A 68,662-nucleotide genomic window follows, 5' to 3' on the forward strand; every position below is an offset into this window, starting at 1 on the left:
TCTCCAGGCTGAACACTCCCAACTCTCTCAGCTTGTCCTCATAGGGGAGGTGCTTCACACAAGTGAAATGCTCCCCCTGCTCTTTCTGCTGGACCACAGGATGCACACTGCAGCAGCTCTCTCCCAGCCACAAATCAACAGGTTTCTTCTGTTCTAGGAGAGAGAAAAGCTCCCTCAGAAAAGGTTTTAAGGTTTTGTGCTATCCTTTCAGTAGTTACCAGCAAAATACATCCCATCAGCCTGCCTGATCAGACTTCTGCAACAAGTATGGATATAGCTTTGCACTGAGTAGAAAGACAGCCTGCAGTCACCAAGTTCTCAAAGGAAAAATAACAGCCTCAGTGATCTACCGTGGGACCTCTGGGAGTAGAGAGGAAATGAGAAGATACAAACAATGCTCTCCACTAGGAAACCTGCATGATATCCTTCTGCCTTCCCTCTCACTGAGGCCAGAGAGGGGGGAACAGGCCACGCAGAAGAACTGAGCAAAAGCACAAAAGTTGCAGGATCTGGGATTGTTTGCAGTAACTGGCTGTTTTAAATAAAATTAACTGCAGGAAAAAACAAAAAAGGTGCTGTTCCGATGCAGGCTGCAAGCAGGAATTTGTGGTTTAGGTGATGAGAAAACACTTTCAGCTTCCAGAAAAAAAACAAGCTTCTCACACACCTGCTACCTGTAAGACCAAAGGCCTGAGCCCAAGGACAAAAATTTTTTTAAAAGCTAAGGAAGCTGTTGATTCTGACCTTTCCACTGCTGAAGGGAGCTACACCTCTCCTGCCACAGACAACACCCAAAGACTTGTAGCTTGAGTAAGCCAGAGAGTAAGAACTCCTGGGTTTGAAGATGAGCAGACTTTCAGTACAGCCTTTTCTCTTTTTTGTGCTCCTGGTTTTGAGAACAAATAAGCACTGATTAAACAGCATTTTATATACTCTGAAAGTTTTATTCCACCAACACAAAACTTGCCTTTGGCATGGGAAACGGGGCAGAGACCTTGGCAAATGGCACACCCTAAGCCTGTGCCCACAAAGCTCTGCTCAGGGGCTGCGTGCTCTGGAGCCAGCAACAGCCTGAAACAGTGGCAGAGAAAAGCCTAATCCTGAGCTGACTGCACCCATGGCCCCCCAGGCTGGTGTAGCACAGCTTGAGGGACTCATCTCTCCCATCTGCAGGAGCTTTCAGTCCTGGAGAACACAACAGTCTCCCCTTCAGCAGTGCTGATGTCAGACAGCAGCCAAAAAATCTGCTGTTTTTCAGGCACGTATTCAGCTCTGCATTTATCTCCTCTTTGCAAGTGCTCTCTGCTGCAGACATGGCCTCCTTGACAGGCCTGCCAGGGTGCTTCAAGAGATCAAGTTTTGTTTTGTTGGTAATTTATGGCAAGCCTGCAGCTCCCAAACTGCCCAGCATTAGAAAATAGAAGGCTGCTGTGCTACCCCCCTACCCAATGGCTTATGGAGTGATTAAGGATAGCTTTAATTTGAGGCCTGCAGCTCAACAGCTCCCAAAGGATTGATAAAATACATATAGCAATCTCCAGTTCCACCTCTGGAGGCCAAACTCTCTCCCAGTGATTAACAACAGCTATTTCCTCCCTCTCTCCCTGCCACTGAAGAAGGCTGATAGTCTGCAAGGTCCAGCCAGCACTGGGCCCACACTTACCAGACAGCAACATTTACAACCAGAAAAAACCCTCCTAGAACCAGCCCAAGAGGTGAGACAGCACCATATAAGCCCAGGATAGATCTTCTAATAAATTGGGTTAATAGGGTCAGGCTATCTGAAGCAGACATGGCTGGGTTAGCAGTGCCAGCCTAATGCACCAGGAATGGTAGCCAAGAACTCCCCAGAGCCACATTTGAAGCTGCTCCCAGAAGGCACCGACACCAGCACAGCCTTCCCCTGCCAAGAAAAATCAGCCTCACAGCCCTGACAGAGAGCTGCTGCTCAAGTGTTATCCTCCTTCAGTGTCTGCTGCTATAGCTTGAGGCTCAAGAAGAGGGCAGCATGGGTGGGGAAGCAGCACTCATCTAAAGAAAGAGCTGTTGCCTGTTCTTCATGCACCCATGTCCTCCATGGCCACCGCATATCACTGACTCTAGGCCAGAGGCTGCTCCAACGCAGATTAAACGTTAATAAACTGTGAATATCCCAGCTTCCATCTCCCCAGAAACCCACCCTGCCCAGCTGTGTGTCCAGGAGGGTCTGCTCCCACCTGGACACACGGATAACTCTCCCGTGCTGCTCTCATTAAAGAGCAGGTACCAGAGACAAGCATTAGCCATTGCATCAAAGAAACCATTTGAGCTTGAGACTATGACAGGAGTCTGGTGAGGAAAGTGAGACTCTCGGGTACCACAGCCCCAGGGAATCACACACTTGGGAGAAGAAAAAATCACAACATGCATTTCCAGAAGAGGTGGAGGAGGAGAATTCAACGAGAGCAAAGAACTCCCTCAGGAGAGCTTCACTTCCAAGTATAAGTTTTAATATTTATTCAGTACAGGCCTGATGAAGAGAACTGGGAAATAAGGCAAAGGCAAATTATCCTCCAGAGCCCAAGTTAACATCTCATACACATAGACCATGCAAAGCAGCAGCTGTGCTCCTCCCTGGAGTCATGTCCCACATTTTCCTCATCTGCTGGAGCACAGCCTATCGCTTACAAGTCCAGAAGGAATCGATTGACTTTCTTCAGGTATTCCGACTTCAAGTAATCTCCCAACTCATCCTTTGTGACCCACAAGTAATCTTCCTTCAGCTCTGCCTGGGACAAATCACTGCTTTGGAGGAAGGCTTTGAAGAAGAATACTTTGGCTCCCACATTATCCTCAGTCCTGATGGCCCTGGGGAATTTATACTTGTAAATCCCATACGGTGCATTCCCCAGGATTTTGGCTTGAATGTGATCTCCTGCAAGACCCCAGCAATGCAAGAGAAAGAAAACAAGACATAAGAACACAGAGCAACAGTAACTGCTCTCCTGTAGTAACAAAAAGGCAGCATAAGCCACTGCTTGTCAGCCAGAGATCCCAACTCACTGTCTGCCAGCCCCATCAGCCCTTCAAGCTGCAGTCGCTCTGCAACGGTAGTTACAGAGCTGATTACCCAGGACCACAGATCTTGCCAGAAAGCCCACCCCATTGAGCTCCACCCCTCTGCCATGAAATGCCTTTTCCCAGCAGATGGGAGGTGATTTTACTACAGCAGATGGCAAACAGCCCTCCGATAAGACACAGCAAGAAAACCACTGGGACAAAAAGAAGGGAGGGCCAGGCACCAGGCAAACTACACACCCAAAAACGCAGCCATGGCTCGCTCAGCTGTGCTTCGCAGCGTCTCTCCAGGCTGCCATTCCACTTGAGGCAGGAGCCACAGCTCCTGGTTACCGATTTTCTGTTTCACCAGAAGCATCAGGTTACTGTCCAGCCTCCTGTTCAATGACGTTCGATTGTTGTTTTTATCAGCATCTGCCAAAAACCAACACATGCTGGAAACAAAGTCTCTTAGCAGCACTGCTCTGATCCCCTTGATTCATCAACCCTCTGTGTCTCATACCCTTCCGGCAATAATACACAAACATGGATACACAGAACAAGACAAAAACCTAGACAGAAATGCTCCCAGTCGCTCTGGAAGCCTATGCAGGATTTGGCTGGAACCCACTGCTAGACTATAATCTGTTTCATTTCCAGAAGGAATTTATACCAAACAGCCTGGATCTCTACCTTCACAAAAATCAACAAGAGCACTAGGTGGAGCTTGGGAAGCAAATGACCAAACATTTCTCTTGTCTGCAAGCAACATCCATTTTCACCATTTTGCTCTGTTAGGGTTGAACATACACATCTTTGCAGCATGGGAACACCGAGTCCTTTATCAGCCAGTTAATTCCTCATGTGCTAACAGTGCTGACAGAGTAAGATTCTCTTTAAAACAAAAGAAGACTCAGCAAATGCCTTCCCTCTACTGAATTGCACTCAGCTGTGTTTGGCAAACAATCGGGGTGTTCTCACCCACCACGAACTTCAGCCTGTACCTGTTATCCGCGGAGCAGCTTTGAATCGCAGTAACTTCTGTTCCCACTTCTCCTCCAGGTCTTCAGCCATGATGAGTGTTTTGCTAGGTGCTTCATCATCATCAAATGAACTTTCCCTCCTCCTCCTGAGCTGCTCCTCCTCCTCCAGCTTGCGGATTTCATGATCCGAATAGTGGCTTTTCTCCAGCTCTATCTTGAAGGGCAATGCAGAGAATTCTTAAGCCACCAGCACTATGGTCCAGACTTGACAAGCAGAATTAAATTATTTCTACCTCAGCAAATGCAAGATTATGGGAATTTCCCTAGGATCAAGCAGGACTTCCCTGCTCACAGCGGGAGCCTCTATCAGGGACACCAACAGGAGCACTCTCAAGACCCACGATACCTGGTGCAGGCAGCAAACCGCACACAGAGCGCTCAGGAACACCCAAGGTGCCCCTACACCGGCTGTGCAAGGTCATCAGTTCCTCCCAGCCCCTAGGCCTGTCACCCCCCGGGGCTAGCAGCCGCGGCCAGCCCCCAGTATCGGGGGGGGGACGGGGGCTGGCCGCGGCTGCCAGCCCTGCAGGGTGTCTCTCCCCTTCAGGCCTGAAGCCGCCATTTTCCTATCAGCAGGCCCCCAGCACCCCCTCTACCTGCCCCATGAGGGCCGCCATCTCTTCCTCCTCCTTCTCGAGAGGCTGCGTGATGCGGGGCAGCCGCAGCAGGCACATCGCCCCGAAGAGCCGCCACGGCCGATGCGCGGCAGCGGTACAAAGCCGCCGACCCCAACCCGCCGCTCGCTGCGTGGGCGCCGCCATTACGCTGCCGCTCAGCCCACAATGCACCGCTGTGCGCGCCGCCATCTTTCCGCCCCGCTCCCGTCGTGCCCCGCGGTGACCCCTCCGGGCGCGCAGCGGGGGCCGCCATGAGCGCGGCGCTGGCGGTCGCCTGGCAACGGCTGCTCGGAGCGGCCTGGGGGTGAGCGGCAGCGGTGGGAGCGGGCCGCGGTGGGAAGGGGGAGACCGTGCTGGGCCCCCCTCGCTCTGGGCTGACCGCTGAGGCCCTCCCGCCCCGCGATGGCGGCCAGCACGGGAGGCCCCGCTGGGTCCGCCCCCACTCCTGGGCCTGCGGCTCGCCCCCACCACCACAGCCAGCGCCCGGGGCAGGCCCCGGTATCCTCACCGCCGGCTGCCGTTTCTTTCCCGCAGGGGCCGTACTGCCGCCCTGTGCCGCGGCCTACACACCGGTCCCCAGAGGCTGCAGGACCCTGCGAAGGCGGCGGTCGCGAAGGAGGCGGAGAACCAGAGCGCGACCGAGCTGAGGTGAGCCGGGCGGGCCGCGCCGGGAGGGTTCTGCCATTTGCCTCTTGCTGGGAGGCTTTATCGCCTTCGGTGGTTTTTCAGCCGAGGAAGGAAAGGAGGTGACTTGACTCAATCACAAACGCAGCTTGTGTCTTTTGGAGACTTGATCCCTTCTTTCTTTCCCAATATGAAATAAAACCTTGCAAACTTTAAAGAGTGAGTGCCTGATAACTCTTGTTTTGCTCCACAGCTCTTTAATCTTGCAGAGAAACTCCATGAGATGGGATGGAAAGACCTATGAAGAGATCCCAATAGCTCACATCAAAGCTACGTACAACAAGTAAGCAAATGAGCTGCTCCGTTCCTGCTCTCATGCAAAATGAAAGCTTTTAACGTACCCAGGCTTTGGCCAGTCATCGTTTTGATCTAAAGGCTCAAAGAAAAAAAAGCCAGGGGACTGGTGTTCATGACTGGGAAGATAATGCTACTGAATTCAAACCTTAGTGCTGTTCTGGAAGCATAACTGTCCTTATAATGGCTTTAACAGCAATAAGATTGTTATTATGCATTTTGATTGCTTTCTGATATGAATAATTAGATGCTGACAGGTTTAATGGCGGGTTACTTCCAGCCCTATGCTCTAGCACTGTTGCTGTACAGCTGTTGAAAAAATGTCATATTCTTCATGAGAGACAGAATGTGTTTCATTAGTGATCCCTAGCATGATATTTTACTGTTTCTTAAAACTCTTTCAAGTTCTAGAAATGTTTTGTGCATTTTCTTAATAAACAGAAGAGGTAAAACGCTCGGAGTGAGAGGTGGGTCTGAAAGGGCTAAGCAGTATCTGAGGTGTACCTGGATAGAGTATACACTATCCAGAAAGGTTTTGCCGCCTTGCTTAGATTCTCTAGGGTGACCAGAAGGTCACTGCTGGGAAGTGTCTGCGGCAGGTTCCTGTAAGTGGAATACCTGGAAAGGGAGTGCTGAGTTAGGGTGGCATGGAGAAGGGAGACAGGAGTCCTTGGTGAGATGTGCCAGTAAGGTGAGTGAGGAGATACTGGAGAATAAAGCTTTGTTCTAGCTTGTTTCTCTCTTTTGCCCCTCTCTTTCTGTAGTACCCACATCCAAGTGGTCAGCTTTGACAACAAGCCGTTTGCCCATACGTCCTGTGGCACAGAAGGCTTCCAGAATGCCAAGAAGGGAACTGCCATCGCGGCACAGACCGCAGCCATAGCAGCAGCAGTGGTGAGTCTGCAGTGATGATTCTCACCCTCCCAGAGGGGAGCACTGACTGCCTCCCCCCACCACCTGGGTAGCAGCCCAGAGCTTTTAAGTTCCTCAGCGCTCAAGCAGCACACTGCTATTCCCTGACAGCTTCCCTGTCTTCACCTGACACGCTCCACATCTTTACACAGACAAAGCATGTTTGAAACAGCAGTTAGAAATGCCCAGAGGGTGAACTTAGCTGTGCAGGTTGCAATTGGGAAATGTAACTTGGAGCCTACCCTTTTCCAGCTCCAGTTTGCATAGCTCCTTTTTTTCTAAGTGAACATCTCTCAACCATTTTGGAAATACAGCCCCTGAATCAGCAGCAGTTCAATTTTCACACTGTAGGGGACTGAGAAGTGGCTGTAATTACTGGCTGAATGTTTTTATATTTGCTCTTTGCCACAGGAGAACTGAGCTGGTGCCAGCAGTTCCAGTCAGGGAAGGTGATGTCCTTGCACATGTACCTTCCAGCTGCATACAGTTTACTGTAATTGTTTCTAAAAATCCATGTGGGTGTCCAGGTGGCAGGAGAAGATGAGGCTGGCTGTGTCACGGTCCTCATTACAGCAGAATGAGGCAAGGTTAAACTGAAAATCCTCATCCTAAATGAGGTGGAACTCGCTCCAGCCTTTCATGTCAGAGGTGTTTGGTGTCATTGCTGGCCAACAGCTTATTGTGGTTGACTCAAGAGGAATAGAAGAACATCTTCAGTATTAATCTGTGCTTATCAGAGCCTCATAATAGCTGCATAGCTGTGCTTGGCCAGATTTATTCTGTCACTGTTAAAGCTGTTAGTACATTAATTGCACCAGAACACAGAAGGTGGGAGGCCAGAGGAGCTCCCTCCACATGGTGGCAGCACGGCTGTGCTTTACAGCAGGTGTTTTTCAATTTGCAAGCCCCTAGAATTTTTGCACTGAAGGTGTGGACTCCTGCACAGCAAATATAAAGCTTGCCTGCTTTTTTCATTTCCCCTCTAGAAGGAATCCACTGATCACAGGAGAGAAGTCACTGCATTAGAAAAGGGAAAACAGCTTTGAGTTAGTCCTTGTTAGTCCCTTGCCAGTTCAGTCACGTATCCATGGATATGTCATTTTCTACCCTGGCTTTAGGTCACAGACAGTTTGATCTTAAAGCTTTCTCTATGCAGAGCTGACAGCCTAGCCCAGAAGTTCTCTTGAAACTGCCATGGCTTTATCCAGGCCTCCTTTTCTCCTAGTGTCTTTGTGCAATAATACCCACGTATCCATTACTACCTACCCTATTTTTACTTAAAGAATACTATGATAGTGGGTCAATAGGGAATGAAAGGCTCCAGGGGAGCCAGGGCAGCAGTAGTTATATCAAAGAGAACCCTAACCAGTTCTTTCCACAGAAAGCACGTGGGAAGGGTGTACTGCATGTACGAGTCATGGTGAAAGGACTGGGACCGGGACGCAAAGTAAGTGTCAAGAGTTTCTTTTCATATTTTTCTTTCTCAGATATGATCCAGGTTTTTTAAATTCAGGCCGGTCTCATGACTATACCTATTATTGGGTTTTCTGAAGATTATGTAAAGAATTCATCACTGAAATGCCTAGTAATCAAATTTTAGAATCATTTGAATTTTAGAGTAATACTGCTTTAGAGGCAGAATAAAATCTGTATTTGGGACCTGCCAACTAAAGTAGAATTGATGGGAACACTGATGAAGGGACTGGAGTAGATAAATAGGTTTAAACTGGGTTTTTTGATACAAGTTACTCGTTTTTAAGATAATCACAAAGTAGGACCACTGAAACAAGTTGACTTTCAGATAGGGGACCAAACTATTTTCCCCTGAGCTTTTCCCCTTCTCTGCTGTCAGTGTGTTGATAACTGCCCTGTCATCCGCCTGTCTGTCCTGTTCTTCCAGGCTGCCATCAAGGGTTTGACTATGGGAGGTTTGGAGGTCATCTCCATCAGCGACAACACCCCGGTGCCACACAACGGCTGTCGCCCACGGAAGGCCAGGAGAATGTGAGAGGGGAGTGGAAGAGACACACGGCTTTCCACATCAGTTCACTCAGCAGGGACTGGGTTGAATGTTGCTCCTGTGACAGATTCTGGAAAGCCATCCTCCCAGGAAATACTTGTTGAGGGAAGCTTGAAGAAGAGAGACCATCCTGAGCCTTAAAAGCCCAGGTGGTAGAAGCTGGTGGTAAAAGCAGGAATACATGTACTCCCTTAGTGGGAAGCCTCTTGTGTGCAAAGTTTGTTGATTAAAATGTTGGTCTTTTGACAGCTGTTCCTGCTGTGTTCCCAGAAGTATTTTGGATTATTATTGCCTCTTGACTGCTCTCTTCCTCTTACCACCGTATGTGGCTCTTGTCTAGCCCTCTGTGCTATTATTGCCCTTGTTAGGTGGAAGGGGAGCTTGAGGCTTAGATCTCCCTCTAGTCATCTGTAGTAAACAACTGCATGGGGCCACATCATCTTCCTTCCCTCTTTCTCTCACTGCACACATTTGGAAACAAAGCATGGGGTAACTCTTCCCCTTCCCCTGGCTCGCAGAGCTCAGCGTGCCATGAGAGAGGCAGCTCTTCCTGTTTGTACACCACAGAGCACCATAGTCCAGATCCGTTGTTGGCAAAGATGTGTTGCGGTGCTTTGTTTCACCCAATTTTGCTATTGGCAAATAGAAAACGCCAGTCCTTCTAAAGGGGCTGGGATCTTGCTGGTTCTGATGCTTGTGGTCTCTTTGGTCCTGCCGTGTGCACCACAAACTGGATTTTCTGGGGTCCTGGGGAAAGCGAGCAGTGGGTTAGCAGGCCTGAGGAACAACGAAATGATGTCAAGGAGATATAAAATACTTAAGTCCTGAACTGTACCTCTGTATATCCACAGGCAGCATGAGCTTGTCAGGGGTCTGTGATGTATTATTGCTGTCCCAGCTCCATCCAGAGAGAGTTTCTGTCAGGGAAATATGTCTGAGGCCTTTGGAGCATTAACTGGGGAAGGTAATGGCAGTAACTGGCTACAGGATTGATTTCCTGGATGGCAGAGGCACTCTGCCTCGCAAAGGGCACCTCCCTGAAATCCACGCTGCCAGAGAAGCCCTGGCTGTACACAGCATAAACTGGGCAAATATTCCACCTGTAAACAGTGTATTGTGGTGCAGCCAGCAGTTCTATCACAAACCCAGAATCTTCCTTACTATTATTTCTCTTTTGTTCCTCCTTAGTTTCTTAAATTGCATAATTAACTATTCTCTTCCTCTTTAGAGAAAGGGTACCATGGCAACAAGGCAGTGAACCTCCTTCATGGGGCTGAATGGCATACGGCAGGTTTTGAAAGAAATCAGTCTGCTTAGAAGAGCCTGTTGAGTTGCAGTTGACAGAAGAGAAGAAAACAAGATTCAGATAAATCCCCTACCTTACTCAACTGTCTGAATTTGAATAGAGGGTAGGTTATCTTAAAGGGAAGTTCCCTGAGCCATCACGGATTTGACAGGGAGGAACAGAGGTTCTTCCATAGATGTTTGACACACTAGAAGAGCTTCCCCCTCAGCTCCAGAACTATGGCTGAGCTGCTAGTGACTTCATATTCCTCTTTTTAAGGGGAAGACACCAGGTCAGCCATAAACTGCAAAGATTAACTCTGAGTATCAGGGCAGCTAGCTGGGGAGGGCAGGTGTGAGCACTGACGTGCCTCACAACAAGGCTGGACAGGTTTCTGGGCCGAGCACTGACCAGCCCTGAGAAGGGAGGAGCACCAGTCCGCACTGGCAGGCTCATCACTGGAGTCTGAATGCACCGAGAAAACCAAATACTGCTGTTCTCTACCACGAGTTGCTCGTTGCATCAATGCCAAAGTGCCCGTGTCAGATAAAGATGATGGAATAAATTGAAAAATAAGATTGGGAAGGGATCTGTGGTCCTTCTGAAATTCAGGGAAGAGTAGGTGGGTGACTCAAGAGTCAGAAAGCAATGAGAATAAATCTTTGTCTTATCCAGACTTAGAGTGAAGGCTGTGCCCTTTGCAAAGGCCACTCCTTAACACTCTTGGTTTCTGAGCATTTGTGAACATTTTATAAAGTCTGCCAATGCATTGCCACTGCTTATACAGTGGGCAGTTTTATCTCCCTCTCTAGTTCTGGTACCTACCCCCACTTCTTCCTCCAACTGACATTTATATAGCACTCTTTGAGCTGGACAGAGGAGGCTGACGCTATTCTCCATGGCTCAGTGGCTGGATCTGTACAGCATCATGCAGTATTTGTCTTCTAAACCCCCAGCTCCACGTACCCTGAGCTCTCGGGCATGGTGCTTCAGTTGTGCAGCTTTTTGTTGAAGTCACGTTTTTCCACCCACCTTCTCTCCTGCCCTGATGGAGACCCACAAAGCCCCAGAGTCCCCCAATGCTCAGTCTGAGATGTTTATTCTGGAGCACATCCCAGGCCTCAGGGGCAGTTGTCAGTGAAGCGGGAGAGCACAGCTGCAGAAGACAAGCTCTCCCACCTTATGCAAGGGCTCTGTGGCTCCTTCCTCCACATGCTGTATAGTAAAAGAAGTTTTAAAACTATTGTTTGTCTTACAGGGAATTAATAGACACCGATGGCCCTTAATGATTTCCTTATCCTTCAGATCAAACTATTAACTAAGGGCCTGGTTTTAGTCAGCCACTGGTGTTTACCAGTTCTAATTGCTTTTCTTGGTGCCTGGGTGGAATGCTGCTTTCTACTGGCTCACATTCCTCCTGAGCAGCAATTACTTGTCAGCATGGCCACAGCATCAGCACCCTCATTAGGGTCACACCCTCTCCCTATGGGCTTCCCCATAGCTTTGGGACATTTTTCTCTCCACTCTCTCCCAACTTTTGATTCCCTGCTCTCCAAGAAGCCTTCTTTCATGAAACAAGCTCAGAAGCTGCTACTGACTGCAAAGCTTCATCCTGGTTCAACCCTGGCCTTTCTGGGGTTCTGGTTTAAAATACCACACGGACCTTTTTCCATCGTATAGGGGCTGAAACAAAAAACAGTCTTCTGCCTTACAGATAAAATGCTGCCTCGGGTCTGTTTACCCCTTAATGAGTGCCATACCACCTTGGGGAGTTAGACTAACTCAGTTACCCTTCCCTTGGACAGGGATGGCACCTGGTGGATTGGAAAAATAGCCCCCAGGCTTCTCCCTAATAGTATATTATTCTGCAAAAAGGAATTATTTCCCTATCCCCAGCAACAAGGACTTTCTACCTAGAGCTGCAGCTTTATCATCTGCTGAATTGGTGATTTACCATTTCTTACGTGAGCATCTCAGTGACAAGAGTCAGGCAGCCAATTTCGATCCCTTTGTGAGATTCAATTAAACCATTAATTAAATGATGTCGGTGTCCTTTAACAGCTGACTGTATACACAAGCAAGCAAGGAGAAGGGGACAGACCCTGCAGTGCTAATAAACTGTAGCAGCAGGGGTGGTTTACCACAGCCCAGCTGCAGCTGTTAGGGACATCTGCACAGGTTTTGCCGGCTTTCCCTCCGGTGCAGGAATACCTGGCTTGAGATGTGCACAAAGCAAGTCGGTGAGTAGGTGTTTATAACCCTAAAGCACCCCTTGGGAGCCTTTGAGAAGCAACAGTTCAAGTCAGGTTATGTTTTTGTGCTCAGACTTCAGCAGATAATCACGGTGCTGCTTTCATGCCTGGCGTCCCCACTCGGCCCCTCTTCCCCTCCCAGCTGCCCCTCCAACCTCAGCCCATGACTCTCAACCCAAAAAGAGATGAAGGACCCTCAGATTGTTTTTGTGCTTTTCTAATGCTCTCCTCTCCCCTCAAGAGGCATTAATGGGCACTCAATGGCAGTGGGAACTGCTCAGAGGTTTTACTAATGAACTGCCTAATAGCATCCACGTTCTGTGCTGATGGTGAAGCTCGGCTCCAGGGTCCTCTTGGGGAGGTGCAGGGGGGAGCCAAGCCTCGATGCTATTCCCTTTTTTTGAAACCGCTCATGCCTCCTCCGCTGTGCTCTCCAAGCTCCCCCTGCACTAGTGCCACTTGGCAGGGTCCTTTCATTTCTCTGTGGAGTTCACAACTCTCTTCCTACACCCACATCTACTGAGTCGGAGGCTGTGCACCTGGACCCAAACCTTTCAGCGGCTGCAGAGTCCTAACAGCCATTTCTTGAGATAGCTGCTCCCAGCAGCAGCTTCACAGCTTGTTTTTCTAAAGAAAGTAGGCAAAAAGGAGAAAGGGTTGGGTGCAAGGAGCAGAATGCTAAGGGAGGACGTGGACAACAAAAAGATGGGTCAGGAAAGAGAGAGAACACGGAGGGAAACATGCAGGAAGAGAAAATACAACATTAAAAAAACCCCAAAAAACTTTCCTAAGGCTAAAATCTCCCAGCTGGTGGTCCAAGAGTCAGCATAGATTAGGAGAAGGATGCAGGGAAGGGCTCTCCAGAATCAGGTTAGGTGTGCTCCCCTTTGTTGTTCTCCTAGCCAGAGCTCCACATCAGAAGCTCTGGGTGGCCTTGCTCGGGAGCCCTCCCTGCCAGCACAACCAGCTCTTTGGGGTTTCCCTTCACCCTTTTAAAGAAGGCACAAAGACCATCCCAAAGCTGTATTTAGAAACTGCTCCAAAGCCTCTCCAAGCAGCAATGACAGTCCTCAAAACCTTCCTTCCCCTTCCGAGCTGGCTCCCAAATCCCTCCTCTGTGCCTTGCCACTTAACGACTCATTTTGCAAAGCCAGACTCTAAGCTGGAGCGCCTGGGATTGATGCCTGCTGTACCTCCCAGCCACATCACTAAAGACTCCAGCTTTTGGCCCTTTCTCCCTCTGCTTGCTCATGCATACAGGAGTAGGCCAGGCTTCGCACCACACATGGGACTCCAGGTAGCAAATAAAACTCGGGGCTCCAGGCAGGAGAAAGACACATATTTCATCCCCCAGTCCCTTTAGCAGGTCCTCAGATCAGGTGGTGAAATAGGACTGTTATCTCTTCTTGCACCAGCCTGCAGGCAAACAACTTGCTCTCCTAATTGCCAGCCATGGCTCTCGCACAGCCCCTTGCCAAAACCTGGATGCTGCTTTTCTCCTACTGAATCTACAGAAGTAAATTATCAATTTCTTGAGCTGCCAGGGTCAAACTGGCCAAGGAATGCAGATGATTTTAGACAGACCAGCCCTCTGGGCTTCTCTGTAATGCCAACAGCCAGGAAGGAGCCTGCTCCAGTACTGGGAGATGCTCTGAAACGATCTGCCCTTGGACATGGTAGTAAAACCAGCCCTGTTTACGGAAATCCCTGCAAGAGAAGCAGTGCAGCCAGCTGGAGAGATCCTCTTCCTAGTGATCCTGCAGCCAAGAGTGGTAGTGCTGTCACCAAAGGGCTAGTGTAAAACTGGGACAAACCCTGCTGGGTCTCAAGCAGCTGCAGGGCAGAGCTGCTCTCCCCAGCCCTTATTGGAACCAGTGGGTTGGCACCAACATCTCCTTCAAATCTGAACCCTCTCTGGGGAAGAAGCCGGTGTGGGCAGAGCCATTGTCTGGGGGTTTAAGGGGTAGGAGGCAGGATGAGGAGAGACTAACCTGGACTTTGCTGCCCGAAGCCAGACGGGCTGCAATGCAAAATCACACTGTCAACAGGACATTTGTCTGCCCTATGTTACAGGAGACCTTGTTTGGCTGCCAGCTGCCCCTTCTCCCTTACAAGGAGGGATTTTACCAGCATTAAGGACTCACCAGTCAGGGCTGAACCAGTGACCTACCTACGCTGCTGCAGGTATCAGCACAGCTAATCTGGACCTTACCCTGACCTCAGGACCAGCCCCCAAAAATAGGGCAGCAGCAATGAAAACCATCCTCCACAGCCAGAGACGCAAGAGCACATGCTGGCTCTGCACCGGGGGTGATGCTGGTGTCTCAGGAGGGGTGTCCCGCCCACAGGGATGGTGCTGATGCTGCAGAATCCCGCAGGATGGGGGTTCAGCCCAGCGGCACAGGTCAGGCCTTCCTGCTGGTTACTGCAGGGGTGCCGGTGCCCCTCACCTCTCCAAACTCACCACCTGAACTATTTCCCCCCGATTCAGTTGCTGGGTGCAGCAAGGCCGTTTCCATGCTGATGGCTGTTTTTCCCCGTTGCCGTGGTGACAGCGCTGGGCGCCAGCAGGCCGGAGGCGGGAGGGCGAGGACCGTATCTCCCCCGTGCTCACCAAGGGCAGCAGGTACATCTAATCCAGCACTGCTCCATTTTACGCCTTTGAGAAGCACCGAGGAGCTATCAAATAACCATCTTGGCAGCAGCGAGCAGGCGCTTGAAGGGATGCGGTGCTGACTGCTGCTCTTATTAACACCCTAAAATCATGTTGAACAGCGGACGGCTGGCTCTGGCAGGGCTTCCCTGCCACCTGCCTGGCGCTCACCCCCTCCTTGCCCAGCCGGTCCCATGCATCCCCTGGGTCCAGCACCCCCAGGGCTGGGCTGTCCTGTGGAGAGGCTCAGGCCCGGGGTTGGATGTCGCACCTCCAGCGCATCCTCACCAGCCCCATCCAAGGTACCTAGAAGCTGCTGCCCAGTTCAGCAGGCACTGGGATGGAGACAGTGTGCTGGGCCACTCAACTCTCCCCTGTACCTCTCTGCCTCCCTACCTGAGGCTGTCACAACACGCCTGGATGGAGGGAGGACACTGGCAGATGAGAGGACAAACCTGTGCAAGAGCAGCTTCCAGAGGAGGATGGCGCACTGCCAAGAGCTCAGGGGGCTTGGGGAGTCCTCCGGGTAAAGCCAGGGCTGCTTTGGCCCCATGCTGCAAAGCTACTGGAGAGAAAGGAAGAGGAGGACAGCCGTGGAGAGAAGAAACATGTTCCCGCCTTTAAAAAGGCTGAATTCAAACTAATTCTGTCACTCACAGAAAACAAACTCCTCCAAGGGCTCCAGTTCATACCTGGACAAAGCAGAATGCAGAAGATGCTGGGGGCTTTGTAGTGTTACCCATGACTTTCCATTGCCTTCTTGCAGTTTCTACAGGATTTTCTTCCACAGTGGCCAAATGTGCTGCTCCTCCTCTAGCAAAGCTCCCCTGGGAGGCACCTCTCCCTGTGATCCTCCTCCCTCTGGCCTGCCAAGGCCACCCTGGACACCCACTGGGCATCTCCCTGCCACGCTCCCCTAAAACCGTCCTCAAATTTTCAGGTGCACTTGGCATCCTCACAAAACGGAGGACAGCAAGAACCACGCTAGCAAACTGCAACAGCTAGAAGGTGCCCTAGGAAAGGATTTGACTTCTGGGAGGAAAGAAACAATAGACACTGTAAAAAATTACCTCTGCATAAACACAGCAAAGCCTGTGGGTTCATATGATGTCTTCCACTCCTTGTTAACCAAGCAAGGGCCACCATGTTACCCAGATGCTGCAGCACAGCCCTAAGTGGCTGGGACTAGGGGCACTGTGCCCCTTTTCAGTTCTCCTCGCATGCAGGATCACGGTACTCACCCATGAATTACTGATTTCCAGATTGCTAGTCTAAAACTGGCACAGTATTTTTATGTCAAAACATCAGGAAAAAGAATGTGAAATTCAGGGTTTTTCCCACATCAGTATTTTTCTGAGAACTCATTTCCTTACCTGGTAAGTACAGCTCTTCCCTGAAAGAAACAAAGGCAAATCAGACCTTAACCAGCAAATGGCTCTAGCAGGGGATGCTGCTGCCTGATGAGCAGTCAGCCTGGTGGGCAGGTAGTGCCAGGCTGTTACTGCTACAATGACTGACTTTGCACAGCTCAGCCCACGTCCCCCACAGCCCTGGAGCAAGGAAAAAAGAAAAAAAAAAAAAGTTCTTTCCCCACTCCCTCTTCCTGAGTATTGAGCCAGAAAAACTTTTACAACCATATAACAAGACAGGGAAGCACAAGGATTTGGACACATCAACGACCTGAACTCTGAAAGTCAGAAAGCAAGGCAAAAGCAAACCCACAAAATCCTGTCCTGTTGCTCGCCCACAGGACTATGCATTTGCTCTGCAGCATGCACCTATCTGATAAAGGTTCACACAAGGGCAAAAGCTGTCCAAGGGCCATTGTCCCATTGCCATCCAGCCTTTACCATCTCTCTGCCCACAGCCCTGAGAGATCTTGCAGGAATACCTGGCAGAAAAGTGGCAAGACAGGGGACACAAACAAAAAAGACAAAGAGATTTCTTACAGAAGGAAAGAATCAGAAATCTGATTCTTCTAGCTGGGTCAAAAGGACCAAGGGAAGCATTACAGATGCCAGCATCTGAGCAGAAGAAAGGTCCTGTAAGTACACCAAGAACATCAGGGAGCAAAATCAGGGCCAGCTGCTCAGTGCTGGAAGGTCAATCAAAAGAATCTTTAGTAGGGACACACCATTAATGGATACATAGGTTTGATTCTAATGGGATTTTTGTGGCTTGCTTTCTAATGCAGTTCATATAAGAAACATTGCATGTGTCTTGCTTTTACTACTTTTTTTAAAAGCAAAGGCAGCACAAGTAGTAACAAAAGATGGGATTCTGCTGCCAGTCAACCATGGTTTCCAACTCAAGCATCTCCTTGTCACTTAGCGCCTATCTGAAGAGCCACAGGCTCAAGAGCTTTCTGATATGCTTGAGGTCTCCAAACGAAAGCATCAGAGAACTGCACACAGGAAAATGGAGGAAGGGTTCAAAGCGGCTTTCATGTCCAAGATGCAGATGCTTAGAGGAACTAACACAAACAAGGATGCTGCTAGGTTGTTACAGAGTAGCAGCGGGTTACAAGGGGATCTCTGACTTTGAAAAGGTCCCGTCCGCATGTCCTTAGTCACAATGTTCTGCAGAGCTGCATCATGGCTGGGAGCAGCATGCAGCGGAAAATCCGAGTGCCTTAGCCCAACCTAGAAGCAGTGGACAGGCAACAGCTCTTCTGCCAAGCAAGGTGTGTTCAGCTTTCATCTCCTGATTGTGGACCATCAGCAGAAAATGGCCACAAGGTTAGACAAAGGCTCTAAGTGGAATAAAAAAAGAAGAGTCTCTGAATACAAGTTGGGCTAGTAATAATACACAAAGGGGAAAATGTAACTGAAGGCCAAGAATTCCTCCCCCAGCATTAGCTCATGTAGACAAGAATTTGAGAAATCTGCAGTAACTACAGAAATGCCTCAGGTAGGAACATCCTTGAGCACACTTGTACTCTAAATGCCGGGAAGAGGCAGCCAGCTCACATGCAATCCGCCTGCATAGTCCAAGGCACACCCCTGTCTTCTCAGCAAAGGGATTCCCAACTGCACCATTAAGATTTTTTGGAAGACAAAGACAATAAATCAGCCTCTTAAAGCAAATTCTGTTTATTCCATTTTTGTATTGTGTCGCTAACAAATCTTCATCCTAACCTAGGAAAAATATCAGGTAGAAAACATCTCCCCTTTCCTCCCAACCCTCCCCACCGCACACGCACTTTTTGTTTCTTAAATAAAAGATCAAAATTTCAAGCATGAGAGACTTTTCTTTCAATACATTTCTGTAATAAAATTAACTCTGTTGTAGATATAAAATGCAGCAGCCAAGACCAGAGCATCCGCTATGCTACTCCAAGGCAATTAGTACCCAGAATGATCAATCAGTTTGTCTGCAAACATAATAAGAAAATACTTAGCACTTATCCAGCACTTTTTATCCATTAATCTCAAAGTGTTTTACAAAAGCTGAAAATATGTTTTTGGCCTCATTTACGGAGAAGAAAACACCAGCTGGAACAGAAAGAGATTTGCCCCCAGTCACAGAACAATTTAAAGGCAGAGCTAAGAACAGATCTCTGGTCTCTCTGCCCCAAGCCCAACAATCCATGCCATGCTCTCTGCTTCACACAGGATAGCCTGAATTTGGCTGGCAAAAGCCCCGACTGCAGAAATGCTGAAGTGGTTTATATTTTTGCCACCAAAAAAGTCTAAATGGAGATCTGACAGCTATTTTAGTAAGCACTGACCTCCCAAAACTGTGACACCAAGGAGTAAATCCAGTCTTGGGTGGAGCTGCTGAGAGCTTTGGAAAAGAAAAAAAAAAAAAGTCTCATACTGGAAGTGTGAACAAATGTGAGTGTGGTGCAGAAGGAGGTAAATCTATGATCTACAGTGTGCAAATGATTCTCCACTTGGAGCTTTAATTGAATGTTTGAGGAACAGATCACAGGATAAAAACCTAAAACCTTGACAAATAGTGTTATTAGATGGAGAGGAACCTGGAGCTAAAGCACGCACGGCCTGACACCTCCTCTATTAGCAGTCTTCTGACCTGAAGTCGCTCCTGACAGACCTGAGAAACCAACAGTGCAAACACCAGCAAAAGAGCAGTGAAATACAATGTCTTACCCTAGAAATATGTTTAGCAAGGCCAGGAGAGGAAAGAAGTACCATGAGACGGAGAGTAAAGGCTGATTCAAGAACCCCAGGGCACCCTCCATTACAAGGTCCACTATTCATGCTATAAGCAGGCTCCAGCAACCCACACAGTTATTTTCCTATGCATTACCATGCAAAATGAACGCATGACTTCAACACTGTTCTTCACAGGCATGTGGCCACAACGCATCACCCACAGCTCATTTTGGTCCAAACAAGACATCCACAGGGTCCTTTGAAGTAGAGGCTCTCCCGTGTGTAAGCACGAATTTTCTAATGCCCCCTCTGTACCTCCTATAGGAACGGGACAACAGCAGGCTCCAGCTTCCGACAGAGCACCTCGCAGTGCTGGGATGGCTGCACTGCCTGGCAGCACACAGAAAAACCCAAATGTTGGCCTACAACCAAAAACTCCATTTTTAAGACAGAAGGGCAGGCCAGCATCCTCACCAGCCACAGTGGCAGGTAATATTACACCCAGGAGCTTATTTTATCAGCAGCAAAAACACCGCAGTGGTCCAGTCAGCATCAATGCACCAGCCAGCTGTGCTTTGAAGCCTGGGAACAGAAAATTGGGTTCTCACAGAGAACAGTGTTTCAAACAGAGATAGGTAAGCAACCTAAGTCAACAAGCTCGTCTCCTAACTGCAGACCTGCAGCAATGCACATTAATTCAGGTCTCCTCCCTCCTTTCTGGGCAAACCCAAGCGCTACTAATTCTCCACGCTCATACTCCAGCACGCAGGAGGGTGCCAGCAGCTGGGTGTCCCTTCCCCTCAGCAGCAGAACCTGCAGATGGTCATGAGAATTCACCCCCATGCTGCAGAAAAGTCCTTCTGACATGAGCAAGGAGCTGCTGTTGCTTTCCACACCCTTCCCAGCCACCCATCATCCTTCTGTGCCCACTTCCTCGTGCATTAGAGACACAACCAGCTGCCCTGGCTCTCTGGTATTAACACACTGCCTTTCACTTAGGAGCTTTTACAGGTACTAAGGCACAAAGATTAAGTGACTTGCATAAGAGTCAGGAACACACCTCATGTCTCTCAATTGCAGTGATTTCTCACACCTTTTTTTCCTGACCTCTTGCATATTAAAATCACATGAGTAGATTGTGTGGATGAGAACAGGATTTCATTTCCCTAGTAATACTGAAGATACAAACACAGGTAGCTGTTTTTCTAAGCCCTCCCCATGGCTTGCATCCACTCCCACTACGACAGGCTGTTTGTCTCAACAAGGTAGGAGAGCACCAGTGCAGAAGGGAGCACTCCACAAATGTTTTGCAAAGCTCCACCTTTGCCATCCTAAGACCTACAACAGGGGAGAAAACGGACATGCCTCTGGGAAACCAGAAAAGGAACCTCAGCTACACTTTGTTCATCAACAGGAGTAAGGGAACAACAGCAGCACTTAATGCAGAGGGACCTCCGCAGTACAAACAGGGTCAGAAGAAACATTCACGCGCTCAACTTGAGCGGATCGGCTTTCCAGAGCCGAGGGCCCTGCGAGATGCCAGCTGGTAGGAGCTCCCAGATCAGGTTTCTTGATATGAGTGACGGTTTGGTTTCCTAGAAGGCGCGAGTGCCTGGCTTTGGTGTGTCTGTGGCAGAGGCCCAGGCCCAAGGAGAGCAGCCGCCCCAGCCATGGGTCACACTACGTGCAGCTGTGCCTCATGTGGAAGTTAACCACGTACTCTGCGTTAGTGCGCTGCACCGAGATGGCAAAGGGCTCGAAGGGGTGGAAGGTGAACGCAACCAGGCGTCGCACTGTGTGATTGATGGGTCGCCCCAGGAGTCCCGCCTGGATCTCAAACTTCAGGAGGCCAGAATCACGAGCATAAAATCTGAAAGGAAGAGAAAGACAGTTATGGCTGTTCCCAACTATTGACTTTGCCATCTGGGCTCTTCACATACAGAGACAAGTGCCTTGTTCAATCTCTGGTACTCCCTCAGGGGCAGGAGGCTCTCAGCTGGATGTCTGGCTCTTGGCTATACAGGAAAGTCTCTCGCAGGACAGCTAGTTATCCACTGTCTGGAAAAACTTGACTTCATTTTAGTATCATCAGTGAGAGAACTCTGCCTGTCATTTTGGTGGACGTAGCTGACTTCACAAGAGGGACAAAGAGCTGACTTCACAAGTTTGATCCAGACCTCACTTGTGCTGGCTCTCCATCCTCTCTTAATTCAAGCTGCTCCCCTGATCCCTAAGGCATATATACTGTACAGAACTGAGCTCACTTCCCTTAGCAATGGCCTTCACTCTGAGCATAAGGCCACCCCTTCTCTCTCCTGGTGATGCCAGGTAGGCTTTACACTGCTGCTCTTGTGCCTTGCTACATCCCCATTCAGTCAAGGAAGGTGAACAGCTGGATCCAATTCTGCTCAAGGGTGCCAAGTTGCACTTTACAGCCCAAGCAAGGCTTTGCAGTTCCTTCTAGATTTCCATCAAAAAAGCATTAACAAGATAGGCTGGGCAGGAAGTACCTGGTGGATTGCATTCAACAATCACAGCAAGCACAGAGGTCAAGGAAAACCTTGTGTCCTTCTGCTGTCAACCACAAACCTGCCTGTGGGTCAAGCTCACTTGTGTCTCCAAACAGGTGAGGCCTGGAACGCAGCTTCAGCACAAAGCGAACATTGCCGAGGGGATGAGGCAAACGGCGCTGAAGAGACAGGCGAGGCTAGGAAGCTCTTTGCTTCTTGAACCTTCCCTGCATACTCTGTGTAACCGACATCAGCCCAGGTAACACCACTGTCCTGTGCTGCTGTGGGAAGAGGGGACTCTCTGCGATGACCCCACCCTCCCCACGACTTTGGTGGAGGTTTCTGGATGTGGTACCTTCACAAAGCAGCTGGGCTTTAACTCAAATCCTCACCCTGAAGTTGTTTCAGTTCATTAGACCATTTTGTCTGCTCTTTCAGTTTTGGGCAGAATTGCCATTTTGTCTCCCAGCTATTTCCTTTTCCACCATCACTTAGTACGTGTAGGTATTTTGCATTTTCCTCTGGTTTTAACTCAGAGAATGCTTTTAATCTGAGAGCACATTTCCCCCCCGCCAGCAATACAATGCACTCAGCTCTCAGCCTGGAAGAATGGGTGATGACAGATACAGGCAATGCTGTTTCAGGAGCAGACATACTCCACATTTTAACAACACAGCCTATTGAGAACCTCATGTTCTTCCTGGAGGGCCACTCTCCTCTCCCTTCCTCTGAATCAAAGTGCCAGCCAGCCCTGCCTGAAAATTGCACACAAGAACCCAGCAAGAGAGTCACAATCTTGGTATTTGGCTTTTTGAAAAGCCATTTCCCTCCTACGCAAGGCTGGGTATGCAGAGGGTCATTCTTTAAATAAAGCACAGTCCCCCGTCTGCTCCTCTCTCCCCCCAATTCACAATAATTTACTACTCAAGATGAAGCTCCCTGTAATCTCAAAGATGTGCTCAGTTTGGTATTTTTAAATGTATTTTTAAAAGTGCTCTGCAATCAGAGGCCATTTCCATGGGCTCTCACTCTGGGGATAAATTAGGCACTGCAACATAAAATTGTATGTCAACAGAAACAGCAAGACCAGTCTTTTCAAACCGTATGAAAATGGAAGATTTATCTGCAGACCAATTTTTTGGTTAAATGGCTCCTTATTAGCCATCTAGGTGAATTTTAGAGACCCCCTACTATAGGTAAGGCTGTGTTAGAGCCTCTTCCTCACAAGTGCCATCATTTCACCCAGTGAATATCTCTTCAAGCCTCCTGAAAAGATACTGGAAGACTGCAGTGATGGGGAACCTAGAGTCCTTCCCACCTGAGAGCAAACAACCACTGGTCTCTCAAGTAGCCAGAGCCAAGAGCTGAACCTTTTGGGATGCAGAAAGGCACTAAGGGTTAAAAGGACACAGCGCACAGAGGTGTTGAAACCGATGTGTAAGAGATACGGAGGCCTTAAGCCTTCCTATCTTGCACACCGTGCCAGGAAACTGCACTCACATTATAACACCCTTAGCTGCTGAAGGGTTTTGCATTCCAGCCAATTATAGGACTTACATTACAAATCCTGTGGCCCCTCATTTCGAAGCTCTCTAAACCACAACAGGCAGTGGCATTATTTTATTAATCCCTTTGTTCTGCATGTGAGAAACACAGCAGCACTATTTCAGCTACTGAATGGTTAAGGTTAGTGCCTCATCTTCTGCTTACTTTCCAAAAACCAGGAGCCCCACTGCTCCGAGGCCCTATTCAAGTCCTAATTGACTCTGCACAGCTTTGAGCTTTAAAAGCTCTGGCTCTGAAACGCCGGTTGGCTCAGGGGAGGGAGGGAAGGTGGCACTTCGCTTTGTTTACTACAAAGACGTAACCGCAGCAAATGACTGCGGTTTTGCTCCCTTTTGTCTGCAGGAGCCATATGCAGGTTGGCGCTGGCAGACAACTGCCGCCCTGCAAGTTTTCCCGACGTCAAGCATGACAAGGGGGAAAGGGCAGGCTTTTCTCTGCAGATAACATGGGAGCTGGAGATCAAACCAAATCATATGGGCAGAAAAATCAATTAAATATACATAATTTGGGAATTGAGAGCACAGGAATAATCAGAGGTTCCCTGCCACCTGAGTCAGGGCCAGGAGAGACATGAAACCACTTTTTGAGAATGCACAGATGAAAATAAAGTTGGGAAACCTGCCAGAATGGTCTCCCTAGGCTGCCTGAGCCCCCAATGTGTGTGCAGTCACTAAACAAAGCACTTAGGCATTGAAGGCTCTCTTTGTTTTCAGAGCATAGGTTTGCTTTTGCAATACTATAAGTGGAAAGCCTATTCTGCCTGGAGAATTCAGCCCCTTTGAGCCTTTCAGTCTGGAGATGTTGGATTTTTAACCACTACTACTTGCAGCCATGGCTGCAGCCAACAAAAAGAAATAAATAGTCCTGGTGTTTCTGCAAGAAGCATTGCAAACCTCCTTATTCCCAGGCTCGGACTTATTCTTTCTCCCAGCATCAAAGACTCAGACAGAAGAGGCACAGAATGGCCCTTACACCTGGCTAAAACTCCTATTAGAGAAACAAATTTCCTACAGGTCAGAGAAAGAAGGGGAATATGAAGAGGAGTACAGCTCCCAGGCTGAGAATTGTAAACAAGGAAAGTCTGAAAATAGCTAAATCAATACCACAAGCATTCTGAATAACACCTAATCCAGCTGCTATTTTATTCACAGGACAAACCACATCATCCTTGCCAACTAAACCCACATGCTCAAAAGGGATCCTTCCAGCACAGGAAAGCAGGCATCCAGAGCCATATCACTCTGCAGCCCAAACACAACAGCAGGACTGCAAGAAGAGGAGGAGGAACAAGAGCATTCCTATGGAAAAGGCTTAGGCTTCACTACCCAAACCTTCCCCAGGGCAGCTCAGCGAGGCGGCCTGAAGAGCCCTCCCACACATACAAGATAAAACCGTTACCACAGGGAGGGAGGCCAAGCTTTGCAGCCTGCTGAAATAAACCCTCTGGTGGAAGGATGTCATACGAGAAAGGCCTCGATCTCTTCCCTTTTCTACACGTTTGATGTCACACGGCAGAGGTGATTCAGAGTTACTCTCATACTGCTCTCCTCACATACAGCTTCTTGGCCTGTTCCTTACCTTATCGGGTGATCACCACAGGTCTTGGGCCGCTCCATGACTGACACCCACTTGTCATCATAGCTGAAAAGGGAGAGGTCGAGGTACGGGCTGCCACTGTACGACTGGGCGCTGATCGGGAGCTGGCCCAGCAGCCTCCGCACGGCCTCCGTGTGCCCTCCGTACTTGGCATTCACGATAGTGTCTTTGAACCTGCAGCAAACCAAGAAACAGGTTTTACTCACAAAGGCCACAGGTGAAGAGCACAGCTTAAATAAACTAAGGAGGAAAAATGATAGGGAGAGAAAAACAGTAGCAGTGTAAGAACTAAACCAGCTCATTTCCAAAGATGTATCACAGTGATTCAAGCATCAACCAGTTCTGGTGACCTTTTTATCCTCCCTCATCATTACTGTTTCTGCTCTGAAAGTCCAAACTGACAGAAGGACAAGACTGTGCCTATCCACAAGGTCTGGCCCCAGCTGCTCTGCAGTACAGGAAATGAACAGGATCAGAAACAGGGGGAGATGGATTAGCAGCTTATCAGTCAATCCAAGTTTTACCATGAAGCCAGGAAAAAGCGTAAGCAAAAGCCAGAGGGTTTCACAGTAACAGTTGAGCCCTTAATGTTGACTTGAGAATCCCCCTTTCTTTAGCCGCTATGTTTTAAATGCGTAAAAGGAGAAACTTTAGATGAGGAAGCACCTTGACGAGAAGCCTAAAGCTCTTCAGAAACTACAGCGAGCTGAAAGTTCTTCCAGGTAGAGATATTAACAGAGGCTGGATTTCTCTTTCCAAGCAAAATTTGAGCTTTTCATGTGCAAGAACAGTCAGATCAGCTGCATGGATGTCATACATCAAGGAAGGTAAAACATTTCCATTTGACCAGAAACGCTCAGCCAAAGGCCAGCTAGCTGTGGATTATGCTCTATTATACTTTGCTGTGGAAGTTAAACACTCCTGTTACAGGCCCTTGTAGCCAAGGGGATGAAAAGATTCTCCTCTCTACTTTAACACAAGGCAGAAGTTGTTCTTTGGGTGTCTACGGCGAGCTCTCTCATTCTCTCTCCCACTAAGCATTATGGATTTCCTGACAGGCAGCTCTAGAAAGCTACAGACACAGTCAACTTCCTCTTACTTATGTGACGTCAACCTAAAATCAACAGAAGCTTCATGCCCATAAGTGATTGCCAAGTACTTTGGATGATGTGAAACAAGTCACTGGAAGAACAAAACACCCTGAGTCACATAAAAATATATTCCAAGAGAAATAACACACTCTGCTTCATTAAAACCACATTTGACTGCTACAGCACATTCTAGAAACCCAGGTTATTTTGATATTTTGCTCAGCTTTCACAATAGGTCTAAGCAGATGAGTTTCCTTTCTCCTAGCACAGTTTGACAGGAATCACAAGCTTGTGACTGATGCCGGAGAAAATGCTACAGAACACAGTTTGATGCACACTAAATTCAGAGAATGCCATTTGGCAAAATACATCCAATTAGATGACACTAGCATCTTGACAAATCTCATCTTCAGGATCCTGAGCTACTGGGCAGTAACACTTTAACAACCTCCAGAAGAGTTACTGCTTGAGGAGAGAGGGAAACATCTTTCCCTCAAAATTCCTTTTCCTTCTTCTAAGCACTGGATTGCCACTGCTTTGTTCCTTCCTGTAACAAGACAGATGCTGTGGAATGTAAAATCAGATGCATGAGGCTGCAAGATGAACCACGTACAAGCCAGACCCTTGCATCACCCAGTGACTAAAGGAACCAGTTTTCTCAGGGTTGCATCGTTATTTGATACTAGCCTTCAGCTGAGGGGTGAGCGTGTGTCTATACGGTATAAAGCATGCTCCGAATGGCTCACCGGCGCTGGATCTGTCTGGCAAAGTTGTTGCTGGAAGCTGAGCAGGGGAACTGGACCGCCTCACTGTGCAGGGTGGCATTCCTGAAGAGGTCACAGAAGTTCTCAAACAGCTCCAGCAGCTCATCAGATGTATTCTCGAATACAGCAATAACCTCTGTGGTCACCATGTTGTACACGACGAAGAACGAAGGCTGGAGAGAGAGGCAGAGGCAGCAGTTACCCAGGAGAGCACGAGGTGGGGGGAAGCTGTCCCTCCTCCCCACATGACACCACAGACCCTATCCAAATTTCTCTGCAGGGGAGAGAATACAGGGAATTCTCTACAGGGAAATCCCACATTCTCACACTAATCCATTCTGCTATCTAAATGCCTCAACAGATACCAAATTATCCAACTCTTAACTGTGATTATTTATGAAGAAAACTTAAGGGGCTTCCAATTTTTCAACTCAAACTGGGTAACAATATTTCTGTTTTCTCTTTCTCTCTGCCCTCCACCAAATCCAAAATGCTTTCTAAAGTGTCAAATTTAATTTTCATTCCTGCTGACAAAATTATTTTAAATCCAGTGCTAGCTGGCCACATATTTTTTTTTCCTTTCTGTAGAGACATTATTTTCTTCCCCTTCTTAATATTTCCATCACGCAGAGATGAGCCTTTTTAGTGTACTATGTACTACACCACTGCCCGCAAAATGTTGTGCCCTCCAGGTACCCTGCCGGCACAGGAATAAAAATCTGAAAGACATTAATGACTTCTTTTTAATGACGACATTCTCATGCAAGAAGGCCCAGGTACTGCGCTGTGGATTGGCAATGGCAGTGTTTCATGGCAGGAATAAGCAAGAAATCAGGGAAAAAGGTGGCACTGTGTCAGCGCAGCTACATCTAAAGGAGACGTTCCCATGCCATTGGGAAAAGGCAGATTTAATCCTTCACCATCAAAGGTAGCTTTTGTTAGAGACAAAAGTGCTAACAACACCCCGGCACCCCAAATTAAGAACCTGCCCATACTTCAAAGGTAACTAATTCCCGTGCTACATGCACATATCTGGTTAAATCTTCTGTCAATAAAGGCAATTTCTAAATGCTTCACCTCCCGCTCTCAAACAATGCTCAGGGATGACGGCAGGCACTTTGCCTACCCCACCCACCTGCAAATATCACAAGGTTTGTTTGTTTTACAGCCCCAAAATAAACTGTGATAATACGATCCAGCCCCCACATGTCAAAATGAAGTACGGTAGATGAGGTTACTCACTAGACTACTGCCTAAGGAAAGGGAAGCCCTTCTGAAATACAGAGTTGGAGCAGAGAGAAAACAAGAGGAGACAGCAGAAGGAAAAAACTAGTTACATCATTGAAGACTGCAGGGAGTATCCTCCAACCTTAAATAAAAAAGTTCCTTTGCCAGGTTAACACGCAGACACATCCACAGGATGCCCCTGACCAGAGAAACTATCCTCACTGCTTTTCAGCAGCACCTGTAACACAGGCAAAACATTGTCACAGCATGGGTGGCAGAAGTCGAGCCTCGCAGCAATCAAGCAGCAAAGCTGGCAAGTCTGTCAACAGAAGCCTAGAACAACAACAACAAACCACAAGATACATATACACAGCACACGATTAAACATCTTGAATGATTCAGTGCAGACCCTGACAATATACAAGCAACCCACAAGCATGAACAGTGACTTCCTCAACCTTCTTGGCAGAGGAGCCAGAGAGAAGAGAGGAGCCCAAAACTGCATGAAACCTCATGTTCCTCTCTGATGGGCGAAAGGAAAATCTGAGCTTTAGGTATTTAGTGAGCCAAGTTTTCTTCGGGAAGCCCTAACGCAAAGCCTACGTTCAGGCAGGTCTGCGGAGACTGCCCCACGCCTGGAATTATCTCCTGAAAGAACTGAGAAATGAGATGCTTTTCCTCCAGCATAAAACACACCGCCTGAGGAGCACCGCAAACAAACCACAACTTGCATCTTAAAGTAACCCCCGGGTGAAGAGAGTCAAGAGCTGCAGCAAACCAGGCACAAAAGCCTTGGTAACCACAGCAGAGAGCAGAGCCAAGCCTACCACAAACATTTACATCAGGGTCAGGAGCACCATTCCAGATACCAGCAACGAGCAGAACGCTGCAGGCCACTTCCACAAAGCTATAATGTTTTTAAGACAGCTGCTCAGTTTTACACAAATGGGTAAAACTGATTAGATTAAGCCTTACCTATTCACTCCCAAAGCAACTCCCCCATACAAATACCACTTCAGAGAAAAATGAAACAAACCAGAGTCATCTTCCAGGAAGAATTAGACCAAGGCAACTGGCAAAGAACTGCTGTCTATTTCTTCTAGGATCTAAGTCCTGCATCTGGCAAAGACAGGGAGGAAGAGAAGGGTATGAAAGAAAAACAAACATCTAGGGAACTATCAGACCTACATGCAGCACTGGAGATTTATTACAAATTCTTGCTAAATACTTTCAACATAATAAAAACCAAATATTCTATTATTCCTTAATAGAACAGGTTAAAAAAAGCATCCTTCTCAGTTTTACTGAGCTCAAAACCTGACCACCACTCTTAACAGTTGTGAAAACAGATGATCAACCTGGCGGATGGTGAAACGTCTGGAGGGACCCAGCACTGACCAAGCTACATTTGCTCTAACTCAGCTTCTTTAGTAATAAACTGAAAGGAGGAGCAATTGCCACATTAGCTAGATCTAAGAGTTGCTACTCCAATTTGGAGAGATCATAAACACTCTCACTGAAGCTTGAAAGAATATGTAGGCAGAATAGAAAAGGCAATTCCACGGGGAAAAAAATGAAGACTATTATATTTGAAAAACATGCTTGAAGATACATGAGAAAAGGGAGAGACAACCTCTAGAATATAAATGTACTACACAAAATATCAGCTAAAAAAAAAAAACAGCTGGGGATGTGGGAGGGGAAGAGGGTTGTACAGCATCTGCGAGCATGGGAAACAATCCCTGGAGAAAGGGGACTCAATAACCACATCACACCTTTTCTCTCTCATTTTCAGTTGCGAAGGAAGCAATGAAATCATGAGAGCAAAAGACACAAAAGTTATTCAGTATCAGAAGCATCAAATGTTCACACAAGAATGAAATACCAGGGATCCTAAACAACATTCACAGGCTCAGCTAAGAAACACAGCTACCAGCATTGTACCTGCTTGAGCACTTGCCCCAAAGCAACGAGCAGCCTAAGGAGGCAGGCAGTACCTGGGAAGGATCCGTTACCCGCAGCGTGACCACGTCTTCACTAGTGTATTTGATAAATAGATGGTTCTCGTCCAAAAGCTGCATCTTCCACATGCGGAGCTGCCTCAACTGATCAAAGTACTGGAAGAACCTTCTTTTTGCTATAGCGCTTCCATCCTGCTCAGCCCTTCTCCACAGGTACACCAGCAGCCTGTGCTTCAGAGAGTTTATGAAGGGCTCTTTGTAGGGGTTGGCCATCCCCGTCTGAGTGTCCCGCTGCACCTCGGGATACACCGCAGACAGAGTCAGCAGATCATCCTCGTAGCAGAAGCGGCCAATAGTCCGTACGTCGATGAACGTACCCTCAGGTGTTACTTGAAAGACGTGAATAGTCTGTTGCTGCACAGAAAGAATGGCCAAGATGTTCTTATAGAGGTACAGCCCCTGGTTGTGAGACAGGATGACCTTGTCACATTTGAAAGTTCGTGTGTCACAGAGTCTGCCCGTGTGGAGGTCTATGATATGCAAGGAATAATCCTCAAGAGGGGACCGGGGATTAGGGGTCACTGACTCGCTGTTGCGGTAAACCTCGAAGAAGGGAGGGTGAGGCTCCTCGGGCAGGTACGCGGCAGAGCCAACGATCACGTACCGACAGTCGTCAGTGAACAAGCTGCACTCGCGGTTCAAGTGCTCCCCATTGGAGGCCACGTTGGTGATATGGAGCAGAACAAAGAACCGTTCAAAGAGCCGCCCCCGGATGTTGACAGATCTTTGGTCATTGCCGTTGGCCAGGATCTCTCCCTCGTAGCCCTGCAGGAGGTCTTCCGCCGCCTGGCAGCCCTGATACTCATAGATCTCCAGAGAGGTCTGGTCAGAGGAGAAGGCGATGAAGTAGCGGCCGTCAGGGGAGAACTTGCGCAAGAAGCAGGGTGGCTTCTCCACGTTGACCACAGTGAAGTTGGGGAATACATTCTGGTGGAAGACACGGACTTGGTGCCAGTGGGTACCGGCTTTGCCCGAGCTGATCCGGCGGCGCTCCAGGCGGTGGATGACATTCTGGTTCTGGATGCGACGGGGCCTGATTGTGGGGGCATCATGGTCCATGGTCAGAGCTCTACTTCATCTTCACCCTGCCACGGAGAGAGCACATACGTGCCCTGGGACCACACAGAGATGGGGAGAGAATTCAGGGTACTGAGGGACCTGCTTGCAGGGATGGGGTAGGGAAAAGCCCCACAGAACCCAGGGAGTCAGGGGGAGTCAGCTGAAAAGTGCAGACATGCCTTTGGAAAGGGGGGAAATGACACAGGAAGACACTGGAGAGAGAGACGTGAAGAGACTGGGAGAGAGACCTCAGTGGGAGGTACCAGGGAAAACAGGGGAACACCGAGGGAACCCCAGTGCACCAGGGGCTGAGGGGATCCGCAGGCCTGTCTGCTGATGAGGGAGACACGGGGAGGCACCGGGAGGGGATGGAGGGAGCCGGGGAGGCAGGGAGGCACAGGTGGGCACCAAGGGGATAGAGGGAGCCCCCAAGCACCGGGGAAGGAGTGAGGGAAGCCAGGGATAATCCCGTCTGCTGACAAGAAAGCGCAGAAGGCCAACTTGGCAAGGATGGAGGGAGCTGATGGGCACATGAGGGGTCTCCGGGAGGCCTACGGGCCCGCCTGCCGATGGGAGCAGGGCCCCCAGCTGCTCTCCCGCCGGCCCGGAGGGTGAGTAGGACACGAGGGAACCGGGGGCCGCGGTGGCCTCCTAGCCGGGCAAGGGCCCGGTGGGACCGGGCGCGGGGCGGGAGGAGGCCAAGGCTGCACTCACCGCTCGGGCCCGGGGCTGGGTCCCACCGCCGCCACTCACTCCATGGCCGCCGCCATCTTTCCGCCACCGCACGAAGAGGCGCCGCGACGGCGGCGGCGGGAGGGGGTCAGCCCCCACTTCCGCTTCCGGCCAGCGAGGCGGGCCGGCCGCGCCGGGACAGAGTGTCAGCGGCCGGGGGAACCCGCGCCCCCTGGCGGGCGGGGGGAGCTCTGCGGGTCGCGCCCGGGCACCCTCCGTACCCCTGAAACCCTGCACCCACCCTGCACCCACCCTGCACCCATCCAACCCCCCCTGCAGCCCTGTACCCGTCATGCACCCCCTGAAACCCTGCACCCGTGCTGCACCCATTCTACACCCATCCTGGACACACCCTGCACTGCCGACACCCATCCTGCCCCCGGGACACCCCATGCACCCTATCCTAGCACCCTCTGCACGCATCCTTCCCCCTTTCTCTGCACCCTGAACCCTTTCACACCCTTCACCCATCCTGCACCCTATCCCAACACTCCCTGTACCTATCCTGCACCCTGGACACCCCATCCCAGCACCCCCTGAACCCCCTTCCAACCATCCCCAAGCGCCCTGCACCATCACGCACCCCCGTCCCCACACCCCAAACACCCTCTGAACCCTCTCATGCCTTGAGCATCTCAGACCTCTCCATCCCCAGGCACCCACTGCACCCCGAGTCCCCACATGGGAACACCCCAGGGGACATCACACCTGCCGCTAGCCAGCGTATGGGGACACACCCCAACACTTCAACCCCAACAAAGGCACTAGAGATTGGGGTCACCCCCAGGCACCCCTTTGGGCTTTCTAAGGGGCTTGAAAGCTTTTTTGCTCGCCTGGGCTTTTAGCAGTGTTCCCCCTCCCACCCCGTGCGTTAGCGGCCAAGGCGGCGAGGGCAGCTCCGAGCGGCACTTGTCCTTCAAAGGGAAGGAAGGAGGAATGTCGGGGGGCCCTTGAGATCCATTTGCCGGCCTCTCACCAAGGCGGACCCACTCCATCAGCAGATGCAGGAGCTGGGAGCGGGGGGCGTGGGGAAGGATGCTCAAACTGGGGTGCTGGGGCACACCCCATTCCCATGGGGTGGGTGCCACAGGGGTGCAGCAGCGGTACCCAACTGGCATCGCACAGGGATGGAGGGGGGATGCTCCTGCTGCACCAAAGCTCTTGCCGTTGAAATTCCCAGGGATCTTCCACATGTTTTGGGGGACACTTGAGGGTCCCATCAGCAGCGGGGCAGAGTGGAACCTCACTGCCCCAGGGGATGGGACCTGGGTGGCTCCAGCTGCCTTCCTGCAGGGATGGGAGATGGCAGCCTGCCCGGCACTCCCATGCATTGAGCAGGGGATCCTGGGGGAATGGGGGACCCCTCTGCCACCCCACGTGCCCACCTTGTTCCCATCTCCCAGCAGTTTCACGCCCAGCAGCGGTATCCCATGTCCCTTCCCGCTCTCCCCACTGCCTCCTGGTTGCAGAAGGCGCGATGACAAGACTGAAATGAATGGCCCTGGCGTCTCTCTTTGTCTCTCTGCCTCCTGCTTAATTAATTGAGATCCACCTTAATAGGATCAAACTAAATACCAAAGAGCATCCAACCACACAGCAGCTGGCAGAAAAACAACCGCCCAGCACACATACACCAAAAGACAACTCGCCGGACAAAAGAGCCATTAATACAGCAGCAATTAGGGCTTCCGGAGCTAATAACTTCATCACCGCAATCTTCCCACGGCCGCAGCCCCCCAGGCACTGGGGAGGGGGTCAGGGTCCCTCGCTGGAGCAGTTTCATTCATCGGCAGGGATTTGCATCACATGCAATAAATCTCATTGTGGGCACAAGGCTCTGGGCAAAGTTAGTCCCTGTTTATTTTGGCCTGGGGGGGGAGGCAGGAGGTGGGGGGGTTGTAGAGCCGCCCCCCCCCCTCAGGAGGATGCTGAAGACTCAGGGCTCCTGAGATGTTTCACCAGTTGCAATTTCCCACCTCTCGTAGTTTTTTGTGCCACCCGTCGAGGTTCCATCACTGGGGGACATGTGGCTGCCCCTATCCTCATCTGCTGGGGGACAGTGGGGAGGTGAGGTGCCCATCTGCACGTCCCCAGGCCAGGGGTAGATGGCAGGCCCCAGTCCAGAGCCCAAAGTGCTGGTACAGGGATTACTGGGGGCTGGTCCAGAGGTTGCTGTTCTCCTCCAGCCTCCCAGAGCAGCTGCAGGTCCATGGCTTTGGGTCTCATTGGACTGGTTTTGGTGGAAGAAGTGGTGTTTGGAAGACATTCCCTGCTCTCCCTAGGCCAGAGCCTGCAGCCAGGCAACTGGGGTGGTCAGGGGTGTCCCTTGCCCAACTCATCCCTTGTCCAGCTCTCCGCAACCTGCTCTGGCTGTTACCCTATGCAAATGCCCCTGTCCCACCCCAAACACCTTGAGCGTGTCCCTTGCTACAAAAATGAGGGATTCCTCCCCAGGGCGGACAGTCCCTTATCTAGGCTTTAGCAGCAGGCCGAGGAGCAGGATGCTCTGTGCCTGCACAGTGAGCCTCAGCGCCAGAGCAGTATCACCAACCCCACCACCACCCTGCCAGTGCCGCATCCATCTCCAGCCTGTTTCTCCAGAGCCAGCAGGTGGGTTAAAAAAAGAAAATAATAAATCGCAGCCCATTTGGGCTGGTTTGGACAATTTCTCCTATTGTTGAAGCAAGGACCCTTCTGCTGTTCTTGATTTAGCTGTTTACCAAGAGCCTCCTAGCTCTGGATCCCGTGGCTGCTTTTCCAGGATTAGAGAGGGTGTGTAAGGAGAACATCACTGAGGAGATCACAGGGGCTGCTCCCATCCTGGCTGCCCCACCAGCCAGATACAAGCCCCAGCCCAAAATCACTGTAGGAAAAAGCTGGGCTGTCTCCTTGCAGGGATATTTGCAGAGAAAGAAAACCCTTCAGGTCCTGGGCATTGCCATCCCCCTCCCATGGTTGCTGAACTCAGTCACTGTCGACTTCCCTGTTGTGCCAAGGGCAGGGAAAAAAAACAAACCCACATTTTTTTTTTAAATATAAAAAAAAAAAAAAAAGAGGGTGAAGTTTGCACAAGAGCCCAGCCTGTGGAGAAATGCTTCAGCCCTGAGTGGTGCCTCAGTCCTCCTGAAGCCCCGACATGTGTGGGACTGAGTGCGGTCACTCTGCATGAACCAGCTGCCTCCATGGGATTTTTTTAGAGTGAAGCACCCGAGCAATGGTAGCGACAAACTTCAGCCAAGGAAACTTGTTGGTGTGAGAAAAGAGCAAAGGGAGCACAGGGACACCTTGGATGCCTCCCATTTTTCCAAGAAAACAAGGATGTAATTCAGTATTTAGCTCTTCCCCAAGCCTGGAGGGTGAGTTCATTCATGTTTACAGAGTTTTGGACTCCCCTTTCATGGAAATCCATGTACACAGTTTTATAAAGAGAATTAAAAGGTTCTGTCCACCATGGCCTGGCCTCACGGCTCCCCAGCCCCGCCGAAACCCTGTGGGAGCTGCGGTCCCTCTTCCCATGCTGGGCAGGTCTCACCAGGACTGAGCTCCAGCAAAGCCAAGTTTGCAGGGTGCAACACCCGTGGACCTTCGCAGCACTAAGGAAATCTTTGCCATCAAAGCGTCCCTTACTCAGGCTTTAACTGGTGGCAGAAGCTCTTTTTGAAGTAGAACTGGGCAAGTTTTGGAGCCTGTTAATGGGATCACCACCATCAGGATGTGGTCTGTGGGTCTGGAGTCTGTGGGTGTGGGACTGGGACCCCCTTTTCTTGCTCCCAGGGTTGTCTTGTCTCTGCTTGAAGGCAAGATCTGCTTTAAACACCTTTCGAAAATCTCCTGGCCTTTGCAAAACACCCCATTGAAGGAGCAGAGCACAGGCAGGACCACAGGGGCAGAAACTGGGGGCTCACTGGAGTGCCTGGTCCTCCCGGGGTGCCCACGGGGATGGCTGGGGCTGGGTGCCGTCGCTGGTTAATGGGGATCCCCTAAGCACAGGGGATGGACAGGGACCAGACCCTCCTGGGTATGGGGACAGCAGCACCCACCTGCAGCAAGGTGTCTGGGCTGGGGGTGGGGGGGGGGGGCACCCAGCTGCTCCGCATCCCGTGGTGAAAGCTGGACCTGCCCACCCGCCAGCTCCCTGCGTGGGGTGACAGCCCCGTCCCCTCCCACGCACCCACCACAGGATGACAGCCCTGTCCCCCCCATCCCTCCCCTGGGGTGACAGCCCTATACCCCACCGTACACCCAGCACAGGGTGACAGCCCTGTCCCCCGCATGCCATCCACGGGGGTGACAGCCCTGTGAGCCCCGCGCCACCCGTGGCGTGACAGCCCTGTCCCCCCCGTGGGGGGGGGCAGCCCGGCAGCCTCCTCCCGGCTGATGCGCAGTGACATTTGCAATCTGTTGCCATGGGCGCTCGGGGACTTTTGCTGTGGAGGGGGATCGCGTTTCTCCCCCCTCCTCCTCCTCCTCCCCTTCCCTCCCTCTCGATGACGTCATGGATGACCACGGTGGTGACAGGGCCACCTGTGGGCTGGTGAGGGGTTTAAAGAGACAGTCTGCAGCTGCAACAGGAGCCCTGGCTATTGTCTCCGCACCTGAGAGCGGGGGGACCTGCAGCCCCCAGACCACCCACCCACCCATCCATCTCACCCACCCCATCCCACTCAATCCCATCCCACCCATCCCGTCCATCCCACCCCATCCCCGCACCCCCTGCCTCCACCACTGCAGCTCTCCCGGGACCGGGGCATCCCAAGCTGGGTCCCGTATCCCTTCCCCATAGAGGCTCCTCCAAGGTAAGGCTGCGCTCCGTGACCCCCCGTCCCACCGGGAACCTCGGTGGGCTGCAGCCCCCAATGCCGCTGGCAGCGTTCAGGGCTGCAGCCCACCAGGGTCCCCCGGGAATCCAAACCCCAGACAGGGCACCCCCAGCTGGGACCGGTCACTTCTGTCCTCCACTGGGACCCTGCCACCTTCCCCACACCTCCAGGCAGGACACGGGGATTATTCCAGAAGACAAGACAACCCCTGGGACAACAAAACCCCTGAGGTGGCCGGTCCCTGCTCGCATAAGGGGACTGGGATGCTCCTGCCCGGTGTAGCACCGAGGTGTGGGGGTCTACATCCCTTGCCAGCCAGCGTTCCCAGATCACCTCAGAGATGTCCATCACTGGGCATCTGCCTTCCTTCTATGCCACCCCCCAGGCAAGAGCCTTAGGCATCTCCTTGTCCCTGCTGTGGTTCTCATTTAAGGGGGACCCTCAGAGCTGGTACCACACTGGGCACCTGAAACCCACCATGGCCAAGCTCTGAGGGGCCACGGGTGATGCCAGGAGCCACGGTACATGCTGTAGAAGCAGGCAGGGGCAGGGGGAGAGGAGCTGCCTTCCTCATCTTGGCAGGGGGAGGGAAAGACCATCTCTGCCAGTTCTGCAGGGCTTTGTCCCACTGTCCTTCCAGCTCCAATGGGGCAAGTGGCAGGTAAGTGCCCCTGTTTGGTGCCGCTCAGATGTGCAGGCAGGGAGTGGGGTAGAAAAAGGTCTGGGACCTGGGAGAGGCTGGGAGAAGAGCAAGGTGGAGATGTGTGTGTAGGGATTGGAGTGTGCATTCCCGGCAAGAGAGAGGCTATGTCCCTTCCCACAGGACATACCCCAGTGGTGACCATGCAAGTGATCAAACTCCTCAGTGGCTCCAACCGAGGTCTTCCTGAGTCCGCAGCTGCCTGCAGATGCAGATCCACTGGAGCCTGCATGGACTCCCAGCAGCTACAGAGCCACTGGTCCCCCAGGAGTGGCTGTGATGGGAGCAAGGCAACTCCCATGGCTAGTAGCTTGGGCTGTCCCTGCATCTTTCCCAGGGGCAGATGGCATGGGGACATGGGGCAGGTGGGGAAGGGGGTCATGCTCCAGTGACTCTGGGGTCCATTCTTGGGGATGCGGGCAAACCAAGGATGCAGCTGCCCCTGGCACCCTGGGAGAGAGGAGTCTGTCGGAGCCAGGCTCCCTGCGTCCCACTCCTGCAGTGCCGGGAGCTGAAGGAATAAGCAGTGGCATGTTTCTGTCAGCCATCCTTCAAAAGATGCAGAAGGCTTGGGCTGGGCCTGTTTTTTGGGTGGAAGAGGCAAAATGTGAATTGGATAGGTGGAAATCTCTGTCTAGGTGGCCTTAGTGTTTGCTCACCTGGCAGCAGCTGAAGCGCAGGGGCACAGCCTGCACCTCCCGCCACACAGCCTGGGAGATTTAAGGGGGAACACCCGCAGTCCCCCAAGATGATCTGCCACCTTTGACCCCCTCGCTGCTGTGGGTGCAGCTGGTAAATTGGGGAGCTCTGGCTGTGCTCAGCACCCCAGCGTGGCATGGGGCAGCCCTGTCTGGACCCACCTTGCTTTGGGGGGGCTTTGGGGAGGCTGAGGCTGCTGCTCTGCTGTTCCCGAGGGGTGCTCATAGGGGGGTGTGGTGTACATGGCAGAGACCTGCTGGGGGGGCTCATCTCCCAGACAGGCAGTCAGGTTCGTCCCCTCCCTGCACTGTGTGTGGGGCAGGGGCTGCTTGAGCAGCAGCCACAGAAAGCAGGGGTTAAGTTAATACTAGATGGGCATGAGCAAGGGCTGCCTGTTGTTCCAGTGGTGCTAAAAGGTTGCAGTCGAGCTGAGGAGACCCGGGGTGTGGGGTCTGGCTCTGGTGTGTGCGGACGGATATGCAACACGCAGGAGGAGTTGTGGAGTAGTGGCTGGCTGTGCCCGATGGTCCAGGGATGTGCTATCTGGCTGATCTTCTTTTACTGCTTCAAAATCCTGCGAGAGCATGTAACCAGAAGAGAATTCACGCCTGTGTGTGAGGGCACCCAAATATACATACATACACACGTGTCGTACCCAAATACGTCGCGGCGCTTGGGAACGCCAGCGCGTGAGCTGGTTACTCTCCCAGCTCCCCCCGGCAGGCGCTTCCACCTCCCCCCGTTCCCACGGGGGAAACTCTTCCAATGCTGGTGACGGATAACGCTGCCGAAGCGCAGGCTCCTCTCTTGACCCTCCTTCTGGCAGCATCCGAATTCCCTTTGCCGGCTTTGTAGGCTTCAATTCGAGACAGTGCCTGAGCTCAAGGCTAAGCGCCTCCTTGCCACTGTCTTACGCAGGGATGGGTTCTCCAACGGGGAATTCTCCAGGTGGTAAATTTGGTCAGGACCTTGCTTCAGTGGTGAGAAGCCCAACCCTTTGTCCATGAGAGACAGAGTTAAGGTGAAGTGACCAATTCCACCTTCAGGGCTCCTCCCTGGTCTGTATTTTCTCGTTGGGGTCTGAGCCCACCCAAGGTTCAGGCTGTCCCTGTGTACCAGAGTGATGGCTCCCTCTGGTCAAACACCGCAAGGGGATGAAGGTGCCAGCTTTCACGCCACCCTTGGCATGCTTTGGGCTGGACTGTGCCCAAGCCCTGGGAGGGAAGGCGAGGAAGCGTTGCCACCGGGCAGTAGCCAGCATCCTTCGCCTCCCAGCCTGGCTCGGCGTGTGCACGCAGCAGGCACCAGCTCCTCGGCAGCAACACGCAAGCTTTTCAAGCGCAGCCTCTTAACCCTGTTAATTCCCTTGTTTTCTCCTGCCAGGCCTGCTGTGCCCCTGCCAGGGGGTTGGCCCGGAGCCTGCTAATTGCACTAGCGAGCTGCCCTGTGTCTCCATCGCCAGGGTGTTATTGTCTGTGGTCGTTTTGGGGGCTGCTGGCCCTTGCCTGGCAGTGCGGGATGGGATGGTGATCAGCAGCAACCCCTCTCCCCTTCCCCTTCACCATCACCAGCCAAATTGTCTTGATTCTGGATTTACTCCCCTGCTCCCAGCTCACACTGAGATGGGGTCTCACCAGGGATCAGGGCGATTCTCAGCACAGCACAGCACTTCTCCCATCCCTTCTTTTCTGTCAGGAAGGCACCAATGGCACGTTGCAAGGAAGGGCTGCCTGAGCTCACCTAATCCACTCCCAGCCCAAAAGTCCACGTCTCCAAGGCTGATTTGGAGGTGCCAGAGCTCATCCCCATACCAGTCCCCTGCCCTCCCTCCCTCCTCATCCAGGAGAGTCACAGGGTGCCAGGAGCACCCCGGAGCATCCCTCACCTCCCACCTCCCCATCCCCACCTCCCGTCCCCAGGCCATCTGGCCACACTCATCCATGTTAAACAAATGCTGGAGTCTATTATCAGGCTCTGCCTCCCCCTTCCCCCCGGACAGATGGAGGCTGAGCGCACCCGGAGCCCCGTCCACAGCATTCATGTGTGTGAATGAGAAAATTGAATTATTTATGGCCATGCGAATAAGGCTGGCGGCTGCGGAGGCCGAGCGGAAAGGACTCCATTACGTGGCAAGTACCTGTTGCTATGGAGCTGGGGCTTCTTCCCTGCAGCCCCCCAGCCCCCCGTGCACGGCTGCATCCCTGCCTGACCCCCATCCTGCCCTCATCCTCGCAGGGCTGGGATGGAGAGTAGGGCCAAGCACTGGGCTGTCTCTGGTGTGCCCGACCATAGGTGTTTTGCTCCCTGCAGTGTGCCCACTGTTCCCCCAGTCCGGTTTGGAGGTCACCCTGAATCTCCCTGCATTTCAGAGCAGGACCCTCAGTGCAATGTGGGGATGGTGTGATGCTGGTGGTCATGGTTCCTCGGCCACTGTGGTCTGCAGCACACATCGAAACTGCGGGGAAGCGTTGGGGCAGGCAGCAGCAGCATCTCATGGCTGGGGCTGGACAAAGCAGGGCTGATCCCAGCACAACACGGGGTGAGGGGTGACTCTCAGCTCAGACCCCTTAACTCCCCTTAAACATCCTGTCCCCAGAGGCAGTGGGAGCTGTGACTCGAGGTCCTCCACTCCCCCCCATGCCCAGGCAGAAAAGCAGCTTTGCAAGAGCAGGGACCCCTTCCAAAGCCGCCTGCATTGCAGCCACTCCCCAGGGATGCCAAATCCTGCAGCGATGCTGAAAGAGGTGCTGGGGTATCCCTCCCTCGTGCTGTGTCCCCAACTCCTCCTTGGCCAAAAAGTAGGACTTTGTCCCTATCAGGGTGCAGTCCCTCCGGCCTTGATGACCCCCTGAGGTCGGGCCAGGATCCTGGGGACTGTGAGGGGATGGGGCCCAGCAGCCCCCAGCCCTGCGCAGCAGCAGCACAGGGACTCCCGTTCCCTTCCCTGCAGGGCTAAGAATAGACTCCAGCTCCGCTCCTGGCGCTGAGTGGGCTCTGCTGGGCTCAGAGGAATAAAAAGCAGGCAAACGCTTATTTTAGTTGCTGCATTCAGCAGCTGTGACTCTGATGTACCCAAGGAGTGGCTTCACACCGTGTTTACCCACCCGCTGCTGGGAGCAGAGACACCATTGCAGACTGCTTGTCCAGGCTATGGATGCCCCTGCCATGGTCCCAGCCCCAGCACCAAAATCCCAGCTGGCTCCCAACCCTTCTCTGACACACCCAGCTGCTTCCCCACTTCCTTTCCCCACACTTCTGGGGTGAGCCTGGGGGATGAAGATGCTCCCATCCTTCCCCATGTCTTGGCGGATGTTCCCCAACAGGTCCCCACACCATCTGCTGCTGGAGGCCAGCAGAGCCTTGCTGAGATGCTTAGGGCTTACGTAGGGTCCCAGGGCACATCCCTCTACACAGAGAGCTTGTCCCCACCACCTGAGATAAAGGGGGATTGCAGACATCCCTAGGTCCGAGTGAGGCATCTGCCCAGGATGCTGCAGCAGTGAGCTGGTGTATGCCAGCTGCAGCTCCGGGCACAGGGCTGGGGGAAGCACCCACTCTGGGAGAGCAGCTCTGGGTCCCTCTCCCTAGCATCACCCCCGAGGTAAAATCAAGAGAAAGCTAATTGTTACCATAGTTACATGAAGTGGCCTTTCTCAGGGAGCCGCGTCATCACTGCTGTCACAAGGTTAAGGCGGTGGGGAGTGGTGGTGGTGGGGAAGGGGGGGAGAGATGTGTTTTCTTTGGAAAAACCATGGCAACAGCTATTTCTAAGGGAACAGCTGTGCACGGTGAGGCCATGGGGAAGGGGAAGGGGCTGGGACGTCTCAATGCCAGCTGTGCTCTGAAGGCAGCAGTGCCAGGTCCAGCAGCTCTCCATGGCAGCCTGTATCCCCAGAGTCCCCTTCCCACCAGTGCCAGGGCTTGCCGGGTGTCTCCCACAGTGCTGGCGTGGTGCTGTGGGCTTCAGCACACCCAGCAAAGCAACACGAGGCCCCTCCAGTTTGCTTGCCATATGCAACCCCTCCTGGCATGCTCCCTTTGGCCAGAGCAGGAAGGGATGCCAGATGTGTGGGATGGCCAGGACCATCCACCACAGGAAGCAGGGATGTGACTGCTTGTCCAGAACAAATACACCAGGAGAAAGCCCCAACAGAGAGCACAAGGTTAATCAATGAGTGACATGAAATTGGAACAACCATAATGCAAATACTGGTGGAGATCATAGGCATGGAGCCAACACCACTGGAGCTGGTACGGTTTGGGCTGCTAAAATGTCCTCCTGCACTAATGTGACCACTTCTGATGGGAGCTGCTGCTGGTGGGGCCCAAAGTGTGGACAAAAATGCGAAGGTGCTTTTAGGGCTGAGGAATGCTAATGGAAGCGCAAGTGCCATGGGGAGGTCCTTCAGGTCTAGGCAGGGATGGTTAAGCCCTGGAGACGCAGAGGTCTGAGGAACCTGCACCCCAGATCTGCTTTGCAATGGCCAAGTGGACCCAGCGAGGAGAAGATGTCGGTCTCAGTCGCAACCTCTACCCTAGCTCCTGTTTCAACACGTAGCTGGAAATTATCTCTCTTTGCAAGACAGACTCTTAATTAAGACCATTTCCCTGAAGAAAGCCAAGATGGAGAGCTTCACTTCTCAGTATTCCAGTGCTTTCTGGCATCTGTTTCCACGCCAATTAGGGTGCAAATTAGTCATTCGGAGTGCAATTCAGTGGCTATGCTCAAGGGAGGCTCTTCAGCACATGTGCCATCTTCTTCCAGGAAGGCAGGTGGCAGGCACAGGTGGGGTGGCCACGGCAGGGACAGGGAAGGGACAAGCATGGTCCTTGGGGTGCTGAGGTTTGGGGCTGGTGGTAACAGCCCAAGCTGGGACCCTGGGACTGGACATGGAGCAGAGTCAGCAAGAGGGTTTAGGGTGTCTCCATGAGCTGTGCATGCTTCTTCTTGGCCTCTGAACCTTGGCATGACTCAGTGGACCACTGGACTCTAAGCATTGGGAATAAATGATGGAGAATTTGCAAATGGCAGCAAAATGGCAACAGAAAGGGTGGGGGGAAGAGCAAGGAACCAGTTGCTCCCCAAGCCTTTCTGCAGGGTCCTCACCACCCGCCTTTGCTCTCCAACAGGAAGGTGGAGACAGGACAGGGGCTTCCTCCAGCCTTGGAGGTAGCTATACCTAGTCATCCCAAGCCCACATGTTGAGGAGGAAAGGCAGGAGCTCCCTGATGGCACTGACAGGGGAGGAAGAGGGAGCTGAGTATGAGATGCTTGGCTCTGCACCCTGCTGTGACAGCATCTGACCCAAGGGTGGATTGGAAGGCTGGCACAGAAATGTGGTTTAAGGGTGGTTGACATCTCGATCTTGAGGTTGTTGGGCCTGGACAGTCTCCTGCTCAGGTCTTAAGATGGACACGTGGTATCACCTCTGCTGTGGTCGTGGTTGTGCGTCCACCCATCTGTGGGTGAACTTGTCTTACTTTACTTTAGCTGAGAGGTTTTTGTAGAAGATAGAAATGTGGGATAAGAGTGAGAGGAAGAGGGTCCAAAGGGGAATAAGAAAAGCGCCATTGCGCAGTAGTACAGCTGTGCAGGCTGCTCTCCCGGTAGAGCTGCACAGGATGCTGCGGTTGTAGAAATTCATTGAACATGACTTAGGGCACCTGCAGGGAGCACTGGCACAGCTGCCCATTGTGTGAGGGAGAGTCTGGATGGCTGATTGATGGGAGAGCCAGCGCATGGTGGAGCAGGCAGCTGGAGAGCTGACAGAGAGGCAGGCGGCTGGGAGGAAGCATCCAAAGGCCACAGCTGGCTGCTCAACATCTCCCCAGGTGACCTGGGGAGCAGGGTCTCACTGCAACACCAGGCATCCTCCCTGCTTTCCTTCCTTGCCCTCTTCAGAGGGGTGGGTGACAGCCATAGCCTTGAAAAAACATGGCACAAAGTTCTGTGCCAACCATAAGAGAGTTAGGACAGAAAGGCTTCAGCTAAAACACCAGTTTCTCAGTGATCTCAGTTGCGAGGCTCAGTTCCCCCGTTGCTTTTGAGCCCATTTTGCTGAGCCCTGCAGAGCGCTTGGGGCTGGTGGCTCCTGCTCCATCAGAGGACTCGGGTCTGTGTCTGCCTCCATGAGACAACCTGAGGATCACATGGAGTGCTGCTTAGTGCTGCTTTCCCTAAAGATTCCTAATTAACATCAAACTTCCTCATTTCCCATGGTCATGGCCACCATGCAGGCACCAGAAATCTCCCTCGCCTTCTGGCCAGCCTGTCCACTGCCTGTTGTCTACTGCCTGCTCCAGCTCCTTCAAAACAGCACCAGAGCCCTGCAAGGAGCCACCTGCCCCTGGGGCATGCCCTCCACCCATTAGTTAGTGGTTGCCTTAAGCACTCCAACATTTGTAGTCTTATTCTTCTAATCCCGCCTGATGTAACTGTGGCTGTCCTCATTAGCCACATAATTGTCTAGCAAACATAAAACAGGCCCTGACACAGTCGAAGGAAATTGGTTTAAAAATATGAAGCCACATTCTCAGATGTTGTCAAAGGGGGCTCTTTTGTTTATTTGCATTCACACAGCACCCTATGGAATAATAAGAGAGAGACTCTGCTGCGAAAATACCTATTTTTCTTAAAGATCATCTTAGGAGAAGATGGGTTTGAAATGCCAGCTGGGGAAATCCAGACCAGCCCCTGCAGTGGTGGAGGATGACTACATCTCCACTTGGTCCAATCTGCTGCACCAAGGGGTTTCCAAACAGAGAAGGTGGCATCTCCCACCCGTGCCCACACTGGTATGGTTGCTCAGGGAGAGGTTTAGCCATCCACATCTCCCAGTGATAATGCCTGTGAATTTCAAAGGGGCTCCATCCACTTCTGACAGCAGAGGACAGGGCTAAGTTAATGGTGGCAGCAGTAAGAAATCTAATTAACCTGCAGTATGTTGTTTAATTTGTACAAAGTTGTTGTGGTTACTCAGCTATAAACTCCATCCCCAGCTCTAATGACAGGGACTTGCATGGCAGCAGTGAGAGCATCCTGGAGGCGGGCAGCCACCTCGTGCTCACCCTTGAAGGTGCCCTCAATTACGCACAGAGCGTTCCAGTGGTTGCCTCCATCTGGTTCTTCCATGGCATTTGAGACACTTTTCTAGCTCCAACCTTTGGAACGGGCACCTGTGCTGCTTCTCCGCCTGCTCTGGCATTCAACCCTGGTGCACGGCTTCCAAAAACCAGCCTTCAGGACCCAGCAGTGTCAATCTGTTGATTGCACTAAAGTCCAGGAGATGGCTTCAGGTCGCTGAGTTCCCACCGCAGCTCTCAGGCTGTAATTATGTTCAAGGCTCTTTGCTTCAGTTATTTCTTTTCACTAATGCTTGGAGCTGCTGCACTGATCTTTTCTTCAAGGCTGACCTCCATATAGCTTCTCAGGAGGGAGCCAGACCTGTTATTTAAACCAATTCACAAACTGGATCCCAAAGGCCAGTTGTCCATTATACGATTTTTTGAACAGCAGGAATCAGCAGGGCTGATGGCAGCCGGGCTCTTTGTGTTGGTTTGGGGAGAAGCATAGGAAAAGGGACAGATGTCATGCATTAGCATTTCTTCCCAGGTTAACCTTTCACCAAGATCCTGGACCACCCAATAGCTCCCCTGCGGCACAGAGCAGAGAGGCTCTGGAACCTACGATGCCCACAGAAGGGTAATGCTGAGCCTCAGCACCTCCTTCATTTCACACCAAAGCTCTACAGTCCTCCCATGACCATTACGAGAGACATAGACACACTCATACCTTGATATCTTGCAGGGACATGCTTTCCATGGAAGGAAAAGCTTTTAACTAGGTCTCAGAAGACTCTGGGTTGCCTGGTGAGGCGAGGTTTGCCAGGAATGGAATCGAGAAGGAAGATGGACCTCTGTGGTCCATCAAAGCCAAGCGGGCTGGGGCCATGCTGCCGTGAGGTTTGAGGGAGCAGGAACCTCCAGCACCTAGCACACTGAGGTTCCACTCAATACTGGTGCTCCAAGCATGTTGGGGATGTGAAATACAAGAGTGCACTTGGCAGCAACGTACGGTTACACCAAGCCCTGCTAAATTTCCTGCAGCCCATGGCAGCTTGCACTTGCATTTCGAGGGGACTAAAGCCCCTCTGTCCAGTGGGAAGCCTGGAGACCTTGGCTTGCTCCTCCCTGGACACAGGCTGATCCTCCAAGCCAGCCGTACCGGTACCCCAGGCAGTGCCTGGTGGTGGTGCCCAGGGGCTGCCCGCTAGCCAGGACGGGATTCCCAGCAAACAGGACTCCCAGCAAGGCAACCGGCATCTGCAAACAGGGTTCCAGGCAGAGTCCCATGTGCAGGGATACAGGAGCACTCTTGGAGCAGGGGCAGCTCAGCCACCACCAGTTTGAAGGGCAGGCCAAGAGTGTGTCCCCATGCAAAGCTCTTGGTGTCCTGTGCCCATGCTGCTGAGCTCCACAGCCCTTCAACCTGGGGACAAAACCAGATCCCTGGGTGGCCAAGGGGAGAGGCAGCAGCCACCAAGAGGAAGAGGATCTCAACTTGGGCTTTTCTTTCTTTTTTTTTTTTTTTAAAAAAAAAAAAGAATTAAAAAGTGGCAGCGCTAGCGAAGGGTAATTATCCCTCTGTTCCAGCTGAAATACAATTAAGGCAGCTCTCAACGAGCCCCCGGGATATTGTGGTTTACTAATTAACAAGCGGATATGCTGTGGCCCCTGTCATGGCAATTACAGCATGAGACAGGCTTCAGGAGCTCTAATTACACATCAGCCCGCGACACACTCTGCAATACAAATTAATGAGGGCCCAGGCTGGTGATGGAGGGAGTTTACCCAGTGAGAGGCAGAGCCAGGTAGCAGGGATGGGGATGGGGGGGGGCAGGGACAGGGATGGGGGAACCTGGTGTGGCTCCAAGCCTGGGGATAGCAGTGCATGCTGCAGGACTGGGACGATGCGGGGAGCAAATTGGGGTAAAATACCCCATGGTTGCCAAAAAATGGTGCATCAGAGGAAGGAGAGGGGCTTTTGCTTTGCGGAGCCATGGCTTGATGAGATGAGTGGCATTTGGGATGACTGCAATGAATAGCAAGTATCGCTTCTTCCACCGTTTATTCACAGACCAGTAAAGCCGCTGTTAAGAAAAGAAGTCAGATGGGAAATACCCAACAGGGTTTTGACTGCTGACAAATAACTAACAGGTCTCCCAGAGCAAGAGGAATTTTTCTGACGAATTGTTTATTGGGAGAAGTTATGCAGTTTCAGGTTGAGTTCAATTAATAGCTTTGGCCAGGTATGGAAAAAAGAAAAGCAGTCAGGATTTTTGTAAACACAGTTTTGACATGTTGCATTTAAAAAAGCTGTTTCCCTTCAAAACGTATTAAAAAGATATCATTAAACCAAAATACAGACCGCACACCTAATGAGGACATTTTGTTTCTGACAAAATGAAATGATATTTATCAGCTTTTGGCTGGTCCCAGCCCAGCAGCAACAGCAGGTTTACTGTGACATTTGTGTGCCTTTTGAATTTATTGCTCCTGCCGTCTCCTCTCCAGCACTCACCTGCTGCAGGTGCCCAAGGAGGGACATTTGAGAGGTGACATGGTGGATGCCCTGGGCTTTGGCCACCAACATCACCTGCAAATGCCGCTACAAACAGGGTGGCTCTTGGGTGGACAGGAGGATCTGGGGAGGCTGAAGCAAAGCCCCTGGGTTTTGGGGCTCCCTCCAGCATCACACAGGGGTGGGATCAGTGGAGCTCAGGGGTAGCCCTTGCATGGGATGGAGTCTCACACTGTGGGGGTGCACAGCAGGTCCCTTGTTTGCTCCCAGCTGTGACAAAGGGCTGAGATGAGGCAGGTGAGGGTGTCTCAGACTAATCCCCCTCCCAGCATGCTGCCCCCATGCATCCCAGGGAGGAGATCCTGCACAGTCCCCGCTGCCAGCACCCAGAGCACAAAGCCACCAGAGGCAGAGTGGTGGCAGGGAGAGGGCACGCACCTCCTCACACATCACTCCCAAAATAGATCTCATTAACCACCGCAATTAACACAGACCAGGCCCTCTCTCCTCCTTGTCGTCCTAGCCAGAGCCATACATAAAAATAACTGTTTATTACACAGCGGGCAGAGCCCAGCTTATCACTGCAGACAGGAAATTGCTGCGCAGAAACCGCACGTTTCACTTTTAATAAGTTTGGCAATAAAATGTCTCGTCAAACGAGGCCACGACAGGGCGATAATGAAGCTTCTGCATGGCCCATAATTGCTTACTGCTCTCCTGGGGGCGAGCCAGAAAATGGGGAGTGAGGGGGGGAGCCGTATGGCAGCATCATATGCTCTCCCTCCTGCTTCAGGAGCATCCCTCCTAATCCCCAGGAGCATCCTCAGAGCACCAGGACATGGTTGAGGAGGAGGTCTGTCCATGTTGGAGGGATACAGGCAATTCCCATGGAGCAGTGGAGGAGGTGTGAGAGGAAGAGGGAGACTGTTGGTACTCCAAGCGAAAGGAAAAGGTTTTCTGCTTTCCAAGCAGGACTTTTCAGCATTGACTAGTCTTCAAGGCTGGGTGGGTGCAGTCGTACCCAGTCCGTCTCTGTCCTTAGCCGGGACGGGTACGGTCTCCTGGAGGTTTTGCACAAGTGGGGTCAGGCTGGGGAACTCAAAGACCAGCTACAGCTGAGGTATCAAGGGCGTAAAGCAGGAATGAGGAAAGTACTCATTGACTGAGACCACTCCAGAAACCCTTGGCTTCTGCAGCCAATGTTAACATCCACACACTTCTTGCCTTCCTGCCCTTCAGGTTTAAGGCAGTTGAGCTCGAGTCTGAAACACGCGGTCAGTCCCAGCCCAGCTCCACTGAGCAGAGAAGCCAAGGAGTGGCCAAGCGCTGGAGGATGAACCGCTTTGCTCTCTTCAGAGGGGATGAGGCATGGCAAAGGAGAGGTCCGGGGGGGACCCCTGTGCTGGACCGTTGCTGTAGAGCAAGAGGGCTGCAGTGCTGCGAGACCCATCATGGCAAAAGCCAGGGAGTGACATAGTGCCTGTCTGTTCTGATAACCTCACGCTGGTGACCTCAGACCAGCAGCTGATGACATCTGCAGCCAGTCCCTTGCACCGAAGGATGGCAGTGGTGTTTCCAGGTGCTCCCTTCGTGATGAGACTTCCTTTGTCTAAAGGAAATCAGGTCCAGCAAGGGACTGATCACAGCCCTGACCTACTTCTCTAGCTTCCCAGCTTCTGTTTGATCTTCTAGATGCCGATGGGCACAAACCAGCCCTGCCGCAAGCCTATTTGGAGTGATGGGAGCAGCTTGAGGGAAACCTCGTGGGGTTCCCCAACCCATGGGTGGGTGACGAGGAGGTGCCATGCAGCCAGCAAAGCCCAGGAAGGTGAAATGGTCCCTCATCACCTGTGGAGGCAAAGCTGGGTCCTTGCTGCCTTCTCCAAGTTACCTTATCCCCAAGGTCCTCATTCCCACCAGCCGCCCCCCACAGCAGAGAGGGGGCAGAGAGGTCCAGGCTGGGAATGGGTGCAACCAGCCCTGTAAAGACGGGCGTGAGCTCCAGCGTTGTGCTAATATGAGCAAAATGAGCTGGGTCCAGGCTGGGACTGGGAAATGAGGCAGTTTAGAGTCACAGCAGGAACTTGCTGGCACTGGTGGGGACCGCTGGCCACCAGTGGGCTCCTGGGCAGGCAGGAGGCTTTGTTTGCTTGCAGCACTGCTCTCAGGGAGTTTACCTGGAATTACTGATCCACATTCATAAACATGATCATGTTAATTGGCTGCCGAGGCCGCAGCCGCCGCCTCCTCCCAGCACTGAGACTTCATCTCCCTTCCCATCCCAAATGTCAAGATGTCTGTTCCTCCATCCACTTGGCACCACAGCTGAGGACAGGGAATTGGCTGGAGAAGGCAAAGAGGCAGAGGACAGGTGAGTCCATGAGCCTGGAGCTGGTGACAGACACCCACTGCCATCACCTCTGCTCTGCAAAGCAGCACTTTGAAAATAAACTGCAGGAAAAGGGGACTATGAGCTCTGCAGGAAGCCCTGCAGCCCCGGGGCAGTGATGACCTGGGGACAGGCACCTTGGCTGGAGACTGGCTTTTATTACAGGAGCAATGACCAGGTGGCAGGAGCGGGACCAGCTCCCAGCTGAGGACAGAGCCACCCAGGCTGCTCTGCCTGAGATCAGGCTGGTGCTCGTCTCACTTGGAGCGGGTCCAATCTCTTCTAGTAAATTATTCATCCGACAAATTTAGCCTGTTATTCTAGTCGTGCTCTACCCAGAGTTTTACAGATTTCGTTATTATTTCAAATTGTGCAAACACCACAGAAGCCTCTCCCGGGCTCTGGCGCGCTCTGCCTTCATCTCAGCTCTCGGCTCATCTGCCACATCCGAAATGGGATTTCCACTGTCTGCTGCCAAACCCTCTATCCTCAGTGAGGCCACAGGACCTTGTGGAGATGAGCAGCATCCCTGCAGCGCACAAGGCTTCTCCCAAGGGAGTGGGTGCAAGCCGTACCCTTGGCATGGCTGGGGTCCTCCCGTGGTGCTTGTAACTGCGTGCAGGCTCCAGCGCAGATCTCAGCAGGAACACCACTGTCTGTGTTTGCCCTCCACACCTCCTGGACCTTTTTTGCATCTTTTTCCAGGGAGAAACACTTCACTGCTCTTTTTTCCCTGCAGACACTGAAGCTGGAGGTGATGCGAAAACCATATTCTGATAATCCAGAGGTCAGCAGGATCAAATGAGGCCATGGCACACAGATGGATCCATCTAAAGCTATTTTGACTTTTTTCCACCTCCATCCTTGCATCTGGGATAAGGGACAAAAATGACACCACTCTTCCCTTGCAGCCTGGGCTATAGTGGCCTTGAGAAACCAGAAAACGCTTTTTTCCCTTCCTCCCCATGTGACCAGAATTTCACCTGTTGAGGTTTTTCTATAATCACAACAGTACAGCTAAAATTTCACACTGCCAAGTGGAGTTGTGTGCTCCTTGCAAAATCTACAGCCTAGGAAAGAAAGTGTCACCGAACATAGGGGAGATGGATAGGTTGGTTGTGGACAAACCAAGACTGATCAGACCCACGAGTGCAACAGCAACATGTCCAGGGAGAAGGTATCAACCAAGAAGCACCAGTTGAGGTGCTTTAATCTCCTGTCCCACCACAGAGTGCGAGGGAGAAGAGCAGCCAGAGATGCCACCTCCTTGCCTGCCTGGATCTGGTGGAGAGATACAACGGGCAACACGAGCCAGTTTCTCTCACATCAGGGCTCAAACTTTCTCCCACTTGTGCTGTGATGATCAGCTCACATGCTCACTTAGTGGAGAAAAATGAGGCAAAGTGGCCCAGGAACCCCAAATGAACCTTCCCTGAGAGCTGTGCTGCACAGTTTCACCAAAAATACCAGAAACAAGAAATTTCTGCATCAAGGCCTGCCAGGGCTCTCTAGCAAGTTATTGTGGGACACTTGAACTACTCTCATTAGGGGGAATTAATTAGCTGAACAGCAGGGACTGAAGCAATAAATGCAAAACACAGAGCAACAGATTTAAGGAAGAGGTTTACTAGCCAGAAGAAAAACATAAAAGGAATAGGAAAAAATAAATTGCAGGGTGATCTAAATCTTTTCTTTTTGACTAGGCAGAAAAAGCTCACAGGTGGCAAAAAGGGGGAACAACAGAGCATGAAAACTCTTGTCCTGTGTCCCCGCAAGCCCCCTCAGTGGCAGGGAGAGGGGATGCTCAGCGTGGGGTCCAGCGGGACAAGGATGGACGCTGTGCCTGGCTCCCTCTGGAAGACTAGTGATTTTGTTGTTGTATGGCTCATCCCACCACAACAAGTCACAGTCTGCCCTAGGGCGCACGGCCTCTCCAGCGATGCTAAAGGCACGGGGACAAGCTGGTGGCTGGGGCTGCCCATGGCCCTTCCCTGCTTCTGACCACCTCAGCCGTTGCTTTCGTGAGCCTCGAGAGTGAAGCAACGAGAGGCCGGTCTGAAACTCCATCTGCACCCACGCCCCGGCCAGAGCTGCCCCCCACAACCCTGGGGAGCACCATGGGAGAGCTTGGAGGATGCAAGTGGTGTTCCTCAGGGCTCGGTGTGGGGACCATTTCTGTTCAACATCTTTATTGATGATCTTGATAAGGACATAGAGTGTATCATCAGTAAGTTCGCAGATGACACCAAGTTAAGCGGGAGTGTCGATCTGCATGAGGATAGGGAGGCTCTACAGAGAGACTTGGACAGGTTGGATTGGTGGCCAACATTAACAGGATGAGCTTCAACAAGGCATGGCTACAGGCTTGGGGAGGTGTGGCTGGAGAGCTGTGTGGAAGAGAAGGATCTGGGGGTTCTAATTGACGAACAGCTGAACATGAGTCAGCAGCATGCCCAGGTGGCCAAGAAAGCCAACGGCATCCTGACTTGTATCAGAAATAGTGTGACCAGCAGAAGTAGGGAGGTGACAGTCCCCCTGTGCTCTGCACTGGTGAGGCCACACCTGGAGTGTTGTGTCCAGTTTTGGGCACCTCAATACGAGAGGGATATCGAGGTGCTGGAGCGAGTGCAGAGGAGGGCAACAAAGCTGGTGAAGGGCCTGGAGAATAAATGCTGTGAGGAGCGATTGAAGGAGCTGGGACTGTTCAGTGTGAGGAGGAGAAGGCTGAGGGGAGACCTCATCACTCTCTACAGCTCCCTGAAAGGACATTGTAGAGAGGTTGATGCTGGTCTCTTCTCACGGGTGATTAGTGACAGAACAAGGGGGAACAGCTTTAAACTGCAACAGGGGAGGTTCAGACTGGACATTAGGAAAAAATTTTTCACAGAAAGAGTGGTCAGACAGTGGAATAGGCTGCCCAGGGAGGGGGTGGATTGACCATCCCTGGATGTCTTTAAGGATCGTTTAGATGAGATGTTGGGGGATATGGTGTAGGGGAGAACTTGTAGAGTAGGGCTGAGGGTTGGACTCGACGATCCCAAGGGTCTTTTCCAACCTGAATGATTCTATGCTAACGTATCACTGCAGTGCCTCAGCCCACCCCACAAGAGTGGTGCTGCCCCAGCCAGCAGCCCAAAGGTCCCTGGTAGGAGAAGGGATGCTGACAGGGCCAGCATCGCACCCCAGCAAACGCACAGCAAAACTGCAGCATGTCGCTGCTGGGCTAAACTCCAGGGCGTGGGGCTGGGTGCATCCCCACCCCCCAGAAGGGTCCCTTCCCACCAGCTGGCACAGGCTGAAAGCCCTGAGCAGCACCCAGCTCTGGGATGCAAGTGCCAGACGTGCTGCGCTAGCGGCACCGCCCGCACCCCGCGCTATAGCCGAGGCGCCTTATAGCGAGGCGGTGACAGCCCCGCCCCACCCCGCTGTGGGCACCGCCCCTCGCATGCAAATCATCCCCGCGCAGCCAATGGGGAGCCGGGGGCGTGGCCACGGCGGGACTTGCCCGGGCATGTGAGCGCGACGGCTTCCGGGGGGGTGGGGGGGGCAGAGGAGACACGTGGGAGCCGCGCCGGGTCCGGTCGGGCAGCGGTGGGTCCGGGGCGACCGGGGCGGGGGCGAGCAGGGGCCTGGGGGTGGGCAACGGGGCGGGAGGGGACTGCGGGTCCGGTAATGGCGTGGCCAGGGGGTGCGGCTGCGAGCGAGGCAGACGGGGCCCGGGCAATGGGCAGGCAGGGCCCTAGGGGGTGTGTAGTGGGGTGGGCGGCGGGGTGGGCAGGGGTCTGCGGATCGGTTACGGGGTGGGAAGGGCCCTGGGACCACGAATGGGGCAGGCGGGGGCCGGGCAGTGAGGGGGCAAGGGTGTGGGGACAGGGTGTGACAATGTGACCGTGTTTCCCCTGCCCACACCGCGGGAGGAGGGGGTATGGCGGGGGGGTTGCGGGGGGGGGGGTGCGGGCCCTTTTTGCCAGGGGGCATGGTGGCTGCATGGCACTCACCCCCCTGTGCCCGCTCCAGCAGGGATGCCTCCGGGCAGAGGGCAGATGAGCCCGCTGCTGCCCGCCCCGAAGGTCTCCGCACCCCCCCCGCAGGGCACGCATGGCCCCGCCGCGGGGGGCTGCGCTCAGCCCCCGGAGGGTCCCGGCTCAACGCAGGGTCGCAGCAAAAAGAGGAGCCGTAAGCACCAGCGGTTCATGGAGCGCCGGGCGCTGCTGGAGCGGAAGGGGCTGCTGAGCCCCCGCAAGCGCCTGGGCAGCCAGACCCCCATGGCCGGGTCGGAGGCACGCAGTGCGCTTGTCAAGACGGGTGGCACCACGGCACCGCGCTGCGGGAAGGTCGCCAAGCCCAAACAGGTCATCTCCTCATCCCTGTCCCCGTCCGCCTCTCCGGACAGCATCGCCAGGCACCACTCCGTGCTGCTGTCCCAGGGCAACGGCAGCTCCAAGGGCGTGCGGATGTCCTCCGCGCTCCTGCGCCCGGGCAAGTACGTGGCCATCGACTGCGAGATGGTGGGCACGGGTCCTCAGGGCAGGCTGAGCGAGCTGGCACGGTGCTCTGTGGTGAACTACGAGGGGGACGTCATCTACGACAAATACGTCCAGCCTGAGCTCCCCATCGTGGACTACCGGACGCGCTGGAGCGGTATCACCAAGCGGCACATGAAGAGTGCGATTCCTTTCAAGGCTGCCCAGGCAGAGGTGAGGAAAAAGAGAGAAATTACAACAAAAAAAAAAAAAGGCTGTGTGTAACCTTCCAGATGCGAATTGGGATATTTGGTGGCCTGTGCAGACACGAGCACAGGACGGGGAGCCTGTGAAGCTGTGCAGTGGGTTGGTTTGCTTGACTGCTCTATTTTGGGAACGTAAAAACTAGAACTGAAGGAGCTGAAATTAACGCAAAATGGTTTATTTTATGCTTAATTGGTGTCTCTTTTGCTGTACTGCCTGTCTAACTCTTTCTGACACTTCCAGATCCTGAAGATCTTGAAAGACAAGATTGTGGTAGGACACGCCATCCACAATGACTTCCAAGCCCTGAAGTACTTCCACCCGAAAGACAGGACTCGAGACACCAGCCGGATCCCCATCCTGAACCAGAGGGCAGGGCTGCCCAGCAGGGCCAACGTCTCACTCAAGAGCTTGGCCGGGCACCTGCTCCAGAAAAAGATCCAGGTAAGCACCAGGAACCCTGGGGAGCAGTTCCTGGATTTGCTGCGAGCCTGTGTGGTCAGCCTGGTCCCTCTGTCTCCATGGGTGCTCTCTGTGAGATGGAGATGAACCTCCTGTGCTCCTGGCTGTGATCAAGCTGGGGGAGCCCAGGACCCCCCAAACTGACTATTAAGCATCTCAGTAAAGCAGGGACAGGACCTGTGCCCTCCAGAAGGTGTTCAAGAGATGCCTGTTCCCTCAGCTGCATCGAACCTTTGCCACCTCCAAAACCCCCTGCACTTGTGTCCTTCCAAGCAAGCAGACAAGATGACCTGTGGGATTTTTGCTGTTCCCTTTATCTAACAAGGCTTTCCCCCCTTCGCTCAGGTCGGCTGCAAAGGGCACTCATCGGTGGAGGATGCTCAGACGGCCATGGAGCTGTACAGACTGGTGGAGGTGCAGTGGGAGACAGAGCTGGCCCGTAGCCTGCCCCCCCGGCCCCCCAGCCCCATCACAGACCCCACTGCAGACAGCAACCAGTACATGGATGACCAGTACTGGCCCACAGACCTGATGACAAGCAGCCTGTGATGGGGAACAGCATCTCCTCCACGTGTTTCGGGCCATCCTGGTGCCTTCAGCTATTAAAGGTGGAGGTGGCTGCTGACCTCCTTCCCCGGGGCTTGTGCCTCATGGGCTCTGCCTGGCACCCAACTCCACTGCGGGCAGCAACGTAGGGGAGTTGGATATCCCCAGCCCTGCTCAGGGATGGAGACATGTCGACACCTGGACACCAGCAATCTCCCAAAAATGCTGTCTGCAGCCTCTTGCTGTTGCACAGAAATAAACACCGTGGCTGTGCCACGGTCATCTGTCACTCGGTGCTCAGGGATGAGCAGGGTCCTCGTGTCAGCGTGGAGGAGCCCCTGTGGGCATGGGATGGCTGCAGTGGTGAGCTGGGGCTGCCAGGGCACCTCTCATGCCCTCTGGGAAGGGGATACCCCCCCATGGGGGCAAGTGGCAAGTCTTCCTGTGGGAGGACTGAGGTGCCCAAAGGCTGCAAACCACCTGGGGCCAGTTAAACTAGTTTCTGCCTCACTTTTTTTGCACAGTGAAGCCTGAAAAGAAAGTCTGGGTCTAATCAATGTCCAGCCTGGACAAGAGCATAGGATGCACTTAATTTTAAATAGACTATTCACATAATTGCCCAATTCTGAATTAAAACTTGTTCTTGCTAAACGCTTGTGTATGTGCTGTATGATCTGGTCTGGCAGCTCTCCAGGAGGGAGAGAGCAGGTATATGAGGCTGGCAAAGAGCTGCTTGTGTACCATGCCATACCCTAGGGCTTAAAACCCACCTGCAGCCAAAAAAGGTGCTTTGAGTGACCTGATGGTGGCTGGAGTAAGCGGTTCCTTGGGGTACCAGCTGGTCCCCTCTGCTCTGGGGACATCCCTGTGGAGGCAAGGCAGGAGCAGCAGGGGATGGGCTCAGCCAGAGCCCTGTGGTCCAGCGCTGCCGGCTGCTTGGAGAACGCATCCTGCCATGCCCCTCTCCAGCAGCTGTCCCAGCTCGGAGAGCTCCCCATGGTAAGGAGAGGCACTGTTGGGATTTGCCCACCCCACAAGTCAGGGGTGCACATAGGGTCTGGGAGCACGAGCTGTGCCTGCCCTGTGGGGTGGGAATGATGCTGAGCTGTGGCGTGGGCTGCTGTGACGGTGTGGGGATGGGGTGATGCCTTATGGGTGACATATGTAGGTACCCGTGGCTGCACAGATGTACCCCAGCTGGGAGTGGCATTTGGGGCTGGGCATGGGGAGTTGCACACTTCCCTGGGGAACTGAACAGCCATGGTTATAGAAAACTGATATTTTTTTGCTGGGTGCCTCAAGGCTGAGGCCACCCCTTTAGCACCGGGGTCCCCAGTCCCGCAGCCCAGGCTGTGAGATAGGAGGGGGCTGGAGGGCTGCCAGCACCCCGGGGGCCCTCAGGAGCCCGGGCACAGCACAGCACAGGTACGGCAGCCAGCACCGACATGGAGACCGTGTCCCCTGTGGAGACCGTGTCCCCTGCGGCCAGGCTAGACGGGTCCCAGGCTTTTCCCGGCGGCCAGGGGGAGGAAAGGGGAACTCAGGCCCAGCCTTGGGAAGCAGCCAAGGGAGCCGGTGACGCAGGCACACCTGACGCACACATCAGTGCCATTACAAGACGCATCCTGCGCTTCCCATCTTAACTCCTCCCTGCCCGGCAGCGGAAGCCGGGGACAGCTCAGAAATGCTTTGAAACATGTTAGATGTGTCTGAAAAGCTCTGCCCTCCCCATGGCCCAAGCACAACTGTCCTTCAACAGAAATAACAACATGAGCTGCGCTGTGAGCTCATGGTCTAGGCACTCTCCGCCAGACCTGGTAGGAAACATGGCCCCACGGTAGGTCTTTAAATACTGCTCGTGCCAGTTTGTCCCAGGCATGTTCCTGATGCAGCAAGTTGTAAAACACAGCTGGCACCACCCTCTGTGCAATCCTCGGGGTGCAGCTCAGCTGAGCACCAGCATGATGCTGTGCAACGTCAGCAGGACCTGGCGGGATAGGGGAGGGACGTGAACCCCGTGGCGGCACCCAGGGGGGTACAGGAGGAGCACAGCTGGCACAGATTTTTCTGTTTCCTCCTCTCTGCCGGTTCCACCTCTCCTGGGGTGGCAGGAGGGAAGTAAAGCAGGAGGAAAGGTGAAAGCTCAGCGGATCAGCAGATGGTGGCATCCCAAAGCTGACACAGCAGTGCTGTCTTCTGCTCCCAGGAAAGCAGACCCGGAGGAAAGGCACAGCAGAGAGATGCTTTGCTCATGGCCATAGAAGCTAGCCCATATAACTGCATCCCATCGGTGACTACATGGGTTTGTGGGGAGCTCACATGGGGCACCCCACAGCTCCTGACCTGTTTGTCCACCTGAGCCCCCCTCTTGTCCCCTGAGCCCCCCCGTCTTGCCACCCCATAGCACTGACTTACCCTAAACCACGTGATGGCTCGGTATGAGACACAGGTGTGTTGGGGTGAGACTGAAGAAAGCTGCAAAAAGGAGGTGGAAGGCCACGAGGCTTTATCAGCCTGTGATTCAGCCTGCCTTGCCGTCAGCCAGCAGCAAGGGGAAGGTGTAGTTAAGGAAAAAAAACCCAACATTTCTGAAGTCTTGACCATCCAAACACCTTAGTGAGACCCACTTCCAAAAATAAGCCTGGGCTGAGCTCCAAGCAAGGGACAGATTTCTCTAAGCACTCATCCCCTTTGATCCAGGGCAGCTTTTTCCCTGCCCGCCCACAGCAGAACTCCCCCAGGCTACCTGCACAGCCACCTGCCTGCCCTCCTGCACAGCCCCAGCCTTGCACGGTGGCATGAGGTGCTGGGAAAGTCTCAGGCTGTCTCTGAGAGCTCGTCCCCATTGCCACCACACTCACTTAACTCTCCTGCTGAAATACCCACTCCTGCTTTGGGGGCAAATTTGAAGGCAGCAAGGCAGCCAAAGGCCAGCTGCTCTTTGGTGCTCTCATGCCCTGCAAGCTTTGCTTCTATGCCATGATCTCCAGCACTTGGGGCAGCTGAGAACAAATCTGGGGGGGTCAATCCCCATTTACCTCAGATTTGAAGGGCTGGAAAACCCCTGACATTGTGCACTGCAGCTCCCCAGACCCCCGAGGCAGGGTTGCTGGTGAGCAAACCCCACATGGAAGAGGAGGGGTGGTGGCAACTCACTTCTTACTAGCAAAGCAATGTTTGCTCTGAATAATCTGAATGGCAACATTCACCTGTTTGCACCCAGTGAACCCTTCAAGAGCTAATCAGGATTTTCACAGGTGTTTGTGAATATTCACCTGCATGCCAGGGAGTTGCTGTGGCTGAAAGCAGCTAACCTTCGCTCTGGTTCATCACTCGAGCTGCCTGCTGGTGCTCATGCTGGGAGGCTGAGCATCTTTAGGCAGGCTGAGCATCTTTAGATGGGTGAAGAAAAGCTGTTCTGGGTCACCATTTACACTAAATTTTGTGATAATTGAAGAATCTGCAGAAAATTTGGCTGTTATCTCAACGACCCTGAATAATGATTAACCCAAACCCATGAATCCAGCAATGGGCTTTTTTATCAGAAGGAAAACATTGTCAAATGAGTTTTTTCCAGCCAGCTGCAAGAGCAGGTAACTGATAAGCCCGTCATTGGAGTGGGGCTGAGCCAATGGGAGCTGATGGCGACGGCTTTTACCTCTGTCTAGCAACAGCTTCTCCTTGAGCAGCAGATGGCAATTCAATTCTTTCCTTTGCTTTTATTAAGCTCCCCACTTCCTGCCCTCCTGCTACATGGGGGTTTTCATGGGGCACACTCAGAAACTGAGTTTTGCATGGATTGTCCATGGTTTTCTGCATGGTTTTGGTGTCAATCTCGCATGGCAAGAGCTTTGCAGCTGTAAAAGTGGATGCCTGCCCCCATCCTGCTCACGTCCTGGGCTCTGCTCACACCCTGCCTTGCCCAGGCAGCCGGGGCTCTCCTTCTGCTGCTTGAAATAGCACTGTAGCAGAATAGCAGCTGTACCAGGAGACGCTGCAGCAAGAATGTGTCTGACCCTCTTGCCCTGCATCACCAGCACCTAGCCATGGTCCAGCACCTCTCCCAGCTGCTGGGGGCTGGCTGCATGGGTACCACGGCTGGGAGCAGCATCCCCTGATCAAACACCAGGTTTGTTTTGATGGGGACTCTGGTTATCACGGTACATGTGGTTGAAGTGCCATGTAAGCCCCAAATGTCTTGGGGTGGAGTAATGCCGGTACCTAATAACAGCCCGGAGCAAGCCCCTATCCTGAGGCAGTTTGTCCCTTCGCTGGGGCAACACAGAGGGATGATTCACCCCGTTTGTAGGCAAAGAGCAGAGGCTTTACTTGGGCAACACACTAGAGACCAAACCGGTTGCAGCAGAGGAAGGAACTGGCCTCCCTGTGCCCCATCGGTACCCCCACCCACCATCACCCCTCGCCTCTATGCCCCAAGCATAAATTAGAAGGCAGAAAACTCACAGCCAGCTATAAATTAAAATCTCAGGAACCTTAATAACCCACTTGGCCGGAAGAAGCGAATAGGTGTGATGTGGAAATGAATAGGCACATCTGGCAGCTGCTTAGCACTTCGGCTGCAGGAGGGGTGTGCGTGTGCATGTGTGCGTGTGCATGTCTGTGCGTGTGCGAACCGCCAGCACAGTCTCCCGGATTGGCTGCAAAACCCCTTCCCGACCAATGCCGGGGACCAGGGTGGCCTAGCAACAGCCTTTCCTTAATGAAAAACAAGCCACTTAACCATCGTGACTGTCTGCAGATGATAGGAAAAGGCACAATTCCTGGCACACTCCATCCTCCCCAGGGTGCTGGCCCCAAAGCGGGCTGCAAAGGCTGGGGGGGCTGGGGGGGCCCGGCCTGAGTACCTGTGTACCCCTCGGTCCCTGCTCCGCACATGCACTGGGTGCATGGGAAGGGTTTGCTGCAGGCACAACACAAGGAAGCCCCTGGGGGAGAAACCCCCTCCCACTCAGTTGTGGCTCCATCCCCTGTGTAGGCAGGCTGGGTGCTGGGCTCACCCCCAGCATGGCAAGGGGACCCCTGCTGCAGGCACCCCACAGCCCTGCACCCATGGGGCGAGCTGGGGGCTGCACACCAAGTGGTTGTGGGGACCATGAGCTGCTGAAGATGCCAGCTCTAGGGCAGGAGGGGTTCATGGGGTGCAGTGACAGGGGCATGTGGAGAGCTCCCCAGCACCGCTGGGTAAAGGAGGAGCTGAAGAGTCGGTCACCACTGTGGTCCTGGTCAGAGATGACACCTTCCCTTGTCCCTGCCCTGGGATTCTCTCTTTCAACAGCTGCCCAGGGAAAGGGCTCCGAGGACAGCGGGGTCAGACGTGTGAGCCCCTGCCTTAACAATAGCCTCTCTGTGAGCCAGATCGCAAAATAACCACTGATCTTATGGCTGGGGGGACCAGGGGCTGGCCCTGGGGTCAGTGGACATGGGGACGCGTTGCTGGGGATGATAGCAGATACCAAGGCACAGCATCGCTTTTGGGCTGCAGAAACTCCTCTTGCTCGGCAAACAGCAAGTTGCAGGTCAGCTCTCTCCTGGCAAGGCACACAATGCCCAGTAAGGGAACAGGGGGAGAGCACCCAGCTCAGCACCCCCAGCACTGGGAGCAGAAGCAGCGTGGCATGGCATTTCCTTCATCCCCAGTTGCTGCATTATCTCAGGGAGCTTTAAGCTCTGCACCAAACCGTGGTCTTTCAGCCTGCTTTTCCCCTACCAGCTCACCCTGGGGTGACAGGGAGATGTTAGAGCGCCTATGGTTGTTTTTAAATTTTCTAATTCAGAAGGGAAGCTTCAGCTCAGCTGAAAGCACAGCCCATGCCTCCAGCTCAGACCTGCCCCATAACAGAGCTGCCTGCATGCACCACTCCACTCCCACACACCCGGGCCCCCTCACAAACCATCAGAAATAATCCTTTTTTTTTTTCTTTTTCCAAACAAGAAAACAGAATAACATCATCCTTCCAATGCCACCTCACCGGGACAGAGCAGCAGGTGTGGTATGCCCCAGGCCAGCATCTCTGCCATGATGGATGGAGTACGGTGAAGGCTCTTCTCTGGGGGAACCTGATGGAGAAAATTAAAAAATAACTGGAGTGTAGGGGAAGCATAAAACGTGACTCTCCATTCCTCTGGGCTGACCCCCTGAGGAGCCCCACCCCCGGTTTTCACTCCATTTCTGCCCATTCCAGGTTTGTGCAGTCCCGGCTATTCACTAGATGGTGCCCTCGGGCTGCTGGTTTCTGAGTTATCCCCTCGCAGGCTGGGGATGGGACAGGGCCCGGCTCTGCCCCGGGTTCCCAGGGTGTATTTTAGGCAGGTCACAAACACAAAAGGAGCGTGAAAGCCACTTGTATCACTCAATTAAATCGAGGCGCATTTTGGGGGCTTCGGGGTCTGGCTCCAGTAATGCCCTGCAAGCACGGGCCTCTCTCCCATATCCTGGGTTTATATGAATCCCTCAGTATTTTATATTTCTACCGCTGTGAAGGTGGTTTACATCCCCAACACAGGAAGAGAAGATGGGATGGGCAAAGAGGCAATTCCATGGTGAATGCATTTGAGTAAAATAGCAACTAACCATCCACAACCATCACCAAAAAAACATGTACAGCCATAGTTCTGCAGCTCTGGTGCAGGGGGAAGAGAGAAGGAAGACAAGCTAACACACATTAGTGTTACTAGGAGGATATTTATTCATTTAGAAATGTAAATTAATGGGCATAAAGCAGCATTAGCTGTCTCCATTAGGGAGAAGCCCTATCATGGAGCAGGAGGATGCGATGGGACAGGGATGCAGGGCATCTGCGGGGCAGCCCATGGACCCAGGGCAGGAATGGCCGTGGCTGCTGCAGGTCAGCACCAGGGGCTGTTTGCCATCTCGGGAAGTCACTGGTGGTATTTGGCCTTCACCTGGCCAGGATGGAGACTCCTTCCCTTTCATTAGAAACCACTCTTTCCTTTATAAGATTAGGATACCAGCTGTGAGTGGCAACTTTCAGGGGCCAAGTCACACAAGGCCACTCTGTGGTGGCACTGTAGGACATGACAGTGTCTCCCTTAATCTTCTGGTCTCTTAAAACAGCAGAATGATGGAAAAGATCAAAGCCAGAGATACAGAGCAGCATTTGTTGTTATTTTAAGATGGCCTTAATATGCAGTTCTGGGTGAAAAAGTTGCACCAAAAATGGTTCCTTGTTGCTGCTCATCTTTGCCCTGCCCCAGACAAACCCTGAGTCCTGCCCATATGTGGGTACTCACACTGCTTTGGGCCCTGCAGAGCTGTCCAGATGTCAGAGTCTGAGCCACATAAAGCCACAAAAGTCAGGGACTGCTTCTAATTTTTATATTTTCATTTTTAAATATTTTTTTTTACACTGGGCAGATAGAGCTGGAAATAACATGGGAGAAATTATGTTTACCTTTGGCATCAGCAGCACAAATGTCCTGGAGAGAGACAACTTGCCGATGAGCCCCGAGGACCTAATGTCAGCAGGAGGCAGGAATGGTCCTTCTGGCCTCTGGCATCACTGGCTTCAATAAAAAGATGTAAAAGAGGGCAAAATGGCACTCAGGTCTCCATTTTGGGAACGAATGTGAAGAATAAGCACATGAACACAATAACTGCCTACAGAGCCTGCTTTTGATCTTCCAGGTCTCCCTCTTTGGAGGAAAGCTTGGCCAAGCCAACCCATTAAATTGGGAATTCAGTGTCCAGTACATCTGTGACAGCTGCTCTTCAACTATCAAACAATGCTCCTGCCTTGGAGGGTCACAGGTTCATCCCACCTCTAGGAATAGCAACTTCCTCCCTGCTGACCCCCACCCTCAGAAACCTTCACTCTGGGCAGGAGACAGACCTGCTCCTTCATGCCTGTGGACCTGACAACCCACTGCCTTCAACCCTGCAAATAAAACCCCATGTTTAGCACTGAAGTCCAGTGTCAGGAAAAACACTGCAGTAAAGCTACACACCCTTGTCATCTCTATCATTTACCTTTGTGTAAGCTCAGAACATCCCCTTATGAAGGAGTTGTTTTTCTAGACCATGCTACATCGAACATGCATGTGTTTCCATGTTTACTTGTAGCTCAGGAGAGAAAACTTGCAACAGGGAACCAAGTCTCTACCCCTCTGGTTGCTCAAACAGGTGAATTTTTCATTAAGAGGCCACAAAAATTGTTAAAGGTATCTGGTTTTGACCCATTTCAGCAGGTTTCCCAAGTTCACAAAGATTTTAACAGAGAATAAATCCATTAATTTGTACTCTGAGGAAGGAATATGGGCACAAAGATAAGAGGGGAGCATCCAGAAAGCTGTCCCCTCCTCCGTCCCTGAGCCTCCCCCACTTTGGGCTGTCCTGCACAGATTCTTGTCAGGATGAAGAGGGCTAAACCCCATCCCCAGTTTGCATCCCTCGGGCACTGTCCCTTCTGAGGCTCTGCCAGCAGCGCTGCAGCACCGATGCCCTCACTGAGAGGCTGACCAGGGGCTGCAGTCTGGTCCAGCCAGGGCTGACCACTGTGCTTGTCCCAGGCAGGGGGAAATGCTTGGCACGGGCGGGCTCTGTCTCCTCTCAAAGCTCCTTCATTGGCACCAGGCAAGCGCCAAGCCCCCCAGGAGGGGACGAGGGCAGTAGGTGTGGGGAGAAAGATGAAATAGCTGATGGGGAACGGGTTTAAGGGGAGGGAGTTTTCCCTGGGACGTGTCTCTAAATGCGTTCCCCATCTCAGGCCACCGCTGCCTGCCTCAAGGGACCCATTTCACCTCCTGACAGCTCCATGCATGGGAATTGCTGCAGCGGGAACCCACGTGGCTTTGCCAGGCTTCACCAAGGGGTTCTGAGCACACACTCACCTCCTTGCTGGGAGTGGGCACCACGTATGAAGGCAGGGGGACAGACAACCATCTCCCAGCCTCCCAATAGCCTTCACAGGCAGGATCAGGATCAGTCCTGGCTGCCTGCATCCCCTGGGGCTGGAAAACAAGCACCGGTGCCAGGACCAAGACACTATGCGTGTGTGCACCTCTTTGGCCTGTGTCTCCTTCCCCGGGAGCGCGCTGACCCACGCGGCAGATCCCGATAACGGGTTGTTTTGAGCAGGAGCCTTATGAAACTGCCTTTCACGGACAGCACAGAGGACGGTTGTTCCCAGGGCCAAACCTCCCTCTCCCCCGCTCCTGCCGCAGGATGCTGGGCTGCTCAAAACCCGCAGAGCCCATGGCGAAGGAGGAGACGTGGGAAGGGGGATTTACAGCTTGCTGCGAGGCAAGCCGGGCGGCGGGAGGAGCCGTGCCGAGGCAGGGGTTTTGGGGGAGAGGGCAGCATCAAGGCAGGGCTGTAGCCAGCTGACGCCAGCCCCTCTCTGCGGCCTGAGACCCTTCCAAGGCGCCGGCCGAGGTACAGATGTTCCCATTGTGCATCTTGGGAGCCTTCTCGGAAAACTCCAGCAGCTTCGTTCCTCAAGCTGCCTTTTTAGCTCCAGCTTTTGGGTTTGTGTTTTTTTTAAATCATATATATAAGTTTGGAAGTGAGCCTTCTCACTGCTGCATTTCTTTGCCTCGTGCCAACCCTCCCAGCATTTTAAGAGCTCGCTCTCTGCTTCGTGTCCCACCCCCCCCCCCCCCACGCCTGAACGATCGTCACCATCCCAGGGGTTGGCACTGTTAAGCTCCACTGCAAAGCAACCACTGCCAACCACAACCTGTTTTGTATTGCAGGGGCTGGTTAGTGGGGTAAAGCAGACGGGTGGGAAGTTGGGCTGTGCACCGGGGATCCTGCAAACCAGTTCTGCTCCGGCGCTGCCAGGCATTTGATGCTAGAAGTGCACATGACCCCATCGCTGCTCCCTGACTCAATTTTCCTACCACCAGAACAAGCAGTATCACAGTGGGGAGAAAAGAGGTTTGCAAACCACTTGGAGATCCTCAGTTACAGGGATTTTATTTCTCCCCCTGCTTTCTATGGGCAAAAGCAGCTAAGCAGGGACAAGGAGTGAGATGTGCAAGAGGGATGTTAGATCAGCCCCCAGACACAGTGGGAGAGGCAGCTTTGAAAAACTGAGCTGAGAATGGAGCTAAAAAATGATTGCAGGATTTTGGGAAGAATCAGCCTCTTGGAGCAGGCTCAGGGCCAGGAACCAAAGGAGCAAGGTGCCTGCCCCTGCCTCTAGCTCCATCATTGGCCAACTTTATGGTATCCTTGGTCCCTTGCAGAGAGAGGGACTGACTAAAGCCTTGGGTTGAACCGAGGTGTGAGCAGAGAGGATGATAAAACTCTGGTTTAGAACCTGATCTGCTCCTGCGTCTCACCCTGCCCTGGCTTAGAAATCATTTTGGCCAAGCCACAGCGCACTGCTTGTTCCCCATGGCTGAGGTTCCCGATTGGCCTCCAGGTCCAAATGTAATGGGAGGGCAAAGAGAAGGCCCTGCCATGCTCTCAAACCCTCATCCTAGTCTGAATCCTCTCTCAAGTACAGCATCTTTAAGGTTAGTGGTGGATCCAGGTGTAATTTAGCTAGGAAGTATAACTTAGGAGAGGGGAAATTACCCCATCTCTCCTGGCCAGCACTAGCAGCTTATGGAGAAGAGAGCAATAAATGAGAATCAACTTCCAAAGAAAAACAAAAAGGAACACTGCTTCAAGCCAGAAAGCAACTGAAAGGGCACATTTGTAACAGGAAAGATGTTTACAGCCCACTAGCAGCAAGAAAAGCCATGGCTTTTAAAGGGAGTGGGGGCAGAGGGCATCTGTCTTTCAAAACAATCAGGAAAGGGAATCAGAAAAGCAAACACAGCTCTCTGAGACATTAAAGAGAAAGCAGCAGTCAGTTGAAGTCATCCTTGGATCATGAGGGCATACAAAGCAGGGACCACATCAGGAGGCATGCCAGCAGCAGGGCAACAGGCAGAGCTGGCAGCAGGAGGGAAAACAGGGCTCCCATGAGCCCTTTGCTGGCGACAGACTGCCTTGGGAAACTCCAGGCCAGGGGGTTTTAATCTGCTCCTGCAGATAGGCTCTTCCTTATCAATTTCCTCCTCCAGACACAGGCCCTCAGGCCTGGTGAGCCAGCACATCCCCCCCACTGTTAGTGGCAAGAGGAAGAGGGCAGCTCAGGGCTGGCATCAACGTGGTGCTGATTTCACACTGCTTTGCTTCTTATATTCCCTAAAAAACACAGAGCAAAACTGTAGGTAGGTCCCAGCCAGCCCCCTGCTGCAAGCCCCCCATCCCCAAGCACAACCCAGACCAGTGTCCACTACTCTCCAACAAAGGAACTTGGGTCTACAGAGGCTCTTTCATAGCCTGCAAGTCGCATTTAAATTATCCAACGTGTAACCTCCACCCCACCATGTCCATCTTCAAGGTCTCTGTACCCACGAGGAGCTGTAGCCCATCCACTTTCCCCTTCTGACGTACACCCCAGACACAGAGCATGGGCACTGCAAGGTGCTGAGGAAATGGGTCTCAAAAGCTGCCTCGCTAAATAGGGAGCCACTTAAGCAAGACAGGAAGGCAAGTAGAGCCCCACACAACAGCTTTTAGATGTCAGATACGAAAAACTGAGAAACACCTGTAGGATTAAGGAGCCAAGCAGAAGCTTTGAGAGCACCCTCAGCCCCTAAATGATGAATAGGAGCCAACTCCCTTCCTCTGACACCTACATCCCTTTTGAAGTCTTGGCTCACATCCTAAAAAGCTAATAGTTTTAAAGAGAAACATAGAGAGAAGGAAGCATCTTCCAGCAAAGAGTAGGTGAACATGCACATCCTACTGCTGTTCATTAAAAGTAGCTAATAATCTCTTTTTTTTCCAGCTCAGATAAAGTGCTGTGTATAAGTAGATAAGAGGCTTACACACCCAGGAGGCTCAATTAATGTTCTTAGTTCACACGGCCTCAGGTGGAAGACATTGCTGACCCTAGGCTGCAACTACTAACTGTTTAAGGAATAGCTTGCTTTTAAGTCCTTATAATCCAAAGGCTTTTATTTTTAGGTATTCCTAGCACTCCTCACCTCCACAGCACAATTTTCCCTGACTCTACAGGTACTGCTGGCTGTATACCAGCAGCCTAACAAAAGTTACTTTGCTTCTCTCCCCCACCACCTAAATTCTTACACAAAAGGAAGAGGCCTCTCATGAACCTGGTCTTACGTAGCCCCGCTGCTGAGCAGGCAGGCTCAGCTGTGCTGGCATGAAGGGCTGCACTGGCCCACCTGTAGCCTCTGTCCTGTATAAAGCCGGAGCTGCCTCTGGTGCTGTTTTAAGTGAACATGTGGGAGCCCAGAGTACCTAGAGGAGGGAAAGGCTGTTTTTCACATCTGAGCCTATTAGCCAGGCTTGTTCACTCTGAGTTAGTTTTAACTATTTACCCTTCTGTAGTCTTATCAGAAAAGAAGCACTTGGAGTTTTATTTTTCTTCTAGAAAAATGGTATTTGAGCCAGGAATGTGTTTTCTGAGGGATATGCTGGGGTGTAAGTCCTAAGGAGTCTTTCAGAGGTAGCTCTTAGGATGCACCCTATGCAAACACTCTACGCTGAGGTGTCAGCAGGTCCTGCAGCTACTTAGTGCTTTTTTTTTCATCACTTACTGACTGCAGCAGCAGGGTTTGGGTCTGTCTCTTTTCTAGGGCTGATAAAAGGAGCAAGGTGTCCTTCACTGCTGAAGCCAGAAGGACAGTTGTAGAAAAAAACCCAGAGATGCTCTTGAGATGATGGGGTATGGTCATGGAGGAGATCTGTGCTATAGAAGCACTGGTGATAATATGCATACAACACTAGTACTGAGAGCTATAGGTGCTCAGAGGCACATCTGGGGCACAGCTACTCTGAGCAGGATAACCATGGATCAAGGGAATAGCAAGGATCGGCAGAGATGGGCAGGGCTGTGATCATGGCTGACGTTTGCAGTGTGCTAGCCTGTGCCCCTGGGCTCTTCCTCCTGCTCTTACGTCTCTGCATCGATGGGTGCCAGAGCACCCTAAATATTTACAGGATGAGGCAAGTGGCCTAAGTGGGGGATGCTGGGCAGATATGGTCAGGAAGCACAGCAGTGGTGAGCAGGGGGTTCTGCTGCCTCTGTAGGAAAGGGACGACTGAAGATCTGCCAGCAGTCCACTCCTCATCTCTACTGGCATTGTCCAGAGCACGGCCTGTGCCCTGACCATGTAACACAAGTGTCTTCCTGTTTCTCCCCTCTACTTGGGTTGGGGCTGCACCTTGACACAGCCTTCCAGGCTTTGGTCCC

The 68,662-nt window shown here is 52.4% G+C and overlaps 4 protein-coding genes across 6 annotated transcripts; 2 read left to right on the forward strand and 2 right to left on the reverse strand.

Annotated features, from left to right (window-relative positions):
* Positions 1-2,472: 2,472 nt before the first annotated feature.
* On the reverse strand, positions 2,473-4,885 carry MRPL46 (mitochondrial ribosomal protein L46). The gene is made up of 4 exons (XM_074836901.1): positions 4,676-4,885; positions 4,041-4,233; positions 3,298-3,471; positions 2,473-2,914 (listed from the first exon to the last, which is right to left on the reverse strand). The coding sequence occupies exons 1-4, from the start codon at positions 4,883-4,885 to the stop codon at positions 2,664-2,666; spliced, it is 828 nt and encodes a 275-aa protein (XP_074693002.1). The 3' UTR covers positions 2,473-2,663.
* Positions 4,886-4,894: 9 nt separating this feature from the next.
* Positions 4,895-8,860, forward strand: MRPS11 (mitochondrial ribosomal protein S11). The gene is made up of 6 exons (XM_074836903.1): positions 4,895-5,000; positions 5,231-5,344; positions 5,574-5,663; positions 6,439-6,568; positions 7,968-8,033; positions 8,487-8,860. Exons 1-6 carry the CDS (start codon positions 4,948-4,950, stop codon positions 8,592-8,594), a joined length of 561 nt encoding a protein of 186 aa, XP_074693004.1. The 5' UTR covers positions 4,895-4,947; the 3' UTR covers positions 8,595-8,860.
* A 9,017-nt stretch (positions 8,861-17,877) lies between these two features.
* On the reverse strand, positions 17,878-31,551 carry DET1 (DET1 partner of COP1 E3 ubiquitin ligase). 2 transcript variants are annotated; one of them, XM_074837432.1, is made up of 5 exons: positions 31,463-31,551; positions 29,666-30,774; positions 26,424-26,614; positions 24,569-24,760; positions 17,878-20,784 (listed from the first exon to the last, which is right to left on the reverse strand). In XM_074837432.1, exons 2-5 carry the CDS (start codon positions 30,746-30,748, stop codon positions 20,595-20,597), a joined length of 1,656 nt encoding a protein of 551 aa, XP_074693533.1. In that variant the 5' UTR covers positions 30,749-30,774; positions 31,463-31,551; the 3' UTR covers positions 17,878-20,594. The 2 variants fall into 2 exon arrangements, with proteins under 2 accessions (XP_074693533.1, XP_074693532.1); XM_074837431.1 differs by having other exon boundaries at positions 29,666-30,801.
* A 21,627-nt stretch (positions 31,552-53,178) lies between these two features.
* On the forward strand, positions 53,179-56,054 carry AEN (apoptosis enhancing nuclease). Of its 2 annotated transcripts, none has more exons than XM_074837704.1 (4): positions 53,179-53,259; positions 53,689-54,365; positions 54,639-54,839; positions 55,203-56,054. In XM_074837704.1, the coding sequence occupies exons 2-4, from the start codon at positions 53,691-53,693 to the stop codon at positions 55,404-55,406; spliced, it is 1,080 nt and encodes a 359-aa protein (XP_074693805.1). In that variant the 5' UTR covers positions 53,179-53,259; positions 53,689-53,690; the 3' UTR covers positions 55,407-56,054. The 2 variants fall into 2 exon arrangements, with proteins under 2 accessions (XP_074693805.1, XP_074693806.1); XM_074837705.1 differs by having other exon boundaries at positions 53,197-53,259; positions 53,686-54,365.
* Positions 56,055-68,662: the final 12,608 nt, after the last annotated feature.

The sequence above is a fragment of the Strix aluco genome, chromosome 12, assembly GCF_031877795.1.
Source record: "Strix aluco isolate bStrAlu1 chromosome 12, bStrAlu1.hap1, whole genome shotgun sequence".
Lineage (NCBI taxonomy): Eukaryota > Metazoa > Chordata > Aves > Strigiformes > Strigidae > Strix > Strix aluco.

What these genes read in the sequence shown, in the direction of transcription:
- AEN (XM_074837704.1), top strand. Translation starts at nt 53,691, where the DNA reads ATGCCTCCGGGCAGAGGGCAGATGAGCCCGCTGCTGCCCGCCCCGAAG. An exon ending in TCAAGGCTGCCCAGGCAGAG is followed by an intron (nt 54,366 to 54,638) that starts GTGAGGAAAAAG and finishes TGACACTTCCAG; the next exon opens with ATCCTGAAGATCTTGAAAGA. An exon ending in TGCTCCAGAAAAAGATCCAG is followed by an intron (nt 54,840 to 55,202) that starts GTAAGCACCAGG and finishes CCCTTCGCTCAG; the next exon opens with GTCGGCTGCAAAGGGCACTC.
- DET1 (XM_074837432.1), bottom strand. Translation starts at nt 30,748, where the DNA reads ATGGACCATGATGCCCCCACAATCAGGCCCCGTCGCATCCAGAACCAG. An exon ending in GGGTAACGGATCCTTCCCAG is followed by an intron (nt 26,615 to 29,665) that starts GTACTGCCTGCC and finishes CTCTCTCTCCAG; the next exon opens with CCTTCGTTCTTCGTCGTGTA. An exon ending in TGTGGTGATCACCCGATAAG is followed by an intron (nt 20,785 to 24,568) that starts GTAAGGAACAGG and finishes TCTTCCTTTCAG; the next exon opens with ATTTTATGCTCGTGATTCTG.
- MRPL46 (XM_074836901.1), bottom strand. Translation starts at nt 4,885, where the DNA reads ATGGCGGCGCGCACAGCGGTGCATTGTGGGCTGAGCGGCAGCGTAATG. An exon ending in TGGCGGCCCTCATGGGGCAG is followed by an intron (nt 4,234 to 4,675) that starts GTAGAGGGGGTG and finishes TTGCCCTTCAAG; the next exon opens with ATAGAGCTGGAGAAAAGCCA. An exon ending in AGCCATGGCTGCGTTTTTGG is followed by an intron (nt 2,915 to 3,297) that starts GTGTGTAGTTTG and finishes GGGGTCTTGCAG; the next exon opens with GAGATCACATTCAAGCCAAA.
- MRPS11 (XM_074836903.1), top strand. Translation starts at nt 4,948, where the DNA reads ATGAGCGCGGCGCTGGCGGTCGCCTGGCAACGGCTGCTCGGAGCGGCC. An exon ending in CTGCTCGGAGCGGCCTGGGG is followed by an intron (nt 5,001 to 5,230) that starts GTGAGCGGCAGC and finishes TCTTTCCCGCAG; the next exon opens with GGGCCGTACTGCCGCCCTGT. An exon ending in CAGCCATAGCAGCAGCAGTG is followed by an intron (nt 6,569 to 7,967) that starts GTGAGTCTGCAG and finishes TTCTTTCCACAG; the next exon opens with AAAGCACGTGGGAAGGGTGT.